Source organism: Rhinopithecus roxellana, chromosome 5 (genome assembly GCF_007565055.1).
Source record: "Rhinopithecus roxellana isolate Shanxi Qingling chromosome 5, ASM756505v1, whole genome shotgun sequence".
In the NCBI taxonomy this organism is placed as follows: Eukaryota; Metazoa; Chordata; class Mammalia; order Primates; family Cercopithecidae; genus Rhinopithecus; species Rhinopithecus roxellana.
This window is the reverse complement of record NC_044553.1, coordinates 31,911,203-31,982,405: the sequence shown is the minus strand read 5'-3', so window position 1 is coordinate 31,982,405 and position 71,203 is coordinate 31,911,203. Positions and strand designations below refer to the sequence as shown.

General features: G+C 42.5%; 2 protein-coding genes, 3 non-coding genes and 1 pseudogene across 6 annotated transcripts in view; 2 read left to right on the top strand and 4 right to left on the bottom strand.

The window, feature by feature from the left end:
• TERB2 (telomere repeat binding bouquet formation protein 2) overlaps positions 1 to 22,609 on the bottom strand; it is a 22,765-nt gene extending 156 nt beyond the window's left edge. The window contains exons 1-7 of the mRNA XM_010352938.2: positions 22,520 to 22,609; positions 22,325 to 22,406; positions 20,864 to 21,003; positions 17,560 to 17,621; positions 13,515 to 13,600; positions 5,186 to 5,274; positions 1 to 622 (exon numbers count right to left, since the gene is read on the bottom strand). The exon at positions 1 to 622 is cut by the window's left edge and continues 156 nt beyond it. Coding sequence (XP_010351240.1) covers positions 480 to 622; positions 5,186 to 5,274; positions 13,515 to 13,600; positions 17,560 to 17,621; positions 20,864 to 21,003; positions 22,325 to 22,406; positions 22,520 to 22,583 — 666 coding nt within the window. The 5' untranslated portion in view covers positions 22,584 to 22,609 and the 3' untranslated portion in view covers positions 1 to 479. The remainder of the gene's footprint in view (positions 623 to 5,185; positions 5,275 to 13,514; positions 13,601 to 17,559; positions 17,622 to 20,863; positions 21,004 to 22,324; positions 22,407 to 22,519) is intronic.
• On the bottom strand, positions 5,465 to 5,568 carry LOC115897799. The gene has a single exon (XR_004057593.1). It is a non-coding gene; the product is annotated as a U6 spliceosomal RNA (small nuclear RNA).
• Positions 7,986 to 9,341, top strand: LOC104653887 (annotated as a pseudogene).
• On the bottom strand, positions 16,502 to 16,605 carry LOC115897788. The gene has a single exon (XR_004057583.1). It is a non-coding gene; the product is annotated as a U6 spliceosomal RNA (small nuclear RNA).
• Positions 22,610 to 29,938: 7,329 nt separating the features above from the next.
• LOC115897786 lies at positions 29,939 to 30,042 on the top strand. Its single transcript, XR_004057581.1, has one exon. It is a non-coding gene; the product is annotated as a U6 spliceosomal RNA (small nuclear RNA).
• A 7,577-nt stretch (positions 30,043 to 37,619) lies between these two features.
• On the bottom strand, positions 37,620 to 48,199 carry LOC104673513 (golgin subfamily A member 8S-like). 2 transcript variants are annotated; one of them, XM_010377584.2, is made up of 19 exons: positions 48,125 to 48,199; positions 46,309 to 46,428; positions 45,668 to 45,727; positions 45,404 to 45,484; positions 44,510 to 44,548; positions 44,198 to 44,245; positions 44,026 to 44,110; positions 43,824 to 43,930; positions 42,675 to 42,761; positions 42,462 to 42,569; positions 42,180 to 42,267; positions 41,545 to 41,780; positions 41,209 to 41,277; positions 39,476 to 39,551; positions 38,987 to 39,045; positions 38,319 to 38,419; positions 38,136 to 38,236; positions 37,891 to 38,046; positions 37,620 to 37,804 (listed from the first exon to the last, which is right to left on the bottom strand). In XM_010377584.2, exons 1-19 carry the CDS (start codon positions 48,170 to 48,172, stop codon positions 37,620 to 37,622), a joined length of 1,854 nt encoding a protein of 617 aa, XP_010375886.2. In that variant the 5' UTR covers positions 48,173 to 48,199. The 2 variants fall into 2 exon arrangements, with proteins under 2 accessions (XP_010375886.2, XP_030787614.1); XM_030931754.1 differs by lacking the exons at positions 38,987 to 39,045; positions 39,476 to 39,551; positions 45,668 to 45,727 and adding an exon at positions 38,564 to 38,668 and having other exon boundaries at positions 45,404 to 45,530; positions 46,319 to 46,428; positions 48,125 to 48,172.
• Positions 48,200 to 71,203: the final 23,004 nt, after the last annotated feature.

Sequence of the window (71,203 nt, the reverse complement as noted above, 5' to 3'; positions counted from 1 at the left end):
AAAACTTAGCATTCACAGTATTCAATCTAGAAAAAATATAATCAGTAGAATGTTAAAGCCAAAAGAGCATTTGACAGACAGAAAGAGAAAGAGGAGAGAGAAGGGGAGGAGAAAAAGAGAGAGGGAAAAGAGAAAGAGAGAAATAGAAAGAGAGAGAGAGGAGGAGGAGGAGGATTGAGAGATGGAGAGTTTGAGATTGAGACTTCTCATGAAATATATTTTAATGACAATTACTCCTTAACAACTAACTGTGCATTGAGAATATTTGAACATATTGTTATAAGCTAGGGAAAAAAGCCCAGCCCAAATGTGAAAACACAGAACCAAAATGATTCTGAATTTCCTAAAGACATATTTTGAGAAACAGAAAAATTCTTTCCCACTTCTCTATCCCCCAGTACCAAAAGGGAGCATTTTATGTTATGCACATCTCAATAATATTTTATAGAAAATAAATGCTAAGATATTTACAATTTAATTTAATATTTCTTCTTCAATTTGTTTTTTATAGCAGACATATTAATTTCATTTTGAACATGATATGCCAAATACCCTGAGCTTCCAGGAATGAAGTCATGTAGCTCCCCAAGGAATTTCTTCATGGCATCAATTGATATATAACCTACAAAATAAAATAAAAAATATATAGAGATATATACTTGAAACCCTCTCATACTATTTGCTTTTCAGTGTCTTTGATTTATTAGAGTTAAGACTTCTAAAGAATGTTTTTAGAAAAGAGGTAAAAAGAAGAAATAATACCAGTGAGAAGATGCTCCATGAAACCTTATAACTATCAGGGAACACCTCCTCTTCCCCTTCCCACAACTTTCTGCCACCTTTTAAGAGATTAAAAGGTGGATTAAAGCCACTTTGACTATTGAGATTATGATGTCTAGGTTGGGGCTAGAACATAAAAGTACTTAAACTAAAATAACTGGGAAGTGTATCTAGCTTAGAGGGTAATCACTTAGAACTATCCATCCAACCAGCTACTAACAGTGCAAAGGGTTCATCTTCCCTGTTTCAGCAGGTAACACTTTCCTGCGCTGCTAACACTGGAATAGGATTTAAAAAAGATAATGAAAAATCGATATTACTGTTCAGTCAACAAAGATAATGGATAAGAGTAATTTTGATGTCAATTAGTTATCCAAAATAGATAAGAGTCATATAAAAAAACACTGCCTAGAATGGTGACAGTTTAAGGACTCTATCACTAAGCAATATTAATTTGATATCAATTGCTTACTATTTAAATGATTACATTTTATGTGTAACACAAGTGTTTGTAGCTTTTACTAAAATTGAAATCTAATTTAAAAGTAAATATTGTGTGAAAAAATTCTGATAGAGCTCAAGGATGACTGAATTTAGAACACTGTACCATCAAGATCAACAGGATATCCATGCATACTGTTTAATCATTTCTAATAAAAAATAACTTCACAGTTAATAAATTAACTATGAATCCAAGCATATAAAATTGACTAGTATCTTTAAAGATATTTTAATCATGGTCATTTACTTTAGGAGCTCTTCAAGCACTATTACTATACTCTATGAGTTCATAATCGTTGCCTAATGGCTGTGTATCTGTGTAAAATAAACTAGTGCAGAAAAAATCACTATTAGTGTTTAGTTAATTGCACACATACACTGTGTGAAACCTCTGAAGATGTGCGAGGATAGGAATTTAAAAATTACTACATTGGTAAAAAATATTCCTGTAAGTATAAGAAGGATAGGATATTTATAACATCAGAAATAGATTATTGTAGCATTTTTGAATAGGTAAGGACTTTAGGATGAAGTGGACAGAAACCTAATTTAAACTAATTTAAACAAAAGGGGAGTTTACTGGAAGGACATTGCCATATCATCCAAGCTGTGAGGAAGGCAGGCATATTGCTGGGACTCAGAGTTAATTAGAACCAGCTACGATCGCTCTCAACTAGTCTGAAGGTTTTAGGGTTTTTTTTTCCTGGTCTGTGTGTGTGTGTAATTTTTTTTTTTTTTTTTTTTTTTTTTTTTTTGACAGGGTCTTATTTTGTTGCCCATGCTGGAGTGCAGTGGCACTATCACACCTCACTGCAACCTTGGTCTCAAATTTTTCTCTATGTGTTGGCCTCATTTTCCTTTTTGGAAGCAAGTTGGCTTTCTTTTCATGGTAGAAAATATGGCCAATGACAGCGCCTAAGTTTTACATCTTAGACTTTTGATCACCTAAATGAGAATGACTTGATTTGCTATGTTCCATATCTAAAAATCCAGAAGATCTGCCATTAGCCCAGTTCAAATCAGACATTCACTCTCAAAGCAAATGTTGAGGGTGGGGAGCAAGCTCATGTTTAAAACAATGTCTGTTCCTGTGTTATCCAGATAAACTGGGAGGGAGAAGGGAATTCCTAAGAAAGGCACTCTTGGTGGACAGTCCCACATGCATCTGTGATAGTCAGCCACTCAGTGGTCCCAACTGATCCCCACCTCCTGATATTCACAGTCCACTACCATTTTGTACTTGGTTTGATCTGTATAACCAATGGCATATGACAGAAGTGATGCTATGTCACTCCTGAGAGTCAGATGTAAAAAAGACTAAGGCTTTTGTCTTGGACATGCTCTTTCTTATTATTGGATTTTTTACTCTGAGGGAAGCAAACTACCTACCATGTTGTGGATAGTCTTTATGGAGAGGCCCATTTGGTGAGGAGCTGAAGCCTTTGGCCAAAATCCAGCAAGGACCCAACACCTGCCAATAACCACTTGAGTGAATTTTGAAGTGGATTTTCCAGTCCCAGTTGTACGTTGGAATGACTGCACTCTAGCTGACAACTTGACTGCAACCTTACAAAAGGCTATGAGACAGAAGTACCCAGCTAAGATACTCCTGGATTTCTGACCTTAGAAACTGAAATAATAAATGTTCACTGGGCCAGGGGCAGTGGCTCATGCCTGGAATCCCAGCACTTTGGGAGGCCAAGGCAGGAGGATTGCTTGAGCCCAGGAGTTCGAGACCAGCCTGGGCAACCCAGTGAGACTTCATCTCTATAATAAATAAATAAATAAATAAATAAATAAATAAATAAACAAATAAATAAATGTTCATTGTTTTAAGCTGCTAAGTTTCGGAGCACTTTGATTTATATCAATAAATAACTAATATAGCATCTATTATAGATTTCCAAACTTTTAATTATCAGAACCTTTTGATTTGAAAATTGTTGCCAGCAAAGTATTTACAATTATTAGTAATTGCTTTCTTACTCTTATTAATCACATATGTAACTGTCAATCAGAACTTCTTATCATGGGTGATAACAAGTGATATTATTAGTCTGAGAGAATTTAATTCCAGTCAAAAGCTGAAAACAAAACAAAAAATCTTTTGATGTTTTAGGGGATATTTGGCAATGTCTAGGGACATTTTTGGTTGTCACAACTGGGGGACAGATTTGTGCTGCTATTGGTATCTAGTGGGCAGAGGCCAAGGTAAATATTCTATAATGCACAGGACTGACACTCTCCTACCCTCGCCCAAACAAAGAATTATCTGGCCTAAAATGCCAGTAGCACCAAAAGTGAGAAACACTGTTCTAGGCTATTGCCCCAACTTGTATTTTCTATAAATAAAGACCACAATTAATTCTATTTTCAGAAATTTAATAGTCAATGAGTTGAACCCAACCTTTTCCGAGGAAGAGAGAGTCAAGTTTTAGTCTCAAAAATTGATACCACAGCCTAAATTAGAACTTAGTCACTAAATGTTTAATTCACACAAGCTGATTTTTTACAAGAAGTTATTCCTTCCTGTGCAAGCAGATGGGCGTGACAAAAAAGAGAAGGACTTGCCATTTCACATCAAAATTAAAAACAAATAAATTATCTCTAAAAATAAAGATTTCTTTCAAAAAATTGCTATTATTTAATGCAGAAATACAAAAAAGCAAATTTATCCAATTGAGCAAATAAAAACATTAAAAATTTTTACTTTATTTCTACCAATAAAATTCACAATAGAGTATTACCACAGATTGAAATTATACTTTTAAAATTGTAATTTTTAAATAGTTTTAAAAAATTTGTTTTTGTGTTACACTGTTATGTCTTTTTGAACAATCAGACTGTTTTTTATCCAGCAATAATACATAAAGCAGCACTATTACATGTCCAAATTTAGGTATATGTCCTTATCTATGGCTGATTTTAATATTTATTGTTGCTCTTTTAAATATACTAATAAATGTTTGGTAAGTCCAAATGAACAGGGATAGTAATATGGCAAGACATCTAGGATCTAGGAAACTGGACTAGCTGCAAGAGGTAGTTTTAACATTGCTAAATAAAGAGAAAATGATGAATACACAAATTATTTTTTAAATAAGTGTTCAAAAACCCATACTTTAAAAATTGCTCTTTTAAAAACAATTTTTAAAAAAATCTTTATTTTTAAAATTGTTATCAATCACTCCACTGAATACTACTCAGATCAAAGTATCTAAATATCCATCTCACTCAACACAATTCAAACCCCAATGGCCACTTTTCAGTTGGTCTCCTTGGATCTACCCTCTCAATGTCAGCTGTGGTTAGTTGTCTTCTCCTTATGTAGGACACTAGTATAGGAAACCCAAATATGGAGTCCATGGACACCTGGGTAATCCATGTATAGGGTTCTGGGCATCTGTGAGTCTTTTACAATTATATGTAAAGTTTGTGTATTATGTTTTTTGTTTGGTTTTTAAAAGATTTATATATTTGATATTGAATGGAATGGCAGTGTGTGTGTTATGTTTGTATGTGTGTATGCTAAGGAAAGGGGCCTGTGTTTCATCAGATTCTCAAAAGAAACTATGATTGGGGCTGTTCATCTAATTTATCTTCCAAACTGGGACACTTGAGAATTAAAAACTAATGCCAGAACAACAGCATAAACCACATGTAAATAGGGACATGTGGTCACCCTACCTTGATACCATTGTTTTAGCACGGAAAATATAAAAGCATATTCCTGGGTCAATTCTGCAGGTAATTTACTCAATATGTAAAGGATGTCTCCTCCATTACCATGCTTAATAGAGAAGGCTCTACTTTCTAGGTATTTGAAATACAACAGCTTTATTCAACACAATATTCCCTTGTTTCTTCCCTACCTGAGTTTACTCTAAATTTTATTTTAAACTACCTGTTACCATGTTGTTAACTGGGTAATTCTGTAGAGGGAAGTACATCTGCTTTTCTACAACTGGAGTTCTTATAAAATGCTTTTCTGGGCTGTAAAATAAAACATACAGAAAGTCACATATATATACTATATATATGTCTATATGTATTACATTTATATTAAAATATATTTATAATAAATATTTACATTTACTACAGTATATTACACCACATATGTATATATTTGGATTTGTTTTACAAGTAAGAACTCATTTCAGGCAATATATATAGTGATTTTAAAAAATATATAAAATGCTTCACAAATACGCATGTCATCCTTGCGCAGGGGCCGTGCTAACCTCTGAATAGTTCCAGTTTTGGTATATGTGCCATCAAAGTGAGCACATATATAGTAATTTCATTGCTCTTTGATCAGACTTCAGTCTTACTGGGGTAAAATGTTAACTATTAACTACTTTTGTGCTTTTAAGTAATACAAAAACCCATATAGATATTCTGGTGTTCTTGGCCACTTTACAAAACAAGTATTTGAGTCTCTAGAGTCCTGGGTCTTTTTCTCAATACCCCTGAAAGTACAGTAATGCAATACTATATATTCAGACAAAATACACGTATACATATGTAATATTAAATCTGCCAAAAGAAAAGCATAGTAGATTCTATTTTAAATGATCACAACATTTTTGTTAGTGTTCAAATAATTGGGCCTCTATTAATTAGTACTTCCACAGTTTACTATAACAAATAAAAACTGATGTCTGGGCCCGGCTCAGTGGCTCATGCCTGTAAATCCAGCACTTTGGGAGGCTGAGGCAGGTGGATCACCTAAGGTCGGGAGTTCAAGACCAGCCTAGCCAACATGGTAAAACCCCATCTCTACTAGAAATACAAATCAGCTGGGTGTGGTGACATGTACCTGTAATCCCAGCTACTCGGAAGGTTGAGGCAGGAGAATCACTTGAACCCAGGAGGCAGAGGTTGCAGTGAGACAAGATCGTGCCACTGCACTCCAGCTTGGGCAACAGAGTGAGACTCCATCTCAAAAAAAAAAAAAATTGGTGTTCTAATTATACAATTATAAAATCTAAAAAAAAATTATGTTCTAATTTTTAAAAGCTAAAAGGTGGCCAGGAACAGTGGTTCACACCTGTAATGCTGGCATTTTGGGAGACAGAGGTGGGTGGATCACTTAAGGTCAGGAATTTGAGACCACCCGGGCCAACATGGTAAAACCCTGTCTCTGCTAAAAATACAAAAATTAGCCAGGTGTGGTGGTGGGCAGCTGTAATCCCAGTTACTTCAGAGGCTGAGGCTAGAGAATTACTTGAACCTGGGAGGTGGAGTTTGCAGTAAGCCGAGATGGCACCACTGAACTCCAGCCTAGATGACAGAACGAGACTCTGTCTCAAAAAAAAAAGGTAAAAGGATCTCAACTAAAAGATCCTATTTTCATTCATGTCTTTTTGAACAGTCACTATTTAAAAGTGATAATGTTTACTATACTTAGACCACACACAACTAATAATATAATTGTATAAAAAGAAAAACCTCAATAATTAAAAATTGGAGTCATCCTTAAATTTATTATTTTCCTAAAACTCTAGAAGTACACTGAGTAATAGCAAAGGCTTTATTTTCCATTTTTAAGGCTGGGTGCGGTGGCTCACGCCTGTAATGCCAGCACTTTGGGTGGCCGAGGGAGGTGGATCACCTGTGGTCAGGAGTTCCCGACCAGTCTGGCCAACATGGTGAAACCCTGTCTCTACTAAAAATACAAAAAATTAGCTGGGCATGGTGGCGCACACCTGTAATCCCAGCTCCTCAGGAGGCTGAAGCAGGAGAATCACTTGAACCTGGGAGGCAGAGGTTGCTGTGAGCCGAGATTGCACCATTGCACTACAGCCTGGGCAACAAGAGTGAAACTCCGTCTCAAAAAAAAAAAAAAAAAAAATCTTCTATTTCATTTAAACTCTCCCAAAAGAAACTACTCATTAGGATGAAATCCTACAAATAAAGCAAAATTGTGTTCCCAGAAAAGTCAGGGACCACCCATTATTTAATTCTGGCCAAACAATAGCAGAAAAAGGGAAAAGAGGTTGGGGGGGCGGATGAAAAGGAAGACATATTGTGAAAGAAGGAATACTTTCATTATTTTATAAGTCTCGCTCTGTCGCCCAGGCTGGAGTGCAGTGGTGCAGTCTCGACTTACTTCATGCTCAGGCCTCCCGGGTTCACGCCATTCTCCTGCCTCAGCCTCCCGAGTAACTGGGACTACAGGTGCCCGCCACGGCGCTTGGCTAATTTTTTGTATTTCTAGTAGAGACGGGGTTTCATTGTGTTAGCCAGGATGGTCTCGATATCCTGACCTTGTGATCCGCCTGCCTCAGCCTCCCACAATGCTGGGATTACAGGCGTGAGCCACCGCGCCTGGCCAGAATACTTTCATTATTAACAAATGATATGACTATGCACCCTGAAGAGCCAAGAGAATCGATTAAAATGTCCTTAGAATCTTAAGGAATTCCAAATGGGTAGATATAAGACCAATACCCTCAATTCAATAACTCAGAGTGGCTGCTTTCGCTGGTAAAGTGGAGGTATCTTCAAGGAAATCGGAACCCGTGGTGATCCCTGGCAACTCGATCTGTTTGGGGCTGTTTCTAAACATTAGGGAATGGAAACTCGGTGGCGGCCCTAAGTAGCCTGGTTTCGGGCTCTCATGGATGCACTCATAGAAGGTGATACCTGTATGCTACATTATGAAAAAAACCCAGCAACTCCAGTTTCAACATATTGAGGAGATGCTTCTGTTGCTTCCCGTTTTGCCCATATGAAAACACCAAAAAAGGACTTAAGGATTCAAGAGAAGTCTTATGTTAAAAAAAGAATTAGATTTTTGGAAGAAAAGCTTACAGGAGCTCAATTAGATGAAGAAACAAGTTTTGTGGAATAGCAACAAGTAAATAAGGCCTATTATGTATATTGAAACATTTGCATTGATAGAGATAATTTAGAGAGCAAATCAGATAAAATGAGTCAACACAACTCTGAATCTTTAAAAGTATTGAATGAACAGATGCAATCTAAAGAAGTAGAACTCTAGCTAAGGACAGAGGTGGAAACTCAGCTGGTGATGAGGAATTTCAATCTACCTTCATCAAACTGGGAGGTGGAAAAGTTAAGCTGTGACCTGAAGATCCATGGTTTGGAACAAGAGTTGATGAGGAAAGAATGTAATGATCTCAAAATAGAACCACTCAAAAACCAAACAAATCCATCTGTATCAGGAAGACAATCTGAAGAGCAGAGATCTCTGAAGAGTAAGAACTTCAAGTGATAATAAGCAGAATGCATACTGGCAACTGAGGAGATAAATGTCTAACTTATATCTGGTGACTCAAGTGCTAGCTGAACTATTAAGAAAACTGAAAACCCCAACTGCAATCAAGAAAGCCTGCACCTCAGTAGGATGCATTGAAGACCCTTGGAAAGATGGCACAAAACTGCACATAATGAATTTTACTGCAACATATACAAGACATCCCCTTCTCTCACCAAATGGCAAAGCTCTTTGTTATACTACATCTTCCCCTTTACCAGGAGATATAAAGGTTTTATCGGAGAAAGCAGTCCTCCAACCACGGACAGATAATGAGAGAGCCATTCCTAATGAGGGCACACACTCTTATGGCAGAAATTCTCCGGAAGATCACTTTGAGTACTCCCAATCCCTCCTGACACAAGTGAGACAGCATTTAGGGAAATTAAAAGTAAAATTTTGGCCGGGCGTGGTGGCTCATGCCTGTAATCCCAGCACTCTGGGAGGACAAGGCGGGCGGATCACGAGGTCAGGAAGTCGAGACCATCCTGGTTAACACGGTGAAACCCTGTCTCTGCTAAATATACAAAAAAAATTAGCCGCACGTGGTGGTGGGTGCCTGTAGTCCCAGCTACTCGGGAGGCTGTGCCAGGAGAATGGTGTGAACCCAGGAGGCAGAGCTTGCAGTGAGACGAGACCACGCCACTGCACTCCAGCCTGGGCGACAGAACGAGACTCTGTCTCAAAAAAAAAAAAAGTAAAACTTTGCCTTTTAACCAATGTGCCACCACTGCATTACTTGGATCAACATAATCAAAATTTCCTTTATAAGACTTAACTCTGAAGAGATTTATCATTTCATCACAAGGACACTATCTCTCAGTGGTTCTCTCAAGAAATTACTTAACAAACTAAACATAGATTTTGATTAAAAGTTTGGAGAGTCCTTTAGTACATGCATTTGAACATACTGTATGATATTATGTAGTTTGTTTCTAGTATGAAAGAATACCCTCCAGCTCCATATTCTAAGAAACAGATATATGCTACTATTTTTTTTTTTTTTTTTTTTTTTTTTTGGTACATGGCCTCACTGTTTCACTTTGGTTGAAGCACAGTGGAATGACCACAGATTGCTCACTGCAAACCTCAACTCCTAGGCTTAAGCAATCCTCCTGCCCCAGCCTCCCAAGTAGCTAGGACCACAGGAGTACACCACTACACCCAGTTAATTTTTTTTTTTTTTTATCTTTTGTAGAGACTGGGTCTCTCTCTGTTGCTCAGACGGGTCTTGAACTCCTGGCCTCAAGCTATCCTCATGCCTCAGCCTTCTAAAGTGCTGGGATTACAGGTGTGAGCCACCATGCCTGAACTGCTACTATACTAATTAATAAATACCTTGGGCCCAGAAGTTCAAGACCAGCCTCAGCAACATAGTGAGATGCCATCTTGACAAAAAAAAAAAAAATTAATTAGGCTGGGCAAGTTGGCACACATGTAATCCTAGCACTTTGGGAGGCCTAGGAGGGTGGACTGCTTGATGCCAGGTGTTTGAGACCAGCCTGGCCAACATGGCAGAAACACATTTCTATTAAAAATACCAAAAACAACTGGCCATGCATGGTGGTACACACCTGTAGTCCCAGCTACTCAGGAGACTGAGGCATGAAAATTGCTTGAACCCAGAAGGTGGAGGTTGAGAGGTTACAGTGAGCCAAGATTATGCCACTGTACTCCAGCCTGGGTGACAGAGTGAGACCCTGTCTCAAAAAAAAATTTCTTTTTTTTTAATTAGCCAGGCGTGGTGGCACACATCTGCCGTCCTAGCTACTCAGGAGGCTGAGGTGGGAGGATTGCTTGAGCTCGGGAGTTCCAGATTGCAGTGAGCTATGATCATGCCATCTCACTGCAGCTTGGGTGACACAGCAAGATCTTGACTCACACACACACACACACACACACACACACACACACACACACACAAAATTAAGTAAATAAATAAATAAACATAAGGTGTTTAAGAAAGAAAAAGAAAACAACTCCTCTTTATACCGTAATTTCCACCTCTGGGAATTTACATGAAGAAAACTATCAAAAAAGTAGAGTAAGATTTATTTTTAAAAAGATGTTCATGGAGGTGTCATAAAAGTAACAAATTGTAGGCCAGGTGTGGTGGCTCATGCCTGTAATTCTGGTAGCATTTTGGGAGGCTGAGGAAGGAGGATCTCTCACCAGGGAGGTTGAGGCTGCAGTGAACTGAAATGACACCACTGCATTCCAGCCCTGGGGGTCAGAAAGAGCTTTTGTCTCAAAAATAAATAAATAAATAAATAAATAAATGTGTTAAACAAACAAAATGAAATGCCATATGCTGCCATTTCACATCATAATATCAAATAAGATTTTTCGACTAGGCCTGGTTTATGCCTGTAATCCCAGCACTTTGGGAGGCTGAAGCAGGTGGATCACTTGAGGCCAGGAATTTGAGACCAGCCTAGGCAACATGCTGAAACCCCATCTCTACTAAAAACACAAACAATTAGCTGGTGTGGCAGGGTGGCATGTGCCTGTAGTCCCAGCTGCTCGGGAGGCCGAGGCACAAGAATTGCTTGAACCCAGGAGGCAGAGGTTGCAGTGAGCCGAGATCACACCACCGCACTCCAGCCTGCACTCCAGACTCCAGAGGAAGATTCTGTCTCAGTGAAAAACAAAAAACGAAAGTTATTACTGGGAGAGGATTTGGGAGAAATTAGGATTTTATACTAATTCTGTACTGCCTGATTTTTTGTACATCAAGTTTGTATGATGTAAAAAAAAATCAATGTCCCTAGTAGTATGCTAACAAGTGCTCCAGCAGGTAAATTGAGGGTATATTTTATCTATGTTCACACTGCACCCTCTGCTGTTTCCATAAAGAAAAGGCTTGAAGTAGACACCTACCCAGGGTTTATTCATATCCTTTGTCCATTTTTGTTGTTTTTCGATTGGACGTATTTTTCCCAGATTTGTAATACCTCTTTGTGTATTAAGGAAATTAGCCTTTATGGGAGAAAAACTTGAAAAATTATATAAATTACATCATTACTTTTTATTTTGAAGACAGATAACTACTGTTTGATCATTTTTATTACAGCAGCTAAATACCAGACTGCAGGGTACCCCAGTCCCATCCTCTCCTCCCCCAATTCTACTCCTGACTTTCTTTCCGTGTCCTGACCAAAAATCACAGAGTGCTTTGACTGCTCTGTGAGACAGCCCAGTGCAGGGTTCTCCCAGTGGGCTTGAACTCAAACCAGGACCTTAAACATTTCCAGGCACTGATAAAAGTATCTAGGTTGCTGCTCAAAACACTGAAAGAAACTGGCCTCAGCCCTGAGCCAGATTCCTTAAACCCTCATATAAACTCCATACCCAGACCCCCTCACTGTGGACATACCTAGGTAAAACACCCCTTTAATCTTGTCCATTGCAAGGATTGGTGCAGTAATCTGCAAGTTCCCTCAATAAATGCTTTAGACTGATTACTCTACTTAGTGGCTCTTTCTTTAGAATCCCAACTGACCACAACTTGGGACAGTCTGGGGCACTCCCTTGTAGGGACTCCCCTGCCTCCACTTTTAGGTTGACTCCGGCCACAGGTTTGGAGGATAAAACATACACTTCTGAAGAATCAATGTTCCCTATGAATATTTGAAAAGCAACTGAATTGGAAACCATAGAACTAGAACTAGATCATGTATAAGCCTGCAATGAGAAGGCCTCTCATAAATTGGTCCTAATATAATGGCAAGGCCATGTTTGTTTGTCTTTTTAAAATAATTTCTCGTTTTTCTTTGAGACAGAGTATTGTTCTGTCACCCAGGCTAGAGTGCAGTGGCGTGATCACGGCTCACTCCTGGCCTCAAGCGATCCTCCCACCTCAGCCTGCAAATAGCTGGGACTACAGGTATGTGCCACTATGCCCAGCTAGTATTTTAAATTTTTTATAGAGATGGGGTATCCCCATGCTGCCCATACTGGTCTCAAATTCCTGGGCTTAAACAGTTATCCGGCTTCAGCCTCCCTAAGTGCTGAGATTATAAGCATGCGCCACAATACCCAGTTTAAATTTAATTTCTTAAACCAAAGTAATATATTACAAGCAATTTGGAAAGAAGAGGGGAAATCATTCGCCACTTTTCATCCTAATAAAATTACTGCTAATATGTAGTGTATTTCCTTCCAAGTAAAAAATATATTTTAAGATTCTTTTGTAGTTCATAAGCATGATGATTAGGTTTTCACACACAGAAACATATAATTTTTAAATAATTTATTAACTGTTATCATACATAAAATCCTTGTTTCCTTTCTGCAGAGACAGTATGGTATGTTATACTATGAGATAGTATAGTATGCTACATAGTAAATACATAGTATAGTATTTAATGACTAACATTTAAATGAATGGGCTCTGACTCACTTCAAATCCTGCTTCTCCCCTACTTAATAAAAGTTTGTGGCCAGGCGCGGTGGCTCAAGCCTGTAATCCCAGCGCTTTGGGAGGCGGAGACGGGCGGATCACGAGGTCAGAAGATCGAGACCATCCTGGCTAACATGGTGAAACCCCGTCTCTACTAAAAAATACAAAAAACTAGCCGGGTGAGGTGGCGGGCGCCTGTAGTCCCAGCTACTCGGGAGGCTGAGGCAGGAGAATGGCGTGAACCCGGGAGGCGGAGCTTGCAGTGAGCTGAGATCCGGCCACTGCACTCCAGCCCGGGCGACAGAGCCAGACTCCGTCTGAAAAAAAAAAAAATAAATAAATAAATAAATAAATAAATAAAAGTTTGTATGACTTTGGGGAAATTGCTTATCTTTCTAATCATAGATCTCTTTTTTTTTGTATAATGGGAATGATTATAATGCTATCAGTCTCATAGGAAAACTGAAAATTAAATGAGATAAGCACACAATCAGTGCTCACAGATGTCTACATTGAATTGAGTATCAGTGAAGTTTATGAATTCAGTACCTTTCGGATAATTCTTTTTTGTGCTCTGTTGCTAGTTCACCGTTTTCCCCAAGGGTCTTTATTTCATTTGGTGTTACTTCATCATGCTGTGGATAGAAAAATAAATCACAGTCTAAAAAATCATCATACCAATGATCCAATCAGTAATGTTTTTAAAAGGGAAAAATAAACTGGCAATATATATATCAAAAGCCATAAAATATTTACACATTTAAGTCCACTCAATCTAGCTTGGTGGAGAAAATTTACAAAATTTTGTCCACACACACATATAATTATACTATATATTTTTAGAGACACATAAAGAAGACGAGAATTTTAAATATACCAGCTGTGATTATGTCAGATAAGCAAAACTTTGACTGATTTTATTCTCCTTTCAAGTATTGAAATTTCCTCTAATGTGGTTATATTACTTTTTAGTCACAAAAATAAGGAAACAAAAAAACTTGCTACTAATTTAAACTTTCTTAAAATCCTTGACTTAAGGATTCCTGGGCTTCCTGTGAGCTACAAAACTATAAAATAAGCTGAACAAATTATATTTCTCCTTCAAAAGGACAGTGAAGTATTTAGCTATAAAGATATAAAATAACTCAATGTATGTTAAGCTTTTCCTAAATATTTTGTGAAAGCAACTTAGATACTGGTGTCTATCACATAATCTATTTTACATACCATTGAGAAGTTTCCTTTCTTTTCTTTTTCTTTTTTTTTTTTTTTTTTTTTTTTGAGACAAAGTCTTGCTCTGTCGCCCAGGCTGGAGTGCAGTGGCATGATCTCTGCTCACTGCAACCTCCACCTCCCGAGTTCAAGCAATTCTCCTCCCTCAGCCTCCCAAGTAGTTGGGATTACAGGCACCAGCCACCACATCTGGCTACTTTTTTGTATTTTTAGTAAAGACGGGGTTTTGCCATGTTGCCCAGGCTGGTTTCAAACTACCAAGCTCAGGCAATTAGCCTGCCTCATCCTCCCAAAGTGCTGGGATTACAGGTGTGAGCCACCGCGCCCAGACACTATTAAGAAGTTTCTATATTTATATAAAAACTTAAATCCACTCCAAACAATAATAATGATAATGCTCCCAGATTTACCCTTGTTATTGCCATTCGATGAGTACCTCCCACTCATATATGCTGTGGTTACATGATTATAATTGGCTAACACTCATACCAACCAATATTGTGAAATAATTGACAAACTTTTTTATCATGTAGCAATATAACTTCTAGAGTCAACATCCATACAAGCATGTTCTAGTAATTTTTTAGTAGAAAAAACATTGGATTGGGTTAGAGCTGAGAAAATTTAGCTCCACTTTGCTAATATCTGCCAACGTGTACTAAAACTGGTCATTATATTTTCTTTCCCTTAGTTTTCTCATGTATAAAGCTAAATGATGAAATTAGTGATCTGTAAACTCTAAAGTTCTGGTAGAGTCAATAATTACCATCAAATAATAACCATTGCATTACTGCTCACGTTCCTGGAAACACTGTGAAAAGTCAAGGATTAGATATTTCAGTCCTTAGTACAACATACTGTTACCTCCTAGACAAAAAAACTGAAAGAACTATTATTTTCAGATGATGATGCCCTGGGAAGAAAAAGCAAATTAATGACAGAAATACAAAATATATGTTGATAGCCTGATTTTGGACATATTGTAAAGATTTTCTATATGATGTGGCTGTGGGTTTAAAGTTTAAACAAAATAAAAAATAAAAGTGAAAGATTTTCTCCCTAACTCTTTATTGTGAAAATTTTCAAACTTACCAAAAGGTTATGTAATAGTACAATAGGCCAGGCGCAGTGGTTCATGCCTGTAATCCCAGCACTTTGGGAGGCCAAGGCGGGAGGATCACAAGGCCAGGAGATCGAGACCATCCTGGCCAACATGGTTAAACCCTGTCTCTACTAAAAATACAAAAATTAGCTGGGTGTGGTGGCGGGTTCCTGTAATCCCAGCTTCTCAGGAGGCTGGGCCACGAGAATTGCTTGAACCCAGGAGGTGGAGGTTGTAGTGAGCTGAGATCCCACCACTGCACTCCAGCCTGGTGACAGAACGAGACTCCGTCTCAAAAACAAAACAAAACAAAACAAAACAAAACAAAAAAGAATAGTACAATAAATACCACATACCTTTCACCTGCATTCACAAAGTGTTAACATTTCCGACACCTTGAGTGCCTCCTCTCTCTTTTTATTTTTGTGGAACCACTTGAAAACATTTGCAGATATGACATTTCCACTCTCTAATACCTGGCATGTGTTTTCTAAAAATATACATTGTTTTATCTTTATAATGCCACTATTACGCTTAAGAAAATGAAATGTAATACAGTATCACCTATTATACAGTTCATTGTTAAATTTTCCCAATTGCTCTCCAAATGTCTTTTATTCCTTTTTTTATGTCTCTTAATCTACTGCGGTCCTATTGCCTTTTTTGTATTTGATGACATTAACTGATGTTAGAGTCCAGGTCAGTTAATTGTCTTGTGGTATGGTCTGTATTCTGGATTTGTCTGAATGTTAACTCATAATTAAATTCGAGTAAAGTGTTTTGAACAAGAATACTACACAGATAATACTGTGTATTTGTTATATCATATCAGACTGAACATACTGAAAGGTGTCTCCAATATTGGTGATGCTAAGTTTGCTAAGTTAAAGTGGTGCCGGCCAGATCTCTCCATTGTAAAGGTACACTGTTTAACTTTGGAACTAATAACCAATCTGTGGGTGATAATTTGAGATCATGGGTTTAGAATCCATTAATGACCTTATCTAAATCAATTATTACATGAGAGTTTTAAAAATGGTGATTTTCGATTTTATCTTTCTTTCTATATTTACTAGCTGCTATTTTGTAAAGGAAAACTTTCCTTATCCCACCCTTTTCTTCCTTATTTTCTTCCTTCTTTCATTTCTTCCTTCTGTCCTTCCTTTTTTCCTTATGTCTGCTTTTGGAGTATCATATATATATATATATGGAATGCTTCACGAATTTGCGTGTCATCCTTGCACAGGGGCCATGCTAATCTCTATATTGTTCCAATTGTAGTATGTGTGCCGCTGAAGCAAGCACATGGATTCTTTTTACCTAACATATTATATTCCATTATTGTCATTATTTGTTTTAAAGCTCGATTGTTCCCAAATATGGCTATTACTGAAAGATTTTGAAGTAAGTCAAAAGCATAAGTAAATCTGAGGCAGAATGGCAAAAGCTACAAAACAGCTATTTTTCCAGTATTGTACACATTTTTTTTCTGTTTTTGGTTAATTAAGCAGCCCCCGAACCAGAATAGGTTCAGACAGACTCTTGTACACATTTATTGAGGGGTGTTATTCAAAACATTCAACAAACAGCAGCACATCACAGAAATTAACCAATTAGAATCTACACTGGCAGTAAAGAACTGGTAAATACTATGCACCGATTATTCTCTTCTTATTACTAACAGAAGCAAATTTTCAAGTTTCTTATGGGAATAATTTTATTTATACAAAATAACCTCAACTTTACTAATGTACTACTATAAAACAAAGTCGAACCAAATAATATTCAATAACAGCATGCCCTTTAAATTTCTTAATCTGGGCCAGGCACAGTGGCTCACGCCTGTAATCCCAGCACTTTGGGAGGCCAAGGTGGTCGGATCACTTGAGGCCTGGAGTTCGAGACCAGCCTGGCCAACATGGTGAAACCCCGTCTCTACTAAAAATACAAAAATTAGCCGGGCACGGTGGCACATGCCTGTAATCCCAGCTACTTGGGAGGCTGAGGCAGGAGAATCGCTCGAACTCGGAAGGCAAAGGTTGCAGTGAGCCGAGATCGCGTTGCTACACTCCAGCCTGGGAGACAGAGTGAGACTCCATCTCGAAATAAATAAATAAATAAATAAATAAATAAATAAATAAATAAATCTCTTAATCTGACTCACTGGTGCTAACATGTCATAAGTAAACATTTTAAGATAACCGCTTTCAGAAAATGTGAAACTGTCGATTCTAAACAAGTACCTTAATTTACTCTTACCTTTTCTATCAGAAAATGTTGGTCTTGTTCCCAAATAAAACTACCAATTTTTCTTCTTATTTCTGTGATGAGAAAAACAAATCCAATACTGTTTTTTTTAAACCTTCCAAATTTTGCTTAAAGTCTGAAATTTCTAGGCCAGTGTTATTCTATTTTCAACAAAATCACATAACACACTTGTTAAAATGCAGATTCCTATTGAATCAGATCGTCGAGGAGGAGCTCTGGAATTTGCTTTTCTAAGAAACTCTCCAGATGATTCTAATACACTTTGCTAATCATTGTTGTAGACTTTTCCTGCTAGAATATATCTATATCTATATTTGTATCTCTATATACATTAGATGTATGTGTGTATATATATATCATTGAGGTATGTTCATCCACTCTTCTTTTATATCTATATTTGTATCTACATATACATTAGATATATATCAGTATCTATAGCTGTATCATTAGATATACATTAGATGTATATATGTATACATATATATACATCTGCATAGATATATCTCTCTATATAATAATGCATATGTATCTATATAATGCATTAGATATATTAGATGTATATCTAATGTCTATATAGCTATGGATATTGATACAGACACAGATATATAGATATAGATATAAAAGAAGGGTGGATGAACAATATGTCTAGTTAACATGGTAGTACAGGAATTCTACAATGGTCCGCATGTCAAAGGACAATGTCATCATCCAAACTCAATGATCTCAAAAGTTTTCGCAGTAGCCGAAAGGACAAAAAAGGTGGTATTACTCTAGACTTTTGCTGTCCACTGTGGCAGCCACTAGCTACATGTAGGTACTGAGCACTGGAAATGTGTGGTTAATCCAAATTGAGAGGTGCTGTGAGTATAAAATAAATACAGGATTTTGAAGACTTAGTATCAAAAAAAGAATGTAGGGTATCTCAATTTTTATAGATTATATATTGAAATGATAATATTTTAGATGTATTAGGTTAAATAAAATATATTCCTAAAATTAATTATACTCAGTTAATTATGTAATTAAGTTTTTTAGAGAAGGGGGTCTCACTATGTTGCCTAGGCTGGAATGCAGTGGCTATTCACAGGGGTGATCCTGGGGCACTGCAGCCTCAAATTCGGGGGCTCAAGGGATCCTCCCACCTCAGCCTCTAGAGTAACTGGGATTACAGGTGCATGCCACCTTACCCAGCTATTTTTTATTCTTATTAATGTGGCTACTAGAAAATGTAAAATTCATATGTGGCTCACATTTGCATCTCACGCTTCTACTAGACAATAGGCAGATTTAAAAAGGTATGCTTTTAATTTTTAAAAAGAAGCACGTTTTCATTTAAAACAGATTTTTGAAAATTTAAATATATGTTAATATAAGATGCTAAACTCAAAGGCAGAATAGGAGTGATAATTTAATCCTGTAAGTAAATAGGAGTGATAAATTAAATCACAGTCATTCTACAATATAAGCTCCTTGAAGGTGGGTATTCACTGATTGGCACAAGTAGTTTTTAAAATCAATTCCCACATCCAGTCATTAATCGATCTGTGTAACCACTTAGAACAATTTAGTGTTATTACTTATAAGTAAGTTTCACCAGGACATTGACTATGGAAGGAACCAAATCTCTGGGGTTTCTAATGGCTCTTTTATAGAAATAATTTTTAAGTTGTTTTCTTTTCTTTTTAATACTCTCCTCACTGGGAATATGTACTCAGCTTCAATCTGTCTTTTTGGAGATGAACACATATCTATTGGACAGGCAAGCTACATATCAAGAATTGGGTAATAATACAAAACCTATCAATGGGGTAAAGTTAGCCCAGGCCAGCCGCAGTGGCTCACGCCTGTATTCTAACCACTGTTGGGGGCTGAGGCGGGCAGATCACTTGAGGTCAGGCGTTCAAGACCAGCCTGGCCAACATGGTGAAACCCCATCTCTACTAAAAATATAAAAATTAGCCAGGTGTGGTGGTGGGCGCCTGTAGTCCCAGCTACTCAGGAGGCTGAGGCAGGAGAATCACTTGAACCCAGGAGGTGGAGGTTGCAGTGAGCTGAGATCACACCACCGCACTCCAGCCTGGACGACAGAGCAAGATTCCATCTCAAAATAATAATAATAATAATAATAATAAAGTTAGCCCAGAAAAAATAGGCAGGATTTGGGTAGGATAAGAAAGGGTGTTCCAAGCAAGGAAAACTAAAAGAACCAATCTCAGAAGCAGTTGATTTACTTCCCCATCGTATTTTCTTTTTTTTTTTTTTTGAGGCGGAGTCTTGCTCTGTCGCCCGGACTGGAGTGCAGTGGCCAGATCTCAGCTCACTGCAAGCTCCGCCTCCCGGGTTTACGCCATTCTCCTGCCTCAGCCTCCCGAGTAGCTGGGGACTACAGGCGCCCGCCACCTCGCCCGGCTAGTTTTTGTATTTTTAGTAGAGACGGGGTTTCACCGTGTTAGCCAGGATGGTCTCGATCTCCTGACCTCGTGATCCGCCCGTCTCGGCCTCCCAAAGTGCTGGGATTACAGGCTTGAGCCACCGCGCCCGGCCCCCATCGTATTTTCTAGGGGTGCTGAAAAAAATTGATGTGAAAGTGCTTTCAGGTGTATTTTTAAAAATACAAATACATGGGTTTATTATCATAACCAATCTTTAAATATCAGAAGAAAAAATTAGGAAAATAATGAAGAGATTCAAAACTAGCAAAGAACACATTTATTAAATGCTCACCACATCAGACACCTTAAAACATTATCTTATTTTTAAAAATAATTGGAAATTATTAAAATAAATAAAGATAGGGCCTCACCATGTTACCCTGTTGCCCAGGCTAGTCTTGAACTCCTGGGCTCAAGTGATCTGCTTGCCTCAGTTTCCCAAAGTGCTGGGATTACAGGCATGCCCTACCGCGCCAGGCCTATTATCTCATTTTATCCTCAAAACAACTTCAGAGAAGTAATTTGCTAAAAGATCACAAAACTAGTAAGCATTAGACCCTAGCCTGTGAAGGAAAGATCTGCATCTGTCTGTCTCTCCATTGAATCCCCAGCACCTACCCAGGTTGCAACCTGGCACACAGGAGAGCTCAATGAATATGAATAAACAATACATAAACAAAGTCAGGATATACACCCAAGGCAAACTGATCCAAAGTCCATGCTTTTTCCACTTATGTTAAATAGATACAAAATTCAAAAATATGTGACTGAGAACAAAATAAGTACAGTTGAATTTGGCTGTTTCACAGAGATTAGCCGGATTTGGCTGTCTGACAGGTATTGGCTGAATGATCTTTGCTAACCTTTTTGCAGGCAAGCAGGAGGAAGAATGAAATGACCCAAAGCCACAGAGGTTTTTATTTCAGCATTAGCTACTGCAGAGAGATAGTAGGCATGAAAAACTGTAGCATTATCTTCTATGTAATCAAGGCTCTGATATATTCTAGGAGAAAGGAAATACTTTAGGTTATGAAACAAACAAGAATGTATTCAACCTTTCAAAAGAATAAATAAATAACTGGAAGCAGAGAGACAACTACATTGAAGCATACATGTATGCTGTCCTTTTCTGGCAAGGAAGGAAAAACATATGGCATAAGATACTACTTTCTGGGGGCCTATATCTGGCACATCTCAGCTTTACAGGGTTGGTTAATGACCATATGAATTAGGAAACTTGATCTAAAACGGTAGTGTTTACTGGGCATCAACAGTGGATTGACCTAGCAGCCTATGGGTCTTATCCATGGTCATTGCTATAAACAGGGATCAATTTATCCTGAGGTGAGGAGCGCTCATGCAGTCAGAAAAACCTTCACATATAGAAAGTAACATCTTTTCTACAGGTGGAGATAAGAAGAGCGTTACAAGAAAAAGGCATGCGTGAAGGCACAATAATGGCAGTTCGGGTTGACTGGGCTACTGAAGGCGTGAGAAAAACTGGGAAATAAACAAGTTAGGCACAGACACGATCTAAATCTGTAGGAAATCGGTGGGTGGAGTGGGGAGTGGGGAAAGGAGGATGTGGTAGGGCCCTGATCTGATGTCTGGTTTGTGAACAAAATCTGCAGCCATGCGAAGGGGGATCTCAGGGAACAGATTCGAGGCACAGTAACAGCTTAGGAAGTTACTTTGATAGTGCCGTCCAAAATGGAATTAAGGTGCTACTAAGTTAGTGGCAGTGAGGATGAAGAACAATTACAGGGATCTAATTCATGGTATTCGGCCACTGGCTGTTTCATGGCGTAGGGTTGTTATTCAAAATTTTGGAGAATACAGGCCCTGGCGCAGGTGTGAAGGGATATAAGATTTGATTTAGACTTTGAATATGAGGGGCCTTCAAGGCGCCATATGCAGGTGTAGAAGAGGCAGCTGGAAACACACACTTGGAAATCAGGAAGAGGCCTGAGGACCAGGGAGAAGCCTGTGACACTGCAGCAGAAAGGAAAGGTGGTTGTCTATTTCTTTCCCTCAAATCTAGCCTCACCCTATCGTCAATATTATTTATTTATTTTTTATTTTATTATCTTATTTAATTTTTGAGATGGAATCTTCTCTGTCACCCAGGTTGGAGTGCGATCTTGGCTCACTGCAACCTCTGCCTCCCGAGTTCAAGTAATTCTCCTGCTTCAGTCTCCCGAATAGCTGGGATTATAGGTGTCCGCCATGGCGCCCAGCCCCATCAGTATTAGTGGACTGCAACTTCCTTCCCTAACTCTCGGCTCATCCTAACGTAAGTGGCGCTGCCAGGTGGCCCTCAGTACCTCAGCGTGTCTGGGTGCGAGGCATCACAGCTGAATAAGAAGTCGGCGGCTCGCGGGTCACTGATCGTCCCCCCTTCAGCCACTGTGGAGGTAAGAGCACAGGGTGAACCTATCAAGCACCCTGGACCCAAAGCATCAGAGAGAGGAGGATGCTCCCCTCACCACCTAACCCGCTGCTTCCACTCAGCTTCCTACCCCAGAATTGCCTCAGATCCCGGCTAACGCTGCGGCAAAACCAACCACGCTGCCCTTGAAACATGGCGTCGCCAAGCCTGCGGGGACGTGAGAGAGGAGGCCTCAGAGCTGAGATCCCTGATTGGTTCCAGGTCCAACGCCAAGCTCAATGATTGGTTCCCAAGAGAAATGGCCGGGAAAGGCCTGAGGCCCTCAGATGAGGGACGGTCACTGACTGCTTATCCGGATCACTTAGGGGCCTCTCAGCCTTCCCCTGGTAAGAGGAGAGCGACTCGAGTTGCTGCGAGTTTTTTGTTTGTTTGGTTGACTTTGTTTTAAATTTTGAGGTGGCGAGTGTTAACTCTAAATATTAACAAAGTTACCATGCAGTGTATGTACAGGCATAGGGCAGAGTCTGCAGCATCAAGTATTATTTTTGAAGCAAAATTCATTTCATCATTTCATCTATAAATGTTTCACTTTGAATCCCTTAAAAGTGAGGACTCAAAAAACACACACACAACCGCGACACCATCATCACACTTAAAAGATAGTTCTTTAATATAGTCCAATATCACCAGTGTTCAAATTTCTGTTTTACTCAACATTGTTTTCCTTTTACAGTTTTCCTCCTCTTACAATAGTTGTGATAAGTAGTTATATTTTTCTAGTATTGTGTTCCTTTAAACTAAACATTAAAAAATTGTTTATATAAAGTTGTCCATCAACTCTTTTACTATCTTTTTAAATATCTGTGAGATCTCTAGTCACGGTTCTTTTTTTTCTTTTTTTTTTCCTTGTTTTTAAATTTTTCCTCCTACTTTAGTCACCTCTCTGACAATCATTTTTCATTTCTGATTCTGGTTATTTGTGCCTTCCCTTTTTTTATTTCCTAGTCTCATTAGAACTTTGTCAATTGTATTAGCCTTTTCAAAGAACATACTTCTGGTTTTATTGATATTCTCTTTATATATTTCTTTTGTATATCATTAATTTTAGCTTTTAATCATTTCCTTCCACTTTTCTTTGTTTAAAATTGCTGTTCTTAGGCTGGGCACAGTGGCTCATGCCTGTAATCCCAGCACTTTGGGAGGCTGAGGTGGGCAGATCACCTGAGGTCAGGAGTTTGAGACTCCTGGCCTCATGGTGAAACCCCGTCTCTACTAAAAATACAAAAAATAGCCAGCAGTGGTGGCGCATGCCTGTAATCCCAGCTACTAGGGAGGCTGAGGCAGGAGAATTGCTTAAGCCCAGGAGGCAGAAGTCGCAGTGAGCTGAGATCACGCCACTGCGCTCCAGCCTGGGTGACAGAGCAACACTCCATCTCAAAAAAAAAAAAAAAAAAAATTGCTGTTCTTTTTCTAATTTCTTGAATTGGATGATTGTTTTTCATCCTTTATTTTTCTAATATGTGATATAAAGCTGTAAATTTCCTTTGAAATCTGTGCCACGTTTTTGAGATGTCTTTTTATTATTGGTCAGTTCAAAGTATTTTCAGATTTCCCATATGAGTGTTATGACTAGTGGATTATGAAAAATGTTTTTAAATCTCCAAGTACATATGATTTTCTAGTTATCTAGTTGTTATTGATTTCTGGAGTTTGAGACCAGCTTGGCAACATGGTGAAATGCTGTCTCTACTAAAAATATAAAAATTATCTGAGTGTGGTGGCACATGCCTTTGGTCCCAGCTACGTGGGAGACTGAGGCAGGAGAATCACTTGAATCCAGGAGGTGGAGGTTTCAGTGAGCCGAGATCGTGCCCACTGCCTGGGCGAGAGAGCAAGACTCCGTCTCAAAAAAAAAGGTGTTTTGTGTGATCTTTTCTCTTGAAGACCAGGAAGAGTTTATCTTTAAATGTCCCATTTTACTTCATGTGCCCTTCACACTTGTAAACTATTCTTCACCTTTTTTATCCTAATACATGCATAGTTACATTGATATATTTGTTTTTAGCCATAACAAGTTTTGATGTGCATTCTTGTCAATATTGTTTCCTTCAAAATCTATAAAGGCTAATGATTTTACTAGCTTATGACTTAAAGTTTACTGTTTCAGGAGAATTTTCCCAAATACTCAGTTGCCTCAAATTTATTTCAGCAAAAATTTCTTACAATATACTTTTAAATATTATCTCTTATTAGTTTATTCCATTGTTTTACTACTTTTTTCATGGCAACTTTGTGAATAGTGCCTTTGCTAAACTTTGATTTCTACCACTTTTCTGTGACCTCTTTTTTCCTTATGTCATTTTCATTCTCCAGGTTGTTTTTCTACCTTTCTTCAATGCTAGTCATTATATTTTCATTTGAGTCTATTCTCTTTTGTGTCCTTGTGGTTCCCTTTATCTTTAGGAGATAACTTTGTCTTTCTTTCATTTATCTGCCGGCTTCAATTAACTATATTTTCATTTCCTTATATTTTTGCCCATTTTTGTTCTTATTTTTTAGATACCTGACTCATTTTCATATCCATTTTCATATCCACAAATGCTTATTTGAATAAATTTTATTCTATTTGAAGAGTTGGCTTAGAATTTTATTCTGATTCATAGTTATTTAATTTGGGGAGATTTGAATTAGTCAAAGTATATTGGATCTGATTGTTTTATTTGTTTATTAATGATTTACTTAAGTTACATGAACTTGAAAATTTCTTAGACTGATTTAAATAATTTATGAACACTCTTAGACTGATTTAAATAATTTTTATTTATTCCTGACATCAAGTGTTCTGCCCTCCTCGGCCTCCCAAAGTGATGGGATTACAGGCGTGAGCCACCATGCCCAGCCTATCAGACCTTTCAGAAATAACATACAAAGGAAAACAATCATAAGGTGAGTAACAAATTCAAAATACACTCTAATATACAGAGGATTTTATATCCAGCCAGCTAACCTCTGAGTACCAGGACTACACAAGAAAGTATTAAAGATATAAGAACATATAAAATCATTTACCTACAAGCCTTTCTTGAAGAAACTACAGGATGAGCTTCATCCAAATAAATATTACTGGGAAATCCTCACTGACATGGAAATCTCATATATTGTGTAAGTTAAAAATAATGAAACTAAAAATAGGAGAAGAAGAGAGAGGGAAAGAAGAAAGTAGAATAAGTTAAATTTTTTTAAATATAGAAGCAATTAATACAGGACTTGTAGAAAAGGAAACACAGCAATTATAATAAACATAGTTATAAAATATTGTGACACAGTTGAGGCCAAATCTATCAAAAGTCATATTTATCAATATGAATGTCTTAACTACCAAAAAAAGACATCACTTTGAATCACAAAACACAGCCCAAATATTTGCAGAATGTAAGAGACACACCAAAAACAAAGTGATTAAGAAAGGTTAAAAATTTATGCATGGCCGGGTGCAGTGGCTCACACCTGTAATCCTAGCACTTTGGGAGGGTCAGGTGGGCAAACCACCTGAAGTCAGGAGTTCAAGACCAGCCTGGTCAACGTGGTGAAACCCCGTTTCCACTTAAAAATATAAAAAGTAGCCAGGTGTGGTGGCGGGTGCTTGTAATTCCAGTTAGTCAGGAGGCTGAGGAAGGAGAATCGCTTGAAGCAGGCGGAGGTTTCAGTCACCCGAGATCGTGCCATTGCACTCCAGCCTGGGTGACAAGTGCAAGACTCTGTCTCAAAAAAAAAAAAAAAAAAAAAGGCATATTAAGCAAATGAAAACATTTAAAAAAGCAAGGTATAGCGATCGCGATCCTTATGTAAATAGTATTCCGTACACAGAACATTAAGCAAGACAAAGAAAGCAAGCTTTTTTTTTTTTTTTTTTTTTTGAGGAGGAGTCTCGCTCTGTCGCCCAGGCTGGAGTGCAGTGGCGGGATCTCGGCTCACTGAAAGTTCCGCCTCCTGGGTTCACGCCATTCTTCTGTCTCAGCCTCTCGAGTAGCTGGGACTATAGTCGCCCGCCACCACAGCCGGCTAATTTTTTTGTATTTTTAGTAGAGACGGGATTTCACCGCGTTAGCCAGGATGGTCTCCACCACCTGACCTCGTGATCTGCCAGCCTGGGTCTCCCAAAGTGCTGGGAAAACAGGCGTGAGCCACCGCACCCGGCGAAAGCAAGCTTTTAATGCTAAAATCCAAATCACGATGAAGATACAATACTTATCAATATCTGCGTAAAACAAATCACATTCTGCGTAAACAGAAACCACAGAAGCACTAATGAGTAGTTAAGAAGGCTCTCATTATTGGGAACTTTAAAACACTAATCTCAATACAACACACATCAAGTGGAAAAAATAACCAAGGATATAGAAAACCTAAACATCATAAAATCAATAAAGAAAATCGTAAGAATAAATATAAACATTACACCCTTAGAGAATATACTTTTTTTGGAGACACAGCCTCACTCTGTTGCCTGGGCTGGAGTGCCGTGGAACAATCTCAGCTCACTGCAACCTCCAACTCCCTGGTTCAAGCAATTCTCCTGCCTCAGCCTCCCAAGTAGCTGGGACTATAGGCGGGCGCCACCGTGCCCTGCTAATTTTTGTATTTTTAGTACAGAAGGGGGTTTCACCATGTTGGCCAGGCTGGTCACAAATTCCTGACCTGGTGATCAGCCCACCTTGGTCTCCCAAAGTACTGGAATTACAGGCGTGAGCCACCACACCCCGCCTAGAGAATATACTTTGTCAAGAACACATAGAATAGTCACAAGAAATTATTATATAATAGATCACAAAGACATATCTGCAAGTTCCGTAAGTACAAATATTATTAACAACACTTTCTAGTTACAATTCAATGACACTAGAAATTATTAGCAAAGTCATAAACACAAAGACTGTTTCCCATGGAAATTTTTAAAAAATTGTTAACTATGGAGTAAAAGTAAAAGTTAACTATGGAGTCAAAGGGGAAATGGAAAAATTCTAAAAACAGTGATAAAATATTACAGATCAGCATCCATGGGCTCATTTAATGTAGAAATCAGAGGAAAATTCTTAGCACTGAGCACTCTATTGGACCATTTTCACATTGCTGATAAAGACACACCCAAGACTGGGAAGAAAAAGAGGTTTAGTTGGATTTATATTTCCATGTGACTGGGAAGGTCTCAGAATCATGGTGGGAGGTGAAAGGCACTTCTTACATGCTGAGGGCAAGATAAAATGAGGAGGAAGCAAAAGCGGAAATCCCTGATAAATCCATCAGATCTCCTGAGACTTACTCACTATCATAAGAGGAGCACGGGAAAGATCGGTCCCTATGATTCAATTACCTCCCCTTAGGCGGCTCCAACAACACGTGGGAATTCTGGGAGATACAATTCAAGTTGAGATTTCAATGAGGACACAGCCAAACCATGTCAAGCACATTTATTAGAAATGAAAGAATTCAATATATGATTCAATTTCACAGATGGAAAACACAGAAAAGTAATACAATAACAAAGTAATACAAAACAAACAAAAAGCCCAAGAAAAAAATAATAAAGATGAAAGGAGAAGCAATTGGATAGGGAATAGAAAAACAAGAGTGAAATGCAGACCTCAATAGAACCGTATCAATAGTGCATTAAATGTAAATAGGTATAGCACCCCAACGAAAAAGCACAGAAGACCAGACAGAATATAAAAGCAAGAAACGACTGAATTCTTGTCTATTAGGTACAAAATTTAGATATGATGACACAGATTGATGAAATTGAACAAGTGGGAAATAAAATACCATGCACATTATAAGCAAAAACTTCAATGTAAATATCAAACATCAAGACAAAAGGGACAAAGAAGGACAGTTAATAATGTTAAAAGTGTCAGCATATCAGTAATATGTAAAAATTATTCCCATACATGTGCCTAAAAACAGAAGTAGGATATAAAATATTTAACAACTAACGGGAGAAAAGAAACTCCAAAATCGTAGTTGGAGATTTTAACACTAATCTTGCAGCAATTAATAGAAGAGGTGACCAAAAAAAAACAAAAAACAAACAAACAAACAAAAAAAAAACAAAAAAACACTTCAAAATAAATGATCTGATGAATGCCATTAACTACTTTAATCAAAGTAATATTTATGAAAATCCTAAAAGTTGAGAATAAATATCCTTTCAAGTCCAAATGCAATATATTTACCAAGAATTTGCATATACTGGGTCATGAAACATGTCTCAATAAGCTTTAAAATTTAAAATTTTACAGAATATGTTCTCTCACCAAAATTATCCTAATTTAGAAATTAACAGAGGTAAAACATCGAGATATTCCCCAACATCTGGAAGCTGAACTACTCACTTTTAAACAACAGATTGCCCAAGGAATACATCACAACTAAAAACAAAATATTTTGAAATGGATGAAAATTAAAACACAGAGTATCAATATTTCTGAGAGTTATGGAAAACAGTGTAGATGAATCGATTTATGTATATGTTAGGAAATAAAGCAAAAACTCTATGTCAATGATACATTCAAACCTTAGGAAGCTAAGCAAAGCAAAAACAGCAAATTTAGATGACAATAAGTAAGCAGAAAAAACATAGGTGACAGAAGAAATTGATGAAAATGAAAGCCAAAGAGCAATTGAGAGAAACAATGAAAACAAAAGGGTTTTTTTTTATAATGAGCCCTAAAACTGGCAACACTTCAGCAAGTTACTAATATCTAGAATGAAAGGGAAGCTACTATTAAAATTCCAACAAAGGAGTAGACAATTTCCAACCTATTTTAAGTGACCAGCATAACTCCAGAAGTAAACAATATCCCTATGAACGTAGATGCTAAATTTCTTAACAAAATATTGGGAAATCAAATGCAGCAATTTATTTTTTCTTTTTGGAGACACAGTCTCGCTGTGACACCCAGGCTGGAGTGCAGTGGCACGATCTCGGCTCACTGCAAGCTCCGCTTCCTGGGTTCATGCCATTGTCCTGCCTCAGCCTCCCGAGTAGCTGGGACTACAGGCACCTGCCACCATGCCCGGCTAATTTTTTGTACTTTTAGAAGAGACAAGGTTTCACCATGTTAGCCAGGATGATCTCGTTCTCCTGACCTCGTGATCTGCCTGTCTCTGCCTCCCAAAGTGCTGGGATTACAGGCGTGAGCCACTGCACCCGGCCATTTACCAGTTCTTGACTGCCAGTGTAGACTGTGATTGGTTAATGCCTGTGATGTGCTGTTTGTTCAATGTTTTGAATAATACCCCTCTATAAATGTGTACAAGAGTCTGTCTGAACCTATTCTGTTTCGGGGGCTGCCTGATTAACCAAAAAAAGAAAAAAAAAGTTTACAATACTGGGAAAATAGTTGTTTTGTAGCTTTTGCCATCCTGCCTCAGATTTACTTATGCTTTTGACTTACTTCATAATCTTTAAGTAATAGCCAAATTGCAAACAATTGAGCATTAAAACTAATGACAATAATGGATTATAATATGTTAGGTAAAAAGAATCCATGTGCTTGCTTTGGCAGCACACATACTACAATTGGAACAATATAGAGATTAGCATGGCCCCTGAGCAAGGATGACACGCAAATTCGTGAAGCATTCCATATATATATATATGATACTCCAAAAGCAGACATAAGGAAAAAAGGAAGGACAGAAGGAAGAAAGGAAAGAAGGAAGAAAATAAGGAAGAAAAGGGTGGGATAAGGAAAATTTTCCTTTACAAAATAACAGCTAGTAAATATAGAAAGATAAAATCAAAAATCACCATTTTTAAAACCTCAATAATTGATTTAGATAAGGTCATTAATGGATTCTAAACCCATGATCTCAAATTATCACCCACAGATTGGTTATTAGTTCCAAAGTTAAACAGTGTACCTTTACAATGGAGAGATCTGGCTGGCACCACTTTAACTAACTTAGCAAACTTAGCATCACCAATATTGGAGACACCTTTCAGTATGTTCAGTCTGATATGATATAACAAATACACAGTATTATCTGTGTAGTATTCTTGTTCAAAACACTTCACCCGAATTTAATTATGAGTTAACATTCAGACAAATCCAGAATACAGACCATACCACAAGACAATTAACTGACCTGGACTCTAACATCAGTTAATGTCATCAAATACAAAAAAGGCAATAGGACCGTAGTAGATTAAGAGACATAAAGAAAAGGAATAAAAGACATTTGGAGAGCAATTGGGAAAATTTAACAATGAACTGTGTAATAGGTGATACTGTATTACATTTTATTTTCTTAAGCGTGATAGTGGCATTATAAAGATAAAACAATGTATATTTTTAGAAAACACATGCCAGGTATTAGAGAGTGGAAATGTCATATCTGCAAATGTTTTCAAGTGGTTCCACAAAAATAAAAAGAGAGAGGAGGCACTCAAGGTGTCGGAAATGTTAACACTTTGTGAATCCAGGTGAAAGGTATGTGGTATTTATTGTACTATTCTGTTTTGTTTTGTTTTGTTTTGTTTTGTTTTGTTTTGTTTTGTTTTTGAGACGGAGTCTCAATCTGTCACCAGGTTGGAGTGCAGTGGTGGGATCTCAGCTCACTGCAACCTCCACCTCCTGGGTTCAAGTGATTCTCATGCCTCAACCTCCTGAGTAGCTGGGATTACAGGCATCTGCCACCACACCCAGCTAATTTTTGAATTTTTAGTAGAGACTGGGTTTCACCATGTTGGCCATGATGGTCTCAATCTCCTGGCCTCGTGATCTGCCCACCTTGGCCTCCCAAAGTGCTGGGATTACAGGTGTGAGCCACTGCACCTGGTCTATTATACTATTCTTTAACTTTTTGGTAAGATTGAAATTTTTCACAGTAAAGAGTTAGGGAGAAAATCTTTCATTTTTATTTTTTATTTGTTTTAAACTTTAAACCCACAGCCACATCATACAGAAAACCTTTACAATATGTCCAAAATCAGGCTATCAACATATATTTTACATTTCTGTTATTGTTTTTTCTTCCCAAGGCATCATCATCTGAAAATAATAGTTCTTTCAGTTTTTTTGTCTAGGAGGTAACAGTATGTTGTACTAAGGACTGAAATATCTAATCCTTGACTTTTCACAGTGTTTCCAGGAACGTGAGCAGTAATGCAATGGTTATTATTTGATGGTAATTATTGACTCTACCAGAACTTTAGAGTTTACAGATCACTAATTTCATCATTTAGCTTTATACATGAGAAAACTAAGGGAAAGAATATATAATGACCAGTTTTAGTACACGTTGGCAGATATTAGCAAAGTGGAGCCCAATTTTCTCAGCTCTAACCCAATCCAATGTTTTTTCTACTAAAAAATTACTAGAACATGCTTGTATGGATGTTGACTCTAGAAGTTATATTGCTACATGATAAAAGTTTGTCAATTATTTCACAATATTGGTTGGTATGAGTGTTAGCCAATTATAATCATGTAACCACAGCATATGTAAGTGGGAGGTACTCATCGAATGGCAATAACAAGGGTAAATCTGGGAGCATTATCATTATTATTGTTTGGAGTGGATTTAAGTTTTTATTTAAATATGGAAACTTCTTAATGGTGGCTGGGCACGGTGGCTTACGCCTATAATCCCAGCACTTTGGGAGGCTGAGGCGGGCTGATTGCCTGAGCTTGGTAGTTCGAACCAGCCTGGGCAACATGGCAAAACCCCATCTCTACTAAAAATACAAAAAATTAGCCGGATGTGGTGGCTGGCACCTGTAATCTCAACTATTCGGGAGACTGAGGCAGAGCAATTGCTTGAACTTGGGAGTTGGAGGTTGCAGTGAGCCGAGATCGTGCCATTGCACTCCAGCCTGGGCAACAGAGCAAGACTCTGTCTCAGAAAAAAAAAAGAAAAGAAAAGAAAAAGAAAAGAAACTTCTTAATGGTATATAAAATAAATAAATGTGATAGACACCAGTATCTAAGTTGCTTTCACAAAATATTTGGGAAAAGCTTAACATACATTGAGTTATTTTATATCTTTATAGCTAAATACTTCACTGTCCTTTTGAAGGAGAAATATAATTTGTTCAGCTTATTTTATAGTTTTGATTTGTAGCTCACAGGAAGCCCAGGAATCCTCAAATCAAGGATTTTAAGAAAGTTTAAATTAGTAGCAAGTTTTTTTGTTTCCTTATTTTTGTGACTAAAAAGTAATATAACCACATTAGAGCCTGTTGGCTGTCAGGGCTAGACTGCGCCCCATAGGCGCCATGGCAGTCCCCATGGAAACACCCAGGTGCCACCAGGCAGCATACAGGTAACAGGCCTGGAAGTTCCCCAACAGCATAACTGGACATGCTCAAGACACTCTGGGGCTCCTTGTTTGGTGGCACAGACTCCAGGACCCAGTGAGGGAAACAGGAACACACCAGGCCAAGGAGTATGGCTAAATCCGTTTATTCCAAAATAAAAAGCAAAATAAACAGGAGTCGCATCACCAGGGATGCATTACCCCATCCCAGCCTCCTCCCTCTGTCCTATGCTAGCAATAAATAAGTTTCCCAGCCACAAATAATTATTAGAACCTCCTCGCCATGTGCCAGCTCCAACCACCGCTAGATACGATACAGAGGCGGCCCTACCCTCTGGAATATACAAAACGCTACACAGACACAATATGTACCCTGGGGAAGAAGGGCCACCCCAGCAGCCCATGTCCTCCCTGGTCCAATTTAGCCCCACTGTCCTGCCTCTGCTGCCTCTCTGAATAAGAAGATGGGAGCCCCCCTGAGGGAAGAGTTGCTATGGTGAGAGAAAGGAGGCTGTCAGGCCTCCTCCAAACAAACCAACTCCACCAACCTCTGGCTCTTAAATAACAATCATCATCATCCAGAAATGTAAGGACTCAGCCCTGGTCAAGGTGGCAAAGGGTCTGTTTGTCTTTCCCCATTAGAGGTCTTGTCTTGCTACCCTAATTGTAAAGGGGTGACTGGGAAGGGGTGGTAGGGACATGGTGACGGTGAAGACTCCAGCCCAGCTTCTCCAGGCTTTGCTGACAGGGGCCTGCTTTTAATTTTTATTTTTATCCCATGACTTTTTAAATCCCATAACTTCTTTTTTTTTTTTTTTTTTTTGAGTCGGAGTCTCGCTCTTGTCGCCCAGACTGGAGTGCAGTGGCGCAATCTCGGCTCACTGCAAGCTCCGCCTCCCGGGTTCACGCCATTCTCCTGCCTCAGCCTCCCGAGTAGTTGGGACTACAGGCGCCCGCCACCTCGCCCGGCTAGTTTTTTGTATTTTTAGTAGAGACGGGGTTTCACCATGTTAGCCAGGATGGTCTCGATCTCCTGACCTCGTGATCCGCCCGTCTCGGCCTCCCCCAAAGTGCTGGGATTACAGGCTTGAGCCACCGCGCCGGGCCAAATCCCGTAACTTCTTTTTCATAATTTTTTTGCAACTTTTCATGAAACTTTTTTCTACTTTTTTGCCACAGGTTTTTTTGCCACAACTTTTTTACATTTTTTATCCCATAACTTTTTCACCCCATAACTTTTTTTAATCCCATAACTTTTTTTTATTTTGTGTTCCTTTAATAAACACTTGCATAGTTTTATTACAAGTTTGTAACAATGAAACAGATTATCTCATGCCAAGCATGCCCAGCATTTGCACAGTATCAATACCTTTAATACCATAGTTTTCAAGACACGCAAAATAAAATTTTAAGGCAAAAACAGCGCTTTACAACAATTTAATAATTTATTACATTACAGTAGCATGACACCAGCAGACAATAATACCACTTTAGGCAAAAGTCTTTCAGTATTTCCTTATACATTCTGTTTACAAGAATTCATAAATTGGTAAAATTCATTCTAAGAAAACTTGGCAAATAAAGCTCTGGACTGGAATTGGCATTTCTTTCTCTACTTTTCCTTCCCACCGTTTCTTTCTTTTAAACTACAGTATTCATATTTTAAAATGTTTTTACTTATTTCAGAACATTGATAGCAGTTACATTTTTTAATAGTTATATTATTTTAAAATGACTAAGATAAAGTTTTAGAGAAACTATATTATGGATAGGGCTGATTTACATTTTCAAATTTTCTAAAAATCAGCTTTGGCATTAGAGCTGATTTTTTTTTTTTCATTTCTGGAAAATCTATCAGGTTTAATCAAATACTTTCAAAATGATTACTATATATTGCAATCTTTAAATAGGTGTTTTGATTCTTCCTAAGGAAATTCAAATTTAGTCAGTTGAACTCACATTTTAACATTCTATGTTTCTGATGAACTCTAACCTTCCAATGTTGCCTTCTAAGCAAATCGAAAGGTGTCTTACACTGAATGAGGAAGAGCACAAATACTTGGCTGAATGAGGTATCGCAAAAGACTGCGTGCACTTTGAAGAAAGACTTAAGTTATTGTCATACGATTGCCATTCTTTTTAGCTTTTTCTTAAATATATGACAAATAGCTACACAAAGAGTGGAATTTCAGTTAATACAGTAAATTTATTTTCCAGACGGACATTCAGCTGAAATACGCCGGCGTGTGATTTAACCCATCGGCACCTGATGAACACAGTATGGTCAGATTGGTCACAGATGCTAAACACTGTCTGAAGGTCATTCCCAGTCACTGATGTTTATCAGGGTAAAAGTGAAGTGATTTCAATGACAAAAGTACCTTCGAAATAATTTATCAATGTATTAGGTAAACCCAGTTTCAGAATGATAAAGAAAAAATTACACAAAATAATGTGGCTAATTCACAGTGGTCCAATTTCTAGCCTGAGGGTTTAAAATGGACTTAAAGTAACTGTCTTTAAACTGAACTCAAAGAATGCAAAAGTGGGAAGTTCAGAAAATAAAAGGCAAGAACAGGACTTTAAGTTCATTTTAAACCCATGGGCTAGAAATTGTACCACTGTTAATTAGTCGCGTTATTTGGTCTAACATTTTTTCTTTATCATTCTGAAACTGGGCTTATCTAATATATTGATACATGCATAGGCACAATCACATAAATATTGCACAAAATACGTCCCTAACTGAAACCAAGAGGTACAAAAACATATTTCACTCTTGGTAAAGAAGTTTGTGAGGAAATACCACTCTGATTGTGCAGACACGTTTCCTAATAATACATTGATATTCACAAACAGTAGATTTCACTGCAGTTTCTAAACATTTTAAGTTTCATAAACTTCTTGATTTTCTTTCTTTTTTTTTTTTTTTTTTTTGAGACGGAATCTCGCTCTGTCGCCCAGTCTGGAGTGCAGTGGCCGGATCTCAGCTCACTGCAAGCTCCGCCTCCCGGGTTTACGCCATTCTCCTGCCTCAGCCTCCTGAGGAGCTGGGACTACAGGCGCCCGCCACCTCGCCCGGCTAGTTTTTTGTATTTTTTAGTAGAGACGGGGTTTCACCGTGTTAGCCAGGATGGTCTCGAACTCCTGACCTCGTGATCCGCCCGTCTCGGCCTCCCAAAGTGCTGGGATTACAGGCTTGAGCCACCGCGCCCGGCCAACTTCTTGATTTTCAAAGATAGTATAATACTGTCTACTAAAACTCCTTTTGTTTCAACTAAGTACTCCCACATATATTAGTTTATGATAATGTTTGTTATTATTTTTGAAAGTGTTTTCCATTCAAGGAAAAGAAGTAAATTCCTATGTCAGAGTAACCAAGGTGGTTGAAGAATAGGTATTAGCCAGAGAGGTCTAGATGGTAAAATCAGTCTTCAAGCCTCAAAGAAGCTCCGTGAACAGAAAGGAAAGCCAGGTGTCACACAGCTTTCCTTCACTCTAATTCATTCTTGACAAGAGCCTCTATGCCTGTTCCAGAGACATTAAACTCTTAAAAGGATTTCTTATGATCTGTACTAAATACATTAAGAAGAATGCCAGCCAGCGCCCTTTTGTGTACTGGGCGCTATAGTCGTGATTAAAACAGGTAACATGAACTCTACCTTTAAAATGTATTCCGGCCGGGCGCGGTGGCTCAAGCCTGTAATCCCAGCACTTTGGGAGGCCGAGACGGGCGGATCACGAGGTCAGGAGATCGAGACCATCCTGGCTAACACGGTGAAACCCCGTCTCTACTAAAAATACAAAAAACTAGCCGGGCGAGGTGGCGGGCGCCTGTAGTCCCAGCTACTCGGGAGGCTGAGGCAGGAGAATGGCGTAAACCCGGGAGGCGGAGCTTGCAGTGAGCTGAGATCCGGCCACTGCACTCCAGCCCGGGCGAAAGAGCGAGACTCCGTCTCAAAAAAAAAAAAAAAAAAAAAAAAAAAAAAAAAAAAAAAAAAAAAAAAAAAAAATGTATTCCAGATACTAATGCTCTAAGCTAGGAAAGGTTTTCCACATCCACAGTCAATGATGGGAGCCTTTCATTCCTCAGAAATAATCCCTTTTTAGGTCATGGAAAAAGAGTACAACTGCTGCAGCTCGTGATGCAATATCTTCATGAGCCCAGCGCGCACACAAATCCTGAGGGAACTACCATAGTACAGCGCTCATTCCTGGCACCGGAACCAATGAAACACACTCTGTCCCGCACACACCTGCCGGAGCAGGCCACTGTCCTCTTCTGGGAGATTTAAAAAGCTCCCCCAAAACGTTATTACTCCCATCACCAGTACACAGAAAATGGGGGAAAGGCTGTTTCCAGTTCTCGGCCTTTAAACAACTCTAAATATCAGTACTCACGGTGGCATATATTACAAAGTAATTAACAGTGCACACTTGAGGGCAAACCGCATATTGAGCTAATGAAGAGCTCACTGTGATTAAGATTGGATCAAACAGTAGCAGAATATAAGCAAATTTTATCTGAATTCTGTAATGAATATACATGCTGCAATAACATTAGAAAAGCAAGGCAGCCTATTCCAAACCAACGAGAATAGTTTTGTGCAAATAGTAGGTCTTTGTGTGTTTGAACTCCCACCACATAAGGGCAAACTCGATATACATGCTAATGACCTACAATTATGAAATTAGAAAATGGTAAAGGATGCCAGAGTGAACCTCAGTGAAGGCCACAGAGACCCATTCTCTTTTAACTTTTTACAAATAAACTTAAACTACAAATTAGAAACACAAATAATCAACAGTGGCTCTAACATTCAAATGAAGTAAATGGATTGTGTAGGAGATTAACCCCGTAACTTTCTTTTTCAAAAATTTCTTGACCATCTCTTTGATGATGGTGATGTTTATCTCCTTCTTCTCGGCAGCCAAGCCCAGCAAAAGAATGGCACAGAGCGGTTGCTGCCCAAGCCTGGGTGCTCCTGGTGGTCCTGCACGATGGGCTGTGCAGTAGGGTTGTCGTTGGGAGAACCCTCCTTGGCCTCTCCTTGCGCAGGCTCGGCGCTGTCAGTGAGGCTCACCTCACAAAGATCTTTGGAGAGAGGGAGGCGGGGATCTGAGCACAGTGCGAGCGCGCCCTGCTCCTGCCTGCCCGCCCTGCATGAGGGCTCTACTCACGACCATGCTGGTCGGCAGCCCCAAGCTCCTGGGGGGCTGGGGCTCCTGGACTGGGCTCATCAGCAGGGTTCTGGGCAGCGGCCAGGAAATTGCTGTGCTTGTTGTTGTACTTGCTGCAAGCCGTAACAGCATCTCCTGCAGCGCCAGCAGCTTCACCTGGAGAGAGGCGTGCTCAGGTGTCACGCCGCTGCCGGCGCCCAACCTCACGCCCACCCCCACCCTCGCAGAGATGTTGCACACCCTACCTTCATCTCCTCCCTGTGCTGGACCAGCCTGATGATGTCCTCCTCCCATTGCTGCATCTTCGGCACTGCCCCCTGCTTCTATTATAAGCTGACGAACATTCCTGCGGGAGGACAGCGCTCAGACGCTGGGGCCCCTCCGAAGGCCCTGCAGCTCTCCCTGCCGTGTCCTGGCCTCCCACTCACTGATGGCATCTCTCCCTCCAGTAATGGATGAAACAAAGTTCCTGTTTCTTCACCAGCTCACTCAGGTCCGCCATCTCCTCCCGGTGGTCCATAAAGCCGCTCTGGAGCCAAAATAATGGGGTCACATCTCAGCAGCAACCTGCCCTCAGGTAGCATTTTCAAGTCATGGCGAAGCTGGAGGTGAGTCCTGGCATGGGCCAGCTTCCCTATGACTTCCTCAGGGCCTGGTGGGTCTCCCCACTCACAGACTCGCCCCCAGTCCCTGGGGCTGGGACCGCTGCCTCTGGCTCCTTCTGGGCCGAGGCCACCCAGTGAGCCAGGCGCTGGCAGCACACCCTCTGCTCTTTCACCTGCTCTCATAACCGTGCCTGCTCCTCCTGGGCACTGGCTCCAGTGGAGCTGAAAAATGCCACCTGAGGGCAAGACGTGCGCATTCGTATAGGGGCATACACAGAACAAATGGGGCAGAGAGGTGGAGCGCAGCCCCTTCCCTTGGGGCCTCAGAGAGTGCACCTGTTGCTCACAGGGGAAATGGTGTCTGACCACTGGCTCTCGGAAGGGGTGAGGGTGCAGAGAAATCAGAAGGCAGGGAAAGTAAGAGCATAAAGGGGTCTTGGAGGGACCAGAGAGGAAGGTGGCAAAATGGGTGCGGGGGGAGTCAGGCTCACCATGGCCTCCCAGCTGTCCAGGTCCTCCTCCTCACTGTCCAGATGTCCTCCTCCATCTCCTGTGGGGGGTAGCCAGAGGGCTCCTCAGACAACCCAACAAGGGAGGTACTGTGGGCCCACCTCTGCCCCCACCCTCACTATGTAACCCTGAGCCAGCCCTCCCCAGAGAGGAATGAGCTGCTGTTCTTTATTTTTCCTTTTAAGAACCAAGATCTTGCTATACCGCCCAGGCACAGTCCCACTACCGGTCGGTGCAGGAGTTCTGACCTGCTCCCTTTCTGACCTGGGCCAGTTCAGTCATCCTTAGGCAACTTGGTGGCCCCCCACTCCCAGGAGGTCACCATATTGATGCCGAACTTAGTGCAGGCACCCAGTCGGCATAATGACCAGCTGTTCTAAAGGTCTCTTCCAACTCCTCAATCCTGTGCTGCTCACAGTCCCCCCTTCCTCCTGGGGCTCTCTCCTCTTCCTCTGAGCAGTCTCCTGTACCTTCCCCAGGGAGAGCCATGAGGCGCAGCTGGGCCGTTAGCTGCTGATTCTGCTGGCTGGCAGCCTCCAGGTGTTCCTAAGGGGCCAGGAAGGAGTAAAAAGGCACGGAGTTTGCCAGGTCATCCCCCTCATGGCCCTGTCCTCAGCAGCTCCCTCCCCTGGGTCTCCTGCAACTTTTGGCGGGCCATCTCGGCCACCGCTTTGCCCCAAGTTTCCTGCTGCTGCAGCTGGTTCATTAGCTGGATCTGCTGCGGTAACTGCCTGTGCAGCGCCTCCTTCTCAGAGGTCAGCTGCTGATAGGCGGCCACCTGCTGCTGATAGGTGGCCATGTACTGCTGCAGGTGACCCAGGTAACGGTCTGGCTGCTGCTGCAGACTCTGAGCCTCTTGGCTCTTCAGCTCCACCTGTAGGAAGACCCTGGGTGTGAGGGCACATGGCGGCTGGCTTCCAGATTCTGGGCCCATTAATAGGGTAGCGAGGGCACTGTGGGGCTCTGTCACCTGCCCAGGCCCCTGGCCCCTTACTCCAGGCCTAAGTGACTGTCTCCCTTTCCTAGAACCCCATGCCTCCTTCCCCAGCCTCAAATCTCATACCCTCTTCTCACCATCTAAACTGTAGGCCACAGACTGCTGGAAAAGCAGTGGGAGCCAACCACTATGTGCCAAGTGTGCTACATGCCTAATGCTTTCCATGTATTATCTCATTTAATCCTCAGCACCTCTGTAAGGAAAATGCTAACTTCCTTTTGAAGTTAAAGAAACAGAGACGGCCGGGTGCAGTGGCTCATGCCTGTAATCCCAGGACTTTGGGAGGCCAAGGCGGGCAGATCATGAGGTCAGGAGATCAAGACCATCCTGGCTAACACAGTGAAACCCAGTCTCTACTAAAAAATACAAAAACTTAGCCGGGCATGGTGGCAGGTGCCTGTAGTCCCAGTTACTCGGGAGGCTGAGGCAGGAGAATGATGTGAACCCAGGAGGTGGATCTTGCAGTGAGCTGAGATTGCACCACTGCACTCCAGCCTGGGCAACAGAGTGAGACTCCATCTCAAAAAGAAACAGAGACTTAGAGATGCAAAGTACTGGAATGGTGACCAGTGGAACCGAGGCTGGAATCCAGTTTTAATCTAAGGAGCCTTTTTGTTTTGTTTTGAGACAGAGTGTCACTCTGTGGCCCAGGCTGGAGTGCAGTGGTGCAATCTCAGCTCATTGCAACCTCCACCTCCTGGGCTCAGGTGATTCCCATGCCTCAGCCTCCTGAGTAGGTGGGATTATAGGCATGCTCCACCATGTCCAGCCAATTTTTTTTTTTTTTTTTTTTTTTTTTGTAATTTTAGTAGAGATGAGGTTTTACCATGTTGGCCAGGCTGATCTCAAACTCCCGACCTCAAGAGATTCTCCTGCCTCAGCCTCCCAAAGTGGTGGGATTATAGGCCTGAGCCACCGTGCCTGGCATAAGGAGCCTCTTATACCACTGTGTCTTCCCCTATGATTCGGGGGCTCCATGCCTCTAGCTGGGATGATGATTTCCAGACCTGGGAGGAGCCCAGGGCTACCCACCTCTAAAAGTCAGAAGGCAGGAAGGAAGAAACAGTCACAAGACTGCCCTGGAGGGTGCTGGGGTCACCTGCCCCCTGGCTGCAGCTGCCTCTGGCCTGGCACCTCCCCTCCCCAGAGGCTGGTGACCGCTTCCCAGCCCTTCTTGGATGGGGTGGGGGTTACAATCTACTTCACCTTGCCCAGCTTCTCCAGTAGCTCCTCTGCTTGCTGCTCCACCTGCAGTGCACTCTTGTTCTCGTTGTTCTGGACAGAGAGAAGCAATCAGCAGCCACCCACTGCAGCTGGAGACCCCAGAACTTGGTGTCTGCCTCCCATGGCACCGGGAAGGGTGGAGGCAGGTTAGAAAAATCATCCCCTCTCTCCCACAGCCACCAGAGCAGGGCTCTGGCTCACAGGTGCCTTTAGAAGTAACATGTCACGTGAGGGCTACACTGCCCCATTTTACAAGTTGGGAAACAAAGGCCTGGAGGACTAGGGAGGAGGGCAGGCTCCCCAGGTGGGGCAACGCACCAGCTCCTCGACGCCGCTCTGTGGCTTGGCCAGCTGCTGAAGCCTCTCCTCCTGCTCCCGAAGCTTCTCCTCCTGCCTCCGAAGCCTCTCCTTTTGTGCCTGGTTCAGGAGACTTACGTGCTGATGGTTTTCCACCTGGGCCTGGAGCTCTGCTGACACTCTCTCTAGTTCCTTCCTCAGGTGCTGCAGCTCCTCCTCAGGGGGCACTGCTGGGGGCTCCGGGGGCAGAGGTTCAGCTGAGAAAGGAAGCAGACAATAAGGGCCTCTGGATTCTCAAAAAAAAAAAACAAAACAAAACAAAAAACGACAACAAAAAAACCCCTCCTCTTGGTGCACAGCTCCTCTCAGGCTCCCCAAACTTAGCCTCACTGCGAATGATTCCTCGCACCCCGATGGTAGCCAATCTTCCAAACCACTTTCAGATGGAGAGCACTGTGGGTGACTGACAATGGACCCCCTTTGCTGATGGGGACACTTAGGCTCACAGAGATGACAAGATTTGCCATCTCCCGGCACAGACCTCTTTCCCTCTGCCTCAAAGCCCTTCCATCCACCCACCTCCCTGGGGCATTCTAAGCCCCCCCACAGCCCTCTGATGCCAGGCCTGCTCCCAGGTCACGCCAGCCCCATCTTACCCATCTGGTTTTTGAGTTTGGACAAGCGCCTCTCCAGCTTCTCTACCAGACGCATATTATGCTGCTTTTCCTTCTTCAAGGTGCAAACCTGCCCAAAGCGTAGGGATAAAGGGCCCTGGAGAGGGGCTGGTGGCTGGACAGGCTGCCGTCTCCCTCTCTGCCCCCACCTCCACAAAGCCCAGACCCATGACCACCTCTGGCTGTACTATTCCCATGTTACAGACGCTTAGAAAGATCCAGTGACCGATCTAAGGTGGGGGGGGCTGAAGGGTCAGATCTTACCTCCTGCGACATTTTTCTCATCCTCTGCTGCCACCGGGCCCTCTCTCCTTTTAGATGTTGCACATATTCATCTCTCTCTAGCTGGACTTGTTTAAGTGAATCCTCCATCTGCAAGAATGGGCACAGAAGTTAGGGAGGGCTGTCACTGGTCCTCATCTGCTCCTGGCCACCTGGGGTCATCTTCCTTCCCTCCCTCCCTCTGCAAAACCTCACCTGTGTCAGCTGTGCTTTCAGCAGTGCCTGCTCCTGTATGGACCGCTCTAACTTCCACTCCATACGTGCTTTCCTGTGGCTCGAGGACTGGATGGTGAAGAGTGAGAAGTTTCTATATAGGCAACCTGGGCCATTCCATACAGTGCCCCTTAAACAAGCTAGGGCTAGGCTCAATATACAACTCGGTCAGTAAAGATCGAGGCATTTCCAAGTCTGTGGTCTGGTTTTTAAAAGAAGTCAGTCAAGTTGGAAGGGACAGGGAAAGAGATCGAATTTACAGCTGGCTAACAGAGGCCCAGAGAGATCAGATAATATTGCTATTGTTACTACTGTTATTATTACCACTGTCTGAACCTTTATGGAGTGCGTCACCAGGTACCATGCTAGCAATCCCCTTTAATTCTCACAACCACCACAGGAGACAGTTACTATGATTCCCTCTACTGTGTACATGAAAAATCATGGAGTATTTGAGGTGAAGCGCTTGCCTAACATCACTTAGGCAGAGCTGGGATTTGAACACCCAGGTCTATCCAATTCTCTAAGCCCATTTTTCTTGCTGGGGATGGGGGCACAGACAGGAAGGGGAAAATTAATCTTTTGTTTACTTTCTGAAAGGATGATACATTTGCATAGTTCAAAACTCAGAAGGTACAGAAGGGAAGTATCTCCCAGCCACCCTGTTGCTCTCTCCTGAGTTTTCTATGAACCTTGCAGACATGTTTTCTGTATATTATCATAGTATGTACACACACACACACACACACACACACACACACACACACAAACACAGAGGTTTCCTCTCTCTACAGAAATGGTAACATACTAAAGGTACTCTCCTGTACCTTCACGAGTAAAGTACCCAATATCCCACCTAGGACTTGGCCAAGACCCCAGTCAGGTAAGGGCAGGGGAGGCACTTGGCCTCCAAGTTCTGTGTCCAGTACTCTCTCCCCACCGCACCCCCCAACCCAACCACAGCAGCTGACTCAGCCCCAGGCTGCCTCTAACAACCAGACACAAAAGCAGCGAGAAATGGCCATGCTGCCTTCTGGGCAGGACACTCCATCCTATAGAAGGGACCTGTAGGCTCACTCCTCCATCTGCGAAGCTGGGCTCCCAGGGGATGGGGCAGGTGGTCAGACTCACTCTGTCCTCCTCCTTCTGTGTGGCGGTGATAGCAGAGAGAGCCCGCTCTAACTCTCCTTTACGCTGCAATGAATGTTGTAGGCGGCCAGCCAGATCCTTGGACTCCTCTGTAATGAGAGAGTTGAGATGGGGCCCAAAGGACTCCCCCTAAAGACCTGTCAAAGTGCCAGGCTGAAGGATGACAGGGTGCCCAGATTCCCACCTTCTAAGTATCTGAGAGAGCGTTTCATGTGATACAGGTCCGTACTTAGTTTCCCCTTCTGTATATTCAATCTCTGGACTCGAACCTTTGGGAGAAAAGCCAAGCAAGTGCTGAAAGAGAAGGAAAGAAACATTCTCCGGAGGACAGGAGAAAACTTACACCCTCCACTCACCTCTAGCTCCCTTTCAGCTTTCTGTTTCTTATTGTTTGCCTTCTTTTCCTATAGGAAGAGGAAGACAGAGCTCTTACCAGGGGGAGGCAGAGATGGCACAGCAAGAGACATGCCCCAGAATGTCATCAGTGCCCCAGGACAGGCCCACCCATGGCATCAGGTTATCAGGGACCCTGTGGGGGTGGTGTGGAATCTGAGGGGTGAGCCTTCTTCCCCAGGCTGGGAGTGGGCGAGACGAGACTGGGGCCTCTACATCTGAGTGCCCCCCAAACCCAGCGGTCATGTCGCGAGGAAAGAAGGAAATCACGTTACTTCTTCCAGCTGATGTTCCACTTGTTTCTTCTCTTGTTTCTGTGGGGAGAGTCAAAGGAAGGTGACGGAGGGCGGCCCCCTCAACTCTATTCCCCAGGCCGGGAAGCAGTAGGCAGGGCCCAGGAATGGATTTTAAAGGCAAAGTTCTCAGACATAATGGCAACACGAACTGGTCAACTCTCCTCAGGCTCCCAAGGACAGAGGATTTGGGTCTTTGTTGGTTTTCACTCACAGCCACAGAACTCGAAGTCTGAATGTGGAATCTCTTGAGAGGACAGTAACATAAACGTCTAGAGATGGAGTTTGAGAAAGGCCCCCCCTTCTGCCCGCTTGTGATTTAGAAAAGTGCGTTCATTCAGTAAACATTTACTGAGCACGAATGGGCCAGGAACGGTTCTTCACAGCAGATATAGGACAGAAAATGACAGACAGGAGCCCTTGGCCCTGAGGTTTCCATTCTAGGGGCCCTTTAAATCTCAGACTCTCAGAGCTAACAGACACCTTTGATACTCACTACCTCCTCTGGAAACGCGAGCCCAAAAAGCAGAGGCGGCTTGTCCAGAATCAAAGAGCAAATTAGGGACTGAGTCACGGCAGAAATACGGGCCCCCTGACAACCAGTCAGGCTCGCACTCCCCCGAGAGGCAACAACCCCAGGGTGTGTGTAGCAAGGACTAGAGCAGGGGTGTGTGGAGAGGAGAGAGTCGGCAAAGAGGGCAGCAAAAGAACAGCCACGCTGCGTGCTCTGGGGTCCCTCCAGGTGAGGTCTGGGTGTCCCTGCTCCCTATTTGCCCTTGGCACCAGGGGCCCCCAGTCCCTTTCTTCAGGGCCCCAAGGGGAAACTGGAGCCCAGGATTGTCAGCGTGGAATCAGGGGACCCCACTGGACTCTTACCAAAGATTTGATGGTGTTCTTCAGTAGACTGATTTTGACCGGCCTTGACTCCAGGGCTGCTGCTAGTTCTTGGGATGGGCTCTGAGACGCATGTAGAGAAGAGGAGGTGGAGGAGGAGTTGGGGGAGTGGTAGGGAGAACAATCATTAGGGCTGGGGTGTGTGGGGGCTGTCTCAGCTGGCAGAGGGGCACCCAGTCCCCACTGTAGGAGGAGGGTGGAGGGCTGGCCTGCAGGGTCACTGCACCTCCGCCCAGAGCCTCTTACCTCCAGATCCTTGAGGGGTGCCGATGACGTCGGACCCTCTCCGTCGATACCTGTTGCTGACTACAAGAGATGAGAGTGCACATGGAGATGTTCTGTCCCTCAGTGTCTAAGCCCTCTGACTTCCTTTCTTCCCCATCAACTGGCAACATTTTCTTTTCTGCCTATCTTGGACCCTTTGTCCCATAACTCCTTTGTGCCAACTTCTCTCATGGTTCTTATCTCCCCACCATCCCACCCTGGGGCCCTTTCTGTGATTCCTGATGGCAAATGGCTGTTCTCATTGTCCTGGCTTCCCCTTGAGACTGGGGATGAGGAAAATCAAACAGCAATGACCACATCCTGGTGTCCTGGTGTTTACAGCAGGCCATGTACTAGGGATTAACATAAAACAATAACAAATCTCATTTAAACCTCACAAATGGAAGTCAAACAATAATACCACCTCTATTATACAGATGTGCAAAGAGAGGCCCAAAGAGCTCAAGCAACTTGCCCTAAATTATATCCCTGGCAGATGGAGAGGCAGGATTCAAACCCAGAATTCTTAACCAGTACCCAATAGTCCATTCACAATCTTAACAATTACCCTCTACTGCCCCTTGGGCCCCCTGTCCCCAGGAGCCTGGTCAGCCAAGACTCACATCCCCAGTTGAGTGGCAACCACCAGAAGTGGCTGTCTCAGGGCTACTGCCATTTGTTTTCCTGTTCTTCGTCACTCCTGCTGGACCACCAGGGCTGTTTCTCTGCCAATATTCTTTTAACTGTGGGAAAGAAGAGCAGTAATCCTCATGAGAACCATGAGCCCCTAGAGCCACATCCTCCTTTACAGTTTTTACAAAATACTCTTATATACCATCTGATTTAATGACACCAACAATTGTACAAGGTGTTGTCACCATCATTTAGTGACTGAGAGGGATTGATATAATGGCTAGAAAAAAAAAAAGAAAAAGAAAAAGAAAAAGGTGATACTGGAACTTCGAAACTCAGTCTTCTGACTCCAAGCTCTGGGGTTTTGCCAAAAATCAGCAGCTGCCAGGGACCAAAACCAGAGGCAGAGGTAGAAAAGTAAACATTAGGTAGGCAGGAACTGCATGGTTTAGAGTCATACATCCTCACACATCTGTTAGTATCAAGAAGTGCACCAGTACCTCTGAAACTTCTATATCAATGTGTCCTCCTGTCAGAAGGCAGCCTTTCTGTTAAATCTGGGAATTCATCAGAAAGAGGACAACCCAAGCCTCATTTCAGAGAGAAGTCCGATATACTCTCAGAAGCCTATGTGACTGTCATCCTTAAGTACATTAATGGTTTTTCTCCTTATCTCAAGAGAATCAAGGGAAACCGATGCTTCAGAAAGATGTCCCACATTTATCCCGTGGCACTCAAAGTTCCCCAGGTCGAGATAATATGAGGAAGATTCAAGCTGTCAAGTTCAGTTTCCCAAGATCTATTCCACAGAAGATGAGCAAATCTCACTTCAGAGACCACTGACTGAAGGGTAGTCTGGTCCCAGAACCATGGAGAAATAGAATATGAGGTGGAGAACTCAGAAAAAAAATGTTAAAATCTCTCTGTAAAGTAGAAGCCTTGGAGAAAACCAAACCAAACCCATTCTCTCATTGTCACCCAGAGATACTGTCAATGTTTTGAGCTCACAGGGGAAGTGTAGGCTTTTCCCCCATCAATGTCTATGTTAAAGGAGTGAGGCAGCCTGGAACCCCTTGCTCCTGGGTCCCATGGTCTCCATTCCCCTTCCAGCTGCAAATTTGCGCTATGACCAGAGGAAGAAGAAATGGGGTGACAACACTTAGGGCACTGGGTCATAAGATCAAAGGCCGGTCTTCCAGTAGTGACAGTTCCTAGGCAGATTGTGACATCACTACATTCCACTCCTCCTGGTTGGGCGGGGGGGGGGCACATCAGCAAAATGTCCGAGTCCCACTCCACTATGGGGGAGGGAAACACAGGGTTGGGACCCAGGTCCTTGGAGACACCAGCACAAAGAGCCCAGGGAGTTTGACCTTGAGGCAGCAGGAGGGGAGGACAGAGTCTGCAGTAGGGAGCCCCAGGAATCACCAGCCCAAAGTCACCCAGGGACAACTGGCAAGGGTGGGGCCTAGGGCTGGGGGACCCAGGTGCTTGGAAACGTGAGCCCAAAGAGCCCAGGGAGGTCAAGTTTGGGTAGGCAGGAGGTGAGGGGCCAGTAATGGAGCGGGAAGTCCCAGGAGTCACACACCCAAAGTCACCCTGGGGTGATTGGTGAGGGTAGGGACTGGGCTGCTTGCTGAAGGGGCAGGGCTGATTGACAAGACTTTGGTGGGGGCAGCCCAGAGATGCCAGGGTTGGGGGGCCCAGTTTGGTGTGCCTCAGGAGTGATATCGACTCTGGCAGTGGTCTTGTTGTCGAAGGGGATCTGTGGCTAGGTTGGGGGGCCATGACCTGGTGCATATTTACCTTTTTCTTGGCTAAGGCCAATTTACTCTGTCGAGTTTCTTCTGCCATTGCAGGGTGGGGAGGGAAGCGGGATTGGGGCCACGTCAGCAAAATCCCAGCGAGCTCTCATCAACGCCTCCAGTCACCTACCAGGCAGCTGAGCAACTGAACCAGAGGAGGCGTAACCAGGGCTCTAGTAGAATGCAGAAAAGGGGCGTGGCCTTAATGCTCCAAGCCCATTGGTCAATGAGAAAGATGAAAGGGAATTGGGGCATGGCCAGGCAGCAGTGTGTCCAGAGGGACCTGTGGCTCACAAGGAAAGCTGCCCATGCAACCACTGTCCCCACTTACTCTGAGAGAGGGAAGGGGCCGCCCAATCTGGGAGAGGGAAGGGGCCGGCTTTTGTTTTAAAAGCTTTAAAGCTTTTTTGGCCGGGCGCGGTGGCTCAAGCCTGTAATCCCAGCACTTTGGGAGGCCGAGACGGGCGGATCACGAGGTCAGGAGATCGAGACCATCCTGGCTAACATGGTGAAACCCCGTCTCTACTAAAAAAATACAAAAAACTAGCCGGGCGAGGTGGCGGGCGCCTGTAGTCCCAGCTACTTGGGAGGCTGAGGCAGGAGAATGGCGTAAACCCGGGAGGCGGAGCTTGCAGTGAGCTGAGATCCGGCCACTGCACTCCAGCCCGGGCGACAGAGCGAGACTCCGTCTCAAAAAAAAAAAAAAAAAAAAAAAAAAAAAAAAAAAGCTTTAAAGCTTTTTTTAAAAAGTGTGTATACTTTATATATGTGTGTGTCTGTGTGTGTGTATGTGTTCCTCCAGAGCTGTCTTCATTATCCAGCTTCTATGCAAGGTCTTTGATTTTGATCTGTATTTTTCATCTTCAAATACAGTACAAAAATTACCAGTATTGCCTTAACTGAGATACAGAGCCTATAAAAATGGAAAATCTATAGCATGCTTGATGGTTAATAAAGCAGACTATATTATCCAACATTCCAATAAGATAAGATAATCACAATGATTTCTCTTTTTTGGAAAAACATTTCTTTTATTGTCTTATGTTATTGTTACGATTTTTTTTTTTTTTCTTAAACAAGAAACAAGTCTAATATCTGTAAAAACACAAAGCTTTTGTGCTGGGTGCGGTGGTTCACGCCTGTAATCCCAGCACTTTGGGAGCCCGATGTGGGTGGATCACGAGGTCAGGAAATCGAGACCATTCTGGCTAACATGGTGAAACCCTGTCTCTATTAAAAATACAAAAAATTAGCCAGGCGTGGTGGTGGGCACCTGTAGTCCCAGCTACTTGGGAGGCAGAGGCAGGAGAATGGCATGAACCCGGGAGGCGGAGCTTGCAGTGAGCCAAGATCGCACCACTGCACAGCAGCCTGGGCTACAGAGAGAGACTCTGTCTCAAAAAAACAAAACAAAAGAAGAACTTCTATTTCTCTCACTTTCTAATATAATTTTAATATCTCCTCCTGGGATTCCACTAAGATTTATTTTAGACCTTACTCTGATCTCCCTCTCCCCCTCAACCCCACCAACTTCTGCTCTATCATCTATCCTCAGGTCTCTCTGTGTAACATACTGACTTACTTTTTGGAGAGAATTGTCTAACCAATTAATTCTTTCTTCCGGTGTCAAATCCATCCACTGAATTTCTTATTTCAACAATTACATTTTTTATTTCCTTATTTCATTTTATTCTGGGACAGAGTCTCACTCTGTCACCCAGGCTGGACTGCAGTGGTACGAACCTGCAGCCACGGACTCCTGAACTCAAGTGATCCTCCCACTTCAGCCTCCTGAGTAGCTGGGACTATAGGCAGGTGCCCCACACCCAGCTAATTTTTTTGTTTTTTGGTGGTGGTGAGGTATTTTTTTGTAGAAACAAGTTCTCACCGTGTTGCCCAGGCTTGTCTCCAACTCCTGGGCTCATGCCATGCTCCCACCTCAGCCTCCCAAAAAGTGCTGGGATTACAGGTGTGAGCCACCCTACCCAGCTATATATTTTATTTCTGTAAGTTCTATTTCTTCCATTTTCCTTTCAGGTCTTCCTCATCATTCCTGGTGGTCTTACTGCTTCCTCAATTTTATGAGTGAATTTTTTTTACATATATTAGACTTCACGTGTAACTGTTTTCTCATAATTCTAATATTTGAAATCTGTGTTCTGTATCTGGTAATTCCGAAACCTATAGTCTTTGGGAAACATATTATTCATTGTTTCTGATAATTCTCAAGTATGTTGGGTTGACTACTTGAATGCTATGATTTCACTGAATTCATAGTTGCCTGCTTTTAATCTTTGGGAATCCTACAGGCTTAAGTTAGAGATAATTTCCTACAAAAAGTATCTGTGTCTGCTTTTGATGAGAGCTGTGGAGACAACTAACATAAGCCCACTTTACCACCAAGCGTAATCCTGACATTCTCTTGAATTCTCTTGGAGAATCTCAGGATTACACAAGGTTCACAAATTTGGCTCCCCAACCTTGCTCATTCATACACAGAAGACTAGACTGCTTAGTATTGTTGGTGACTCCCTTCCTCCTACCCTGGAAAAAACAAAACAGATCTCTCATCTGAATGTGATCACAGACTAGGAAATTCTGAAGGTGAATAACTGGAGGCTGTGGGCAGCAGGGAAGACAGGTGTCTTTCCTGACCACAGAAATAGGTCAGAACCTGCCCTAAAGGCTGTGTGCTCCAGGATTTCACTATTTAGCTCAACTACCAGTCCCTCCATAAGCGTGAACGGAAGCTTGTTAGAGCACCATGTGGCCTTTAAACCACAAACTCTTGCTAAAAGTCATGCTCATGGTAAAAAACCTATGGCTTTGGAAGGCTTTCTCGGTAATGTCCTGGAATTAAGGTTACAGCCCGTGTTTCATGTTAACTGAACAGAAAACCAGTCTGAACAACATCCTTCTGCCCCGTGGCTTGCTCTCAGCTCCTCTTGGTTGGGCCTTGGGCAGCCAGACTGTCTGGTTTTAATCCTTGCTCTGCCACCTGTGACCTTGGATAAGTTATCGACCTTGAGTTACTTCATCCACAAGATGCAGATATTAGTAATAAACTCTTTTTAAGTTCTTAAGAGGATTGAAAGAGTAAATAAAAAGTAAAAATTCAAAAGACTTGGTAAGCATAGGCACAGGGGGGGAAAAATGTAAAAATAAATAAATAAACAAATAAATAAGTAAATAAAAAGACTAGTGCCTAGCACGTAAAAGTTCATCAGGAATTAATTCTATAATATGAACTCAACTTTGCAAAACTTCAAAGTACATATAACTTTTAACTTACTAGGGTATACATACCAATAATAAATTTACAACTGGAGGTATGTTTGTCTACAGTAAATATAACAAAGACTAAACAAGCAGATACTAAATCATTAAGCGATTATCAGTTAGTATCTTTAATTTTTTTATACTTCTGTATTTTCTACAGATCATCTTTGTAACAAGAAGAAAACAAACCAAATGAAAATGAAATGAATTCTCTCAAAAAGAATTAAGATAAGAAGAAGGTGCACAAAGTAATATATCTTATGGTTTATATAAAATTCTTTTTTTTTTTTTTTTTTTTTTTTGAGGCGGAGTCTCGCTCTGTCGCCCGGACTGGAGTGCAGTGGCCCGATCTCAGCTCACTGCAAGCTCCGCCTCCCGGGTTTGCGCCATTCTCCCGCCTCAGCCTCCCGAGTAGCTGGGACTACAGGCGCCCGCCACCTCGCCCGGCTAGTTTTTGTATTTTTTTTTTTTAGTAGAGACGGGGTTTCACTGTGTTAGCCAGGATGGTCTCGATCTCCTGACCTCGTGATCCGCCCGTCTCGGCCTCCCAAAGTGCTGGGATTACAGGCTTGAGCCACCGCGCCCGGCCATAAAATTCTTAATAAAAGTACCTTCTTTGCTCCAAGCTGCACTCTGGCTTTGCCTTTGAGTCAGGTGGCATTTCTTTGCACGATGACCGGTTCTATTGAGTAGGCACTGCTTCAGCCCTACAGGAAGAACAAAACATCTCTGGAACACAGCGGCATTCCTGATTCCCACTTGAGAAGGCCTAACAAGATGGCATGTACCTCAACAGCAGCAGATCAGTGTTAAAACATCTGGAGACGGGGAAAAAGTAAAATTGGACCGTTTCCAGAATCTCACAAAAACCAACAAACTGACATTCTAAGTGTCCAACCATGAGCAAATTAGAACCTTAAATAAAGGTCACTCTTAATGCCGATCCTAGCATAGATTCAGCACCAAGTACAATCTCCTTTTACTGGGTGACCTCTTTCATTCTTGAAAGTAGGGGCTATGAAAAAAAAAAAAAAACACTAAAATTTCTTTAAGAGAATCTAGCTTAAATCTAGCTTACATAATCAAAACACTCTATTGAGGGTGAAAATTGAGTATCATAAGAAAATCACCTGCTTCATGAGAAGTTCCATACATAATGCTCTTCTACCCAATATATACCTTAAAGAGAAAAAAGGAAACATGCAAAATTATCTCGAGAATTATTCCTGCTTAAACAATTTCTACATGCCATTACTAAGAAGGCAAGCACACAGGAAAGATGAGAAGAGAACATGCAAGCATGAACATACTTGTTAGGGATATAGGGCTATGAGTAATTTTAAAATTCTAATGGTATTACTCTCATGTAATTGCTCTGAAATTCTAGTCAATTGTTTGAAATGGCTCTTAGAACAGGATACTTTGACATTTTTATGATGTCAAAAACTAAGAACTTAACCCTAAATATTTCAAAGAATAGGGGCAGAAGAACCCGTTTCCTTAAATGGCATTTGAGTATTCTTTACAACTGAAACTTTCTCTCCCATCCTGTGATGGCCAAGAGTTTTTCCTCTGACAACAGCACTGACCTTACCCTCCTGAAGTCCTTTCTAGATCTGAAGACTATTCTCTGAACCAAAGTCAGCTTCTGGGGGTGTACCAAATCTCCCATTAGAAAATTATTTATATCAAGATGTTTTAACCTTTTAACTCTTTCTCAAACAAAATAATTTCATTTCTCCTTTACTGTTACTTTAAATTTAAAAATACACAGATAGCATGCCTACAATAAAATCAAGGGAATGACAGTTTTAGAACACAAACTGTGGTAATTTTGAAAACACAAAAGCTAAGACCACTAATTAGGTCTATGTGGACACCAAGTCCCCCACAACCCGTTCTGTCCCCTGGGGCTCTGCCCAGACATTTCCCTTGCCTGAGATTCCTTCTGCTTCCCACCCTTCCAAATGCTGTATTTCCCCCCAGAAGACTTGCCAAGACCACTCTCACCTGCACATCTTCCATTCCAGCTAACCAAAGGCATCCTTGTGTTGACTAAACCAAATTATTTTGCAGAGAAGGCATCTAAAAACTTCTACTGTAGACTATTCACCTTAATAATTGTTCTCATCACATTATTCAATAATAAAATGAGGGCAAGAAGTCCTCTTCACTCCCTTATCCTGGAGAATCCAAGCCAGTGTCTTTCCCACTTGCTTTCCCCAAACCCTAGGACCTTTCAAAGTAACAGTTTAATGGAAGGGAAAGAAAATCTAAAAGAAAAACTCTCCAAAAAATGAAACTCAGGCAAAGAACCATGGGATTAAAAATTTTTATTCTTTATATATTTCATTTCTGAAATGTAGAAATCTATCTCCCACTCCTTAAATCTGCCACTGGGCTAAGAGACTATTGTATATACAATGTGCACTCACTGATTTAACAGAATTAGAACATCCAGGCACTCACTGAGATTTTGCTTCCACAACCGCTCAAAGTCTAGTGATTAGTTAATGAGTTAACACCACACTTGATCTTCACATTTTGGAAATGCTGACGGCAGACAGGGACTTGTTTGGGGAAAGGAAGTATACATTAGACATTTGTGCCCATTACCCGGCCACCACCACCTTTCCTTTAAAGCGCCCCACTCTTCCTTTAAGGTTGCAGAGTCTCAGGAAGTGGGAAGAAAGGAAGTTTTTGCATTTTCAGGTCAAAAGAAAGTACATTTGTACAACCACATAATACCTATGCAAAGGTTTGTTGAAATCTAAACACAAGACAGAAGTAGTTCTAGCACCTCCACCAAAAGTAAGGTAAGTAAACTTTTCCTTAATATACACTTTCAGCAGCATCGACACCTAAAAGTGTCCGACTTTACTACTGTACTAAATTAAATTACATTCATTTTGTCAATATGTGTTCCAAATTCATACTGCTCTTTGTCTCCAAGGGTTTCCTGCTGAATATTGAGACAGTTGAAGATTACTAGGGGAAAAAATTCTTAATAATTGAAGTAAGGGTCATCTAAAGATAATATGCCATATATACAGACACAGTCATATTTTCTTTTTTGTTGTTTTTTTTTTTTTTTTTTTTTTTTTTTTTGAGACAGAGTCTCGCTGTGTCGCCCAGGCTGCAGTGCAGTGGTGCCATCTCGGCTCACTGCAAGCTCCACCTCCCGGGTTCACACCATTCTCCTGCCTCAGCCTCTTGATTAGCTGGGACTACAGGCGCCTGCCACCATGCCTGGCTAATTTTTTGTATTTTTTTTTTTTTTTTTAGTAGAGATGGGGTTTCACCGGGTTAGCCAGGATGGTCTCGATCTCCTGACCTCGTGATCCACAACTTTAAAAAATTCAGTTGTGAAAGTTGTACAGCAAACACTATCCTAAGCTTAGCCTCTTCAGGCATTTGATGTATAATCACTGTAAAGAAAAGCTGGTCACAAAATGCCACATTTTGTATGATTCTATTTATATGAAATGCCCAGGATGGGCAAATCTACAGACAGAAATTAGACCAGAGGTTGCCAGGATCAACGGTGAGGGAGACGGGTACAGGAAGTGACTGCTAATGGGCACAGGGTTTCCTTTTGGGGAGAGGAAAATGTTCTGAAATTAGGGAGTGGTAATGGTTGTGTAACTCTGAATACACTAAAAACCGCTGAACTGTACGCTTGAAGGATGAGGCTTATCATACAAAAACTGTATCACAATAAAGCTGTTAGCTTAAAAAACATTTGGCTATGTCAAGAAACAGGGAAATAGGGTCATAGCTAGAAGAGGTGGGATATAAAATACATGGAACAAAACTGCTCAATAATCTATCTAGAATCACACAGTGCTTAAGCTTCACCCTGACTAAAATCATGAGCTTTGTGTTTTACTGATATTTCACATTTTTCACTTCTTCTGTCAGCCAATAATTCCTCCTCCTCACTTAATAGTTGACTACAAAGACCAAGACATTCTGATTCTGCCGCCAATGAGCTTTCACATTTCATTCCTCCGGCCATTCCCATGACTACCAAACCAGTGTAGGTTCTCCTCACTTCACTCTAAGACAACAGCGTGGCCCTCAACTACCGTCACACTCTTCAAGGCTCTGTGAGGACAATGTGTCTCATATTCTCTTCTGCTGCCACCATATATTCTGAGATAGTTTCTTTACTGTTACTTCCCTGTTTCTCAACCAGTTACACAGAAAGATGAATATCCAGGCATGCTGTCATGTGACTGTAGTCCCAGCTACTCAGGAGGCTGAGGCAGCAGGATCGCTTGAGAATGGGAGGTTCAGACTGCAGTGAGCCATGATCGTGCCACTGCACTCCAGCCTGGGCAACGCAGTGAGATTGTCTCAATAACTAATTAATCACCTAACTAAATAAATAAATATGGTCTATCCATGCAATGGAATATTATAATATTATGAGCCTTAAAAAAGAAAGCAGGCCAGGCGCGGTGGCTCAAGCCTGTAATCCCAGCACTTTGGGAGGCCGAGACGGGCGGATCATGAGGTCAGGAGATCGAGACCATCCTGGCTAATACGGTGAAACCCCGTCTCTACTAAAAAATACAAAAAACTAGCCGGGCGACGAGGCGGGCGCCTGTAGTCCCAGCTACTCGGGAGGCTGAGACAGGAGAATGGCGTGAACCCGGGAGGCGGAGCTTGCAGTGAGCTGAGAGCCGGCCACTGCACTCCAGCCTGGGCGGCAGAGCAAGACTCCATCTCAAAAAAAAAAAAAAAAAAAAAAAAAAAAGAAAGCAGCCCTGTCACATGCTGCAACAGAGATGAACCTTGAACACATTATACTAATTGAAATGAGCCAGTCACACAAAGACAAATAGTGTACGATTTCTCTTACATTAGGTTCGAAATGAGTCAAACTTATAGAAACAGAAAATAGAACGGTTGTTTCTGGAAGCCAGGGGAGAGCGATGGAGTTGTTGTATAGTGGGTATAGTTTCAGATCTCCAAGAGGAGCAAGTTCTAGAAACTCATTACTCAACAGCATGCATACACTTAACACTACTGCACTGTATACCTACAAATGGTTAATACGGTAAATTTTATGTTGTGCGTTATCACCATAATATTTTCAAAAGAAGGGGCTTGTGTTTCCCTTCGTTGTGATCTCCCATTTTTCACTTCAGCATTTTGAACTTTAGGTTTCCTGTAGCTGTTTTACTGAGCCCTGGAGTTACCGGCTGAGAATGTCTCCACCACCTTGTCACCTTGCAGGCAGACACTTCTCAGCATCTTATTGGGCTCCTTGTGTTTGATGCTTAAAGTGACATGGAGACATGCCACTTGCTGAGAGGCAAAGAAAGACAAAAGGTGACTGCTTTCTTGGCATCGATGAAGGCAGAGAGAAGGGATCTTGGAAGCACAGATGTTAAGGCATAAACAACAACAAGGGTTGCCAACAAAAGAACTGATCCCTCTCCTGGTAACATTTGCAGATGTTTTGCACAGGGTCAGTGGATTTCATAATGTGAGTGCTGTCCAGCACCAAAGGGAATGACCAACAAGCATGGAGCAGCCTTCAGCGTCCAGCACCAAAGGGAATGGCCAACAAGCATGGAGCAGCCTTCAGCGTCCAGCACCCAGGAGGATGGCCAGCAGGTAGGGAGCAGCCTTCAGCGTCCAGCACCCAGGAGGATGGCCAGCAGGTAGGGAGCAGCCTTCAGCGTCCAGCACCCAGGAGGATGGCCAGCAGGCACGGAGCAGCCTTCAGCGTCCAGCACCCAGGAGGATGGCCAGCAGGTAGGGAGCAGCCTTCAGCGTCCAGCACCCAGGAGGATGGCCAGCAGGCACGGAGCAGCCTTCAGCGTCCAGCACCCAGGAGGATGGCCAGCAGGTAGGGAGCAGCCTTCAGCGTCCAGCACCCAGGAGGATGGCCAGCAGGCACGGAGCAGCCTTCAGCGTCCAGCACCCAGGAGGATGGCCAGCAGGTAGGGAGCAGCCTTCAGCGTCCAGCACCCAGGAGGATGGCCAGCAGGCAGGGAGCAGCCTTCAGCGTCCAGCACCCAGGAGGATGGCCAGCAGGCAGGGAGCAGCCTTCAGCGTCCAGCACCCAGGAGGATGGCCAGCAGGCAGGGAGCAGCCTTCAGCGTCCAGCACCCAGGAGGATGGCCAGCAGGCAGGGAGCAGCCTTCAGCGTCCAGCACCCAGGAGGATGGCCAGCAGGCACGGAGCAGCCTTCAGCGTCCAGCACCCAGGAGGATGGCCAGCAGGCACGGAGCAGCCTTCAGCGTCCAGCACCCAGGAGGATGGCCAGCAGGCACGGAGCAGCCTTCAGCGTCCAGCACCCAGGAGGATGGCCAGCAGGCACGGAGCAGCCTTCAGCGTCCAGCACCCAGGAGGATGGCCAGCAGGCACGGAGCAGCCTTCAGCGTCCAGCACCCAGGAGGATGGCCAGCAGGCACGGAGCAGCCTTCAGCGTCCAGCACCCAGGAGGATGGCCAGCAGGCACGGAGCAGCCTTCAGCGTCCAGCACCCAGGAGGATGGCCAGCAGGCACGGAGCAGCCTTCAGCGTCCAGCACCCAGGAGGATGGCCAGCAGGCATGGAGCAGCCTTCAGCGTCCAGCACCCAGGAGGAAGGCCAGCAGGTAGGGAGCAGCCTTCAGCGTCCAGCACCCAGGAGGATGGCCAGCAGGTAGGGAGCAGCCTTCAGCGTCCAGCACCCAGGAGGATGGCCAGCAGGTAGGGAGCAGCCTTCAGCGTCCAGCACCCAGGAGGATGGCCAGCAGGTAGGGAGCAGCCTTCAGCGTCCAGCACCCAGGAGGATGGCCAGCAGGTAGGGAGCAGCCTTCAGCGTCCAGCACCCAGGAGGATGGCCAGCAGGTAGGGAGCAGCCTTCAGCGTCCAGCACCCAGGAGGATGGCCAGCAGGCAGGGAGCAGCCTTCAGCGTCCAGCACCCAGGAGGATGGCCAGCAGGCACGGAGCAGCCTTCAGCGTCCAGCACCCAGGAGGATGGCCAGCAGGCACGGAGCAGCCTTCAGCGTCCAGCACCCAGGAGGATGGCCAGCAGGCACGGAGCAGCCTTCAGCGTCCAGCACCCAGGAGGATGGCCAGCAGGCATGGAGCAGCCTTCAGCGTCCAGCACCCAGGAGGAAGGCCAGCAGGTAGGGAGCAGCCTTCAGCGTCCAGCACCCAGGAGGATGGCCAGCAGGTAGGGAGCAGCCTTCAGCGTCCAGCACCCAGGAGGAAGGCCAGCAGGCACGGAGCAGCCTGCCTGTCCCAGGAAAGCAGGAGTCACAGGACACAGCTGGACCCAGGTAGGCAGGTATATTAGTTTTCTGTGGCTCTTAGAGCAAATTACCAAAACTTGGGTGACTCAAAACAACAGAAATTTATTTTCTCACAGTTGTGGATACCAGAAGTCCAAAATCAGTTATCACTGGGCTGAAATCTAGGTATCGGCAGAGCCAGTGCTCTCAGAGGCTAAGGGGAAAAATCCATCCTTTGACTTTCCCAGCTTCTGGTGGCTGCTGGCATTCATTGGCTTGCAGCTCCACCACTCTGGGCTCTGCCTCCATGGTCACAGGGCCTCCTCTTCTGTCTGAAGTTAAATCTCCTTTATCTCTCTCTTATAAGGATACACGTGTCAGGATTTAATGCCCATGGAGACAATCCAGGATATCTCTCCTCAAGATCCTTAACTTAATCATACCCGAAAAGATGCTTTTTCCAAATGAGGTAACATTTACAGGTTCTAGGAATTAGGACTTAATTATTAGTTTCCACTTATAAGTAAGAACATGCAGTATTTGGTTTTCTGTCTCTGGTTTAGTTTGCTTAGGATCATGGCCTCCAACTGCATCCATGTTGCTGAAAAGAACATGATTTTGTTCCTTTTTATAGCTTCATAGTCTTCCTTGATGTGTATGTGCCACATTTTCTTAAAAAGAGATTGATTATGGGGTCATGGCTTACATTATTATGAAGGCAAAGAATGTGCCATCTGGAAGTTGGAACACTCAGGAAAATTGGTGATTCAATTCTGTCCAAGTCAGAAGGCCTGAGAACCAGGAGAGCTGATGGTGTACATCCCAGTCCCCGAGCAGGAGAAGATAAGATGAGATGTCCCAGCACAGGGAAAGAGGCAGAAAGAAAGGGGGCAAATTTCTATTTCCTCCTTTTGTTCTACTCAAGCCCTCACCAGGTTGGATGATGTCCATCTCCATGGGGCCATCTACTACTGAACTCACTTACTCAAAAGCTAATGTCATCTGGAAACACAAACACATCCAGAAACAATGTTTAATCTGAGCACCCTGTAGCCCAGTCAAGTTGGCACATAAAATTAACCCTCACTGTGTAATCCCAGGAGCAAGGCCCAGGCTGGAGTGCAATGAGGGCTCACCGCATCCTCCGCCCCCCAGGTTTAAGTGATCCTCCTGCCTCTGCCTCCCGAGTGGCTGGGATTGCAGGCATGAGCCACCATGCCTTGCGAAATTTTTTTTTTTTTTTTTGGTTGAGACAGGGTTTCTCCATGTTGGTCAGGCTGGTCTCAAACTCCCGACCTCAGGTTATCCACCCACCTCAGCCTCCCGGGGTGCTGGGATTGCAGGCGTGAGCCACCAAGCCCAGCCCAATTTATTAATCAGAAAGGAATGAATCTGCCTGGCGTGGTGGCTCACCGTTGTGATCCCAGGACTGTGGATGGCTGAGCACGGGAGATTGCTTGAGCCTAGGAGTTCCAGACCCGCCTGGGCAACATGGTGAACCTCAGCCTTTTTTTTTTTGAGATGGAGTTTCACTCTTGTTTTCCAGGCTGGAGTGTAGTGGTGCGGTCTCGGCTCGCCCTGGCCTCTGCCTCCTCCCTGGTTTAGGTGATTCTCCTGCCTCAGCCTCCCGAGTGGCTGGGATTGCAGGCATGGGCCACCATGCCCGCTAATTTTGTTTTTTTTGGTACAGATGGGGTTTCTGCGTGTTGGTCGGGCTGATCTTGAACTCCTGACCTCAGGTGATCCCCCTGCCTCCGCCTCTGGCGGTGCTGGGATTGCAGGCGTGAGCCAGCGCGCAAGGCCTAATTTATTAATCAGAAGGAATGAATCGGCCTGGCGTAGTGGCTCACGTTTGGAGTCCCAGGACTTTGGACTGCTGAGCAAAGCAGATCGCTTGAGCCTCGGTGTTCCAGACCGACCTGGGCAACGTGGTGAAACCCGGTCTCATTTTTGGTGTTTTTTTGAGACGGAGTTTCGCTCTTGTTGCCCAGGATGGAGTGCAATGGCGCGATCTCAGCTCACCACAACCTCTGCCTCCCGGGTTTAGGTGATTCTCCTGCCTCGACCTCCCGAGTAGCTGGGATTACAGGCAAGAGCCACCATGCCCGGCTAATTTTGTATTTTTTTTAGTAGAGATGGGGTTTCTCCATGTTGGTCGGGCTGGTCTCCAGCTCCCAACCTCGGGTGATCCGCCCACCTGGGCCTCCCAAAGTGCCAGGATTGCAGGCGTGAGCCACTGTGCCCAGCCAAAACCCAGAATGGAGAAACAAAGCAAAAACCACAAAGATTAGCCCAGCGTTGTGGGCCGCAGGCAGGTAGTCCCAGCTACTCTGAAGGCTGATGTAGGAGGATTGCTTCAGCCCAGAGGTCTAGCTGGCAGTGAGCTATGCTGGCGCTGCTGCACTCCGGACTGGGCGACAGAGCGGGGCTCTGTCACAGGAAAAGGGAAAGGAAAAAATAAAAAAAAAATTAAACAAAAGAAAATAATGTAAATAAAATCGCTAACTCAAGGAACAGCTTGACAGTGTATTACTGAGACAAACAGAGGCAAATGTTAGCTGACACCAGTGTTCACTTAGTGGGAACTGCAGGTGTTCTCCGGAAAGGAGGCTGCTACTTTTCCATAAGAAATCCATTAGTGACCACCAGTAAAAACACATTGTAGGTTTGTTACAATATACAAATAGTAAAACTTTATATAGCCACGATCATATTCTAGCACTGCTCTAAGCCATTTCCTACGCTGAAATAGCTACTATTGTACCTCCATTGTAGATAAAACATGCCCAGAGGTGGTTGTGGAAGGACCAGGGAAACTGACTATGAAATTGACTTGTTGTCAGTTTCCGACTTAAAGGTTCTTCCTGCTCTGCTCCTTAAGTTGCCACATTTTAGTTAACATACCTCTTACAATACTGGTCCTTTCTATATTTGGAGGGACTTCTCTTGCAAATTCAAGTTTTTTCTTGTTCTAAGCATTTGGCCTTAAGATTATCTGCGTTTTATGTCAGCACCAGGTCTCTTCCCTTCCACCTTCCTTGTCAAGGCTGCCACGGTGACAGAAGCACATATGGCTGCCTTTTAGTGACACCTGCTGGGACAGACCTGGCAGAAGGGATTGCAGATTTGCATGTTTCCTGGCTGCCTCTGCTAGCCCCAGTCAGCAGCCCACTCCAATTCATGCTGAGCTTGGACAGCTTAGGTTTGAAAAATTCCCCCTTCCCTTGGAGCAACTGCTTTCCAGCCTCATCATTCCTAAAGGAGAATGACCTACATGCCAGCACGACAGAGATTTAGAAATTTATAGAAGCTTCATTGTGAGCCTAAATCCTTAACAGGGGCTCAAACTGCCGACACCGAATGAAGAGAGAGGTTTTGCAGTAAGGCAGGAAGTCATTACAATAACGAATCACCCGGCTGGGTTTTGAGCTCCTTTCCCACTAATTTAATGGAAAGTTTTATTGTCTTCACAATGTACACTTTCATAAATTTTGCATACATTGATTACGCACATCTTAAGTAACTCCTCTGTGTTTTATCACTGAGTAAATTATATGTAGCAAACCAATGCTGTATTTTGGCAAACTCATAGCTTGGAAAATACTAAAGACTCATTGTAAACTGAGGGCAGCATTAAGCAAATTATATTTACCTTTGTGACTGCAAAACTTAATGATTCAATGCTTTTCCCATGAAATTTATCTTTCAATACTGACAGGTTTTTTTTAATAAAAAATATGAATTAAATATCCATTAAAACTTTGCCATTGTTTTTAGAAACTGTGACTTCAGTAGTTATGAACAGACTTGAAATGTCTGGTTTTTAAGTTTGGAAATTCTTTGTAGTTTCATTTACCTTTCCAGGAAGAGAGTGAGATATTTTTTGCCGCTTTTTCCTGGTTTTTGTTTGTTTTTTGATCATAAACAAAACTTAATGGAGCCCCAAATCTACTAACTCAGTCCTCCTGTGGCAATATGCCTTTTTCTGATTTCTAGACATTACTTGATATTTTTAACACCCTAATTTTATTATTTAAAAATGTATAAAAGTAATAAAAATAAGAAGTAAATTAAATTTGAAACCTTAATAGTAATACCATCATCCAAAATCATCCATAATATTTTGGCATATTTTATTTTAAAATGCATTTTAGCATAGTTTAGTTATATTTGTTATATGATATCTGTATCAATAAACTGTTTTCCTATGTCATTGCTTTTCTGAATACAATTTTTAATGTGTGAATAATACTAAATCTTATATACTTGCTATAGTTGACCTTGTAAGACATTTAGATTTTCAACTGTTTAGTACTTTAATAATCAGTTTTTACTCTAATATCTTACTATTAGAGTATTACTATAGCCTTATTATTATTATTGTAGCAATAAATTGTTTTGAGAATAAATATCTCATTGCTCATTTGACTTGATTGGATCTGTGCATGGACAATTATGTGGGGAACACAGAATGTAATTGGCCCTATTTCAACCCCTCAGAAGTGGCCCTCAGTTCAGGGAAGGGAGGGGTTCTCTACTGGCTGATAAAGCAGAACTCAGAAACATTGTTTTCTTTTTTACCTGGGGTTTTACAAAGCCGGAAGTAAGATGTGGGTGTGACTTGTAAAGGCAAGAGCATGTATATTAAATGCAAAAGCAGCCTGAAACATTTTATTCACAGTCGGATAGGCAATGCTTGACTCCCTGCTAATCTGAAATACTTTGTGGGCAGGGGCCAGGGAAACCAAAGCAAATTTTCAGAAGTAGAATGAGCTATTTGGTGTATGTCTCCAAGGCCAATAAATAACAAGAAGGAAAAATAAATTTCTTTGCTAACAATAAGAAGGAAAAATAAATTTTTTTGCTCAAAAACATTTTCTTATTATCTCCATGACACTGGAGGGAAGGACTAACAACAACAACAACAACGAAGGCCGCGCGGTGGCTCAGGCCTGTAATCCCAGCGCTTCGGGAGGCCGAGGCGGGCGGATCACCAGGTCAGGAGATCGAGACCATCCTGGCTAACACGGTGAAACCCCGTCTCTACTAAAAAATACAAAAAACTGGCCGGGCGCGGTGGCTCAGGCCTGTAATCCCAGCGCTTCGGGAGGCCGAGGCGGGCGGATCACCAGGTCAGGAGATCGAGACCATCCTGGCTAACACGGTGAAACCCCGTCTCTACTAAAAAATACAAAAAACTGGCCGGGCGCGGTGGCTCAGGCCTGTAATCCCAGCGCTTCGGGAGGCCGAGGCGGGCGGATCACCAGGTCAGGAGATCGAGACCATCCTGGCTAACACGGTGAAACCCCGTCTCTACTAAAAATACAAAAAACTAGCCGCGCGCGGTGGCTCAGGCCTGTAATCCCAGCGCTTCGGGAGGCCGAGGCGGGCGGATCACCAGGTCAGGAGATCGAGACCATCCTGGCTAACACGGTGAAACCCCGTCTCTACTAAAAAATACAAAAAACTGGCCGGGCGCGGTGGCTCAGGCCTGTAATCCCAGCGCTTCGGGAGGCCGAGGCGGGCGGATCACCAGGTCAGGAGATCGAGACCATCCTGGCTAACACGGTGAAACCCCGTCTCTACTAAAAAATACAAAAAACTGGCCGGGCGCGGTGGCTCAGGCCTGTAATCCCAGCGCTTCGGGAGGCCGAGGCGGGCGGATCACCAGGTCAGGAGATCGAGACCATCCTGGCTAACACGGTGAAACCCCGTCTCTACTAAAAAATACAAAAAACTGGCCGGGCGCGGTGGCTCAGGCCTGTAATCCCAGCGCTTCGGGAGGCCGAGGCGGGCGGATCACCAGGTCAGGAGATCGAGACCATTCTGGCCAACATGGTGAAACCCCATCTCTACTAAAAATACAAAAAATTAGCCAGACATGGTGGCGGGGGCCTGTAGTCCCAGCTACCTGGGAGGCTAAGGCAGGAGAATGGCGTGAACCCGGGAGGTGGAGCTTGCAGTGAGCCAAGTTTGCGCCACTGTACTCCAGCCTGGGTGACAGAGTGAGACTGTCTCAAAAAAAAAAAAAAAAATTAACAATCACAGAGGAGCAGAGAAAAAACTTCTCAAATACAGAAGACAGAAGTCATTGATTTATTTCCAACCCGGCACAAGTTCCTTAATTCTGTAACTGGTCCAGAATGGTTTCCTGTCACTGTAGCTTCTGCATCAGAACATCCTCATGCAAAGCTAAAAAACTCCAAATCACCTCTGTTAACTATGCAATGCTCCATGGTTTTGCACAGTCCAGAGCTGGTTGTGTTTATCAAAAATGAAGCTGAAAATTCTTCCTTCACACAACCACCACATTCCATTGCACATTTACCAAAAACATTGACCACGTTGGCATTATTTGTGCATCCATCAAGGAGTGCTGAAAAGCGTTCCCCTTGCACACTGCATGTGTCCTGTCAGTGGATCTTCCATTTCACTTGCTCGCTCTGGAAAACTTTGAATTTGTGTGTTGATGGAAAATTAAAGTTTAGTGGCATCTTTACCCCACATTCACCAACATTTCTAAGAACCATTTCAAGGCTATTTTTCACTAGCGTCACTCTTCAGTCTTAGCCTCCTGGAGTACATGTTTATTAGAAGCCAGCAAAGCACTAGTGTTAAAATGAGAAATAGTAAACATCTGATTCTGTTGTCTTTTAACTCCATGCTTTTCTCTACTGTTTCATTGTTTTGAATTGAATTCTTTGTGCGTCCCATATGAATGCAACTTACATTTTGAATGTCTTCTTGCTTCACTAGCCAACGCACGTGTGCCAGTAACACACTATGATTCTATCCTTTTGAAAGAACATAAACACATCACAGCCTTGAGCACATCACATCCCCCCATATGCCTCCACTTCCTGAGCCCGACACAAACACATCACAGCCTTGAGCAATGCCTCCACTTCCTGAGCCCGACACAAACACATTCCTCCGTATATTTCAAAGAAAAACAACACCTGGAGAACCTCCCATAAGGTTGCAACCGGTTGTAAAAGCGCAGGAACCAATAAGAAAGCTGCTAAAAGCATAATTTAAAATGCAAACCAATTGTAATGCCTTGTTCCTCTGTAACCTGACAAGTCCTGTTTACCTCAAGCTATAAAAAGCAAGCGCGGGCATCGTTCCAGGCCCTCTTGTATGTTGTGGAACGGAGGGACCAAGTTCGAACTTGCATTAAAGACCCTTGCCGCTTGGCTTTGACTCTGGACTCTGGTGGTCTTCTTCGGGGAATAAACGGCCTGGGCATAACACTTTCACCTTCAGTTATGCCTGTAAAACCAAATTCAAGACAGATGATCCTCAACTTACAAAGGGGTTATAGCCCATCATCAGTTGAAAACATAAGCCAAAAATGCATTTAAGGCCGGGTGCAGTGGCTCAGCCTGTAATCCCAACTCTTTGGGAGGCTGAGGCGGGTGGATCACCTGAGGTCGGGAGTTCGAGACCAGCCTGGCTAACATGGTGAAACCTTGTCTCTCCTAAAAATACAAAAATTAGGCCGGGCGCGGTGGCTCAAGCCTGTAATCCCAGCACTTTGGGAGGCCGAGACGGGCGGATCACGAGGTCAGGAGATCGAGACCATCCTGGCTAACACGGTGAAACCCCGTCTCTACTAAAAAAATACAAAAAATTAGCCGGGTGAGATGGCGGGCGCCTGTAGTCCCAGCTACTCAGGAGGCTGAGGCGAGAGAATGGCGTAAACCCGGGAGGCGGAGCTTGCAGTGAGCTGAGATCCGGCCACTGCACTCCAGCCTGGGCGACAGAGCGAGACTCCGTCTCAAAAAAAAAAAAAAAAATACAAAAATTAGCTGGGCATGTTGGCGCATGCCTGTAATCCCAGCTACTGGGGAGGCTGAGGCAAGAAAATCGCTTGAACCCAAGAGGCAGAGGTTGCAGTGAGCCAAGATTGCACCATTGCACTCCAGCCTGGGTAACAAGAACGAAACACCATCTCAAAATAAAATGAAATAAAATAAAATAAAATGCATTTAACACACCTAAGCTAACATCATAGCTTAGCCTAGCTTACCTTAAACATTCTCAGAAAATTTAGGTTCACCTTCCGTTGAGCGAAAATTATTTCTCATAAACCCATTTTAAAGTGTCGAATATCTCACTATTGCTTTCTATATGCTTGAATTTCTCCTAATAAAAAAATTTTAAAAGAGAGATTGTCAATCTAGTGTTTTCTTTAAACCCCACCTGTGGCTGTTTGCAAGAGCACACTGAAAACGTAAGAAAACACAAAAAAGTCGAAAATAAGAGATTGGATAAAGAGATTGAACACCAGGCAAACACTGATCATGAGAAAACTGGTGTACATATAGATAAAAGAGACTCTAATGTAAACATCATTAAGAATAAGGAGGATTGCTATGGAAAGCTTAAAGGAATATTTCACAAGGAAGATAGTTTCCACTTGCATGTCTCTAGATAACATAGCCTTAAAATGTTCTAATTAAACCTTGACAAAATTAAAATGTTCTAAGCAAAACTTGACAAATCTACAATTCTACCTCTCTCATCAATGGATAAATAAAACATATAAAATATTATTGAGAATATAGAAGATTTGAACAACACAGCGAACAAGCTTCATCTACAGGACATATACAGACCCCTACAGTCACAACATTTAGGGAATACACCTTCTTCTCAAACACAATCGAACATTTTTTATAAACATTGATCAGGAACAGGGTTTTTTTTTTTTTTTTTTTTTTTTTTTTTTTTTTTTTTTTTTTGAGACGGAGTCTCGCTCTGTCGCCCAGGCTGGAGTGCAGTGGCCGGATCTCAGCTCACTGCAAGCTCCGCCTCCCGGGGTTACCGCCATTCTCCTGCCTCAGCCTCCCAGTAGCTGGGACTACAGGCGCCCGCCACCTCGCCCGGCTAGTTTTTTGTATTTTTTAGTAGAGACGGGGTTTCACAGTGTTAGCCAGGATGGTCTCGATCTCCTGACCTCGTGATCCGCCCGCCTCGGCCTCCCAAAGTGCTGGGATTACAGGCTTGAGCCACCGCGCCCGGCCAGGAACAGGGTTTTATGGTAAGTCTCAAAAATCTGAAAAAGGTACCATACAGATAACATTTCTTTTACCAACATGCAAATAAGGTAGAAATCAATCACAAAAATATGCCTTACAAAATCTATGATTCGAGAATTATGAAACATCTTACCAAATGGAAACAGAATAAACTTACTTTTTTTAAAAAAAAAAAAGAGCTTTTCTTTAGAACAGAAAAAATTGTGAAGATAGTACAGCATTCCCACAGACCCTGTGGCCAGTTTTCCTATTATTAACATCAAACATGAGTATATTTGCTACAATTAACCCATATTGATATGTTATTAACTAAATCTATCCTTTATTCAGATTTCCTTTGTTTTTACCTAATGTCCTCTTCTTTTCCAAGATTCCATCTAGGATATGACATTTAGTAGTCATGTCTTAGGCTTCTCTTGGCTGTGATGGTTTCTCAGATTTCCCTTGTTTTTGATGACCTTGACAGTCTTGAGAAGTACTGGTCAGGTGTTTTGTAAAATGTACTTCAATTGAGATGTGTCTGATGTTTTCCTATTAGACTAGAACCATGGTTTTGAGGGAGGAAGACCACAGAGGTAAAGGGACATTTTCCTCACATCATGTCAAGGGTACATGCTATCAATGTGCCTTATCAATGTTACTGTTGACCTGATCACCTGATCACCTGGCTGAGGTAATATTTGCCAATTTTCTCTACTGTAAAGTTACTTCCTCCTTTCCATTCTGTACTCTTTGGAAGCAAGTCACTAAGTGGAGCTCATACTTAAGGGGTGGGGAATCATATTCTACCTCCTTTATTGAGGAGTATCTACATAAATTATTTGGAATTATTCTGCTTGAAAGATTTGTCTCTTCTTTCCCATTGATTTATTTATTTTATTAGTATTTATTTATATTAGTTTATATTAGTATGGACTCATGGATATTTATTTTATGTTTTGGGTTATAATCCAATGCTACTTTATTTTTTAATTTTTTTAATTTTTTATTTTATTTAATTTTTTAAAATTTTGAATTATTATTACATTTTTTTGAGACAGGACTCTTGCTCTGTCACCCAGGCTGGAGTACAGTGGCATGATCTCAGCTCACTGCAACCTTCGCCTCCCAGGTTCAAGTGATTCTCCCGCCTCAGCCTCCCAAATAGCTGGGATTACAGGTGTGTGCCACCACACCCAGCTAATTTTTTTTTTTTTTTTGGATTTCTAGTAAAAATGGGGTTTTACCATGTTGGCCAGGCTAGTCTTGAGCTCCTGACCTCAAGTGATCCACCTGCCTCAACCTCCCAAAGTGCTGGGATTACAAGCGTAAACCATCATGCCCAGTCAACTTTATTTATTTTTGTTGCTCAAATTGTTCCAGCACTGGCCACTGGGGGGCATTTGTGGTTGCTTCCTGTGTCTCTTTTGACACATATCTATTGTTTTCCTTTTTGAGCACCTCCTTGCTTTTTGATCACTTCCTTACTTTCTGGCACTACAAGATGCTTTAGGATCATCTTGCATCCTGACTGTTTCCACTCTAGAATGAACCATTTCTCCAAGAACCTGGTTCTTTCTTACTGAAGAATGGTATTAGAAGCCAAGATCTGGGCACCATGTGTGCTCATTGCTCCTGGGGTGTCACTGCTTCTAGGTTCTCTCAGCAGACAGAGCTAGGCTATTTTGTGTGTGTGTAACACATATTTAATATATTATATAGGTTTATATAAATCTGTATGTATATGACATATACTGATCTATGTATACACACATATCTATAATTATTTTTATATCTATCCATCAATATCTAAACCAAACATGGTATCTCTGACTCTAATCCAGCACCACATTGTTCTTTCTAGTAATCCAAAAGTCTTTTGAAAAACTGAATTAGTGGCTAGGTGTGATGGCTCGCGCCTGTAATCCCAGCACTTTGGGAGGCCGAGGTGGGTGGATTGCCTGAGGTCAGAAGTTTGAGACCAGCCTGACTAACATGGTGAAACCCTGTCTCTACTAAAAATACGAAAAAAAAAAAAAAAATTAGCCAGGCATGGTTGCACACACCTGTAGTCCCATCTACACAGGAGGCTGAGACAGGAGAATTGCTTGAACCTGGGAGGCAGAGGTTGCAGTGAGCTGAGATTGCGCCACTGCACTCCAGCCTGGGTGATAGAGCAAGACTCCATCTCAAAAAAAAAAAGAAAAAGAAAAAAGAAAAAAAGAAAAACGGAATTATTAATCAAAAATCCAACAACAACAAAAAATAAACTCAAGACCCAGATTACTTTATAGGCAAGTGTTACCAGGTAAAGACTAGACAACATTTTTTTTTTTGAAATGGAGTCTCACTCTGTTGCCCAGGCTGGAGTGCAGTGGCATGATCTTGGCTCACTGCAAGCTCTGCCTCCTGGATTCACACCATTCTCCTGCCTCAGCCTCCTGAGTAGCTGGAACTACAGGCGCCCACCACCATGCCTGGCTAATTTTTTGTATTTTTAGTAGAGATGGGGTTTCACCGAGTTAGCCAGGATGGTCTCGATTTCCTCACCTTGTGATCTGCCTGCCTGGGCCTCCCAAAGTGCTGGGATTACAGGCGCTAGCCGCCACGCCCAGCCAAGACTAGACAACATTTTAAATGTGCATTTGCAAAACATTAAGACCTCAAGAAAAATGGAAAAAATATGCCATGTTCCTTAGAATCTTTATCTAAAGATATCAATTCTCTCCAAAAACAATCTCTATATTTAATGCAACTTCAAATAGAATCCCAAAAGGGTTCTTCATGAAACTTGATGAATCAAAAATTTATATGGAAGATCAGAAAAACAGTAATAGCCAAGACAATACTAAAAGAACAGAAAGGAGGTTTGCCTTATTATAAATTAATTACAGCAACTGAGTCTTGCAGCAAGAACAGACACACAGACAAATATAACAGAATATAGAACCCAGAAACATACCCATACACAGTTGGAATCTTGTTATATGATAAAAGTGGCAGTGCAGATCAAGGCAGAAAACATACTAGCTATTAAATGGTGCTAGGGAAAACATAAAATCAATTCAGGCCCTATATTTTATTTTATTTTTTTGAGACAGGGTCTGGCTCTGTCATAAGGCTGGAGTACAGTGGTGCAACCTTAGCTCACTGCAACCTCCACCTCCCAGGTTCAAACGATCCTCCCACCTCAGCCTCCTGAGTAGCTGGAACTACAGATGCAAGCCACCACGCCTGGCTAATTTTTACATGTTTTGTAGATATGAAGTTTTGCCACGTTTCCCAGGCTAGGCTTGAACTCCTGAGCTCAAGCAATCCTCCCGCCTCAGTCTCCCAAAGTGCTGGGATTACAGGCATGAGCCACTGTGCCTAGACAGGCCCTGTATTTTAAAAGTAAAGGTTAAAACTCTTAGAATAAAATATATGATATTTAGAATATCAAGATAAGGATTTTTTAAACGAGAAACAAAACTCATGAATCATAAAGGAAAACTATTATTTGCATTAAAATATAAAACTTTAAAAGACATCTTCCAATGTG

Bases quoted from the DNA above. Each gene is read 5' to 3' on its own strand.
- LOC104673513 (XM_010377584.2), bottom strand. From the start codon at position 48,172: ATGGCAGAAGAAACTCGACAGAGTAAATTGGCCTTAGCCAAGAAAAAG. The intron at 45,728-46,308 runs GTGAGTCTTGGC...CATCTCTTGTAG, and splicing joins GTTGCCACTCAACTGGGGAT to TCAGCAACAGGTATCGACGG. The intron at 44,111-44,197 runs GTGAGTGGAGGG...TTTCTCCCAAAG, and splicing joins AAGCTGAAAGGGAGCTAGAG to GTTCGAGTCCAGAGATTGAA.